Source organism: Ursus maritimus, unplaced genomic scaffold, assembly GCF_017311325.1.
Source record: "Ursus maritimus isolate PB19 unplaced genomic scaffold, ASM1731132v1 scaffold_12, whole genome shotgun sequence".
Lineage (NCBI taxonomy): Eukaryota > Metazoa > Chordata > Mammalia > Carnivora > Ursidae > Ursus > Ursus maritimus.
In genome coordinates this window covers 29393552-29465640 of record NW_024423564.1, presented here as the reverse complement: position 1 = coordinate 29465640, position 72089 = coordinate 29393552, and the positions used below count along the sequence as shown (strand labels likewise).

Here is a 72089-nt window from a genome sequence, read left to right as displayed (position 1 = left end):
ATTCTGTACCAGGTACACATATTACTTTGAGTAAGAATTTCAACAGAATTTTAATCAACATAAAGTTTTTAAAATATTGAACATGTGAATAAATGAATTATATACATTATCCATTTAAAATTAATACTAGTGAAGTTATAAAGCATGGGGATTTTTTAAAGATTTTATTTAAGAGAGCATGAGTTGGGGGAAGGGGCAGAGGGAGAAGCCGACTTCCTGCTAAGCAGGGAGCCCAACATGGGACTCGATCCCTGGACCCCGAGATCATGACCTGAGTTGAAGACAGATGCTCAACCAACTGAGCCACCCAGATGCTCCTAAAGCTTGGGTTTCGAAGTACAATTCCTAGTGGCTGAATCTGCCATTTACTGGATATTGTGGCCTTAGGCAAGTTTTAATTGTTTTATCCTCAGACTTTTGTAAAGTGGGGATTCTACTCTCCACCTTTACCATTTATTCAGTGGACTAAATGTAATCCATACAAAGAGCCCTACCAAACATACACAACACATAGCAGCTACTTGCTCCATCCCTGCTCTCATTGTCTACACTGTCGTAGTCCTGGGATGCTGAAAACTAGAGGGATTTCTCAGCAGTTATGCTCTCATATGTGATCATGTTTCCGAAGGTCAATAAAACATGAGAACCCCAGTCGTGTTGCCTATTCTTTTTCTATATCCCCCATGCAGTCAAGGCCAGCAGTGAAACATCTCAGCCTCAAAGGTTCATTAAAATTCTAGAGTAGACACTTAATGATAGTCTTAGTTTGGGTTCCATCAAAAGCAGTCTGAGACAAGACGGTGGGTACAAGTGATTTCTTGGAAGGTGATTCCAGGAAACAAGGGGGAGGGAACCAGGACAGTAAGAAAAGAAAGAAGGAAACCTCAAAATCAGTCTGCATTACCAACCTCCCTACTGTGGGCAATGAGGATTTGATCAAGTGAGGGCCATTTGAGAAACATACACAATGACCATCCCACCCCGAACTGTGTACCTGAAAGACAGGAGGCTGGAACATTTATCCACTGTGTTCTGTCCCCCACTGGTTGAGGGTTGAGTTTAGGGGCGTTCACATCCCCACACCCTGAGTCTTGCACAGGGACTGAACAGGCGCCTGTGGCATCAGAGAAAGCCACTAGGAAGAGAGCAGAAAGACACATGGAGCGTGGTGTCGACAGCACAAGGTGACTAGTTACTTGAATGGGACTGTCCACTGCAGCTGAGCCACACGCCGAGGTGGGCTAAGGAGCTAGGACACGGGGTGCCAGAGGCATTTGCTGCATACATCATCCAGAAACATTGTGGCCAAGTTACTGCTGCTAAAAGAACGAACATGCCCCAAATGTCCTAATTTTCTCTTGTCTTCCTTCTCCAGTATGGCAGTAACAATTACACGTTTAAAGCTTGTGGCAAAGCTTCAGTGATCCAAATGCTGGGAACGTACTTGTGCATATTTCTTTGCCAGGCCTGAGCTGCTGAGCGGCCATGACATTGACTTCTGTATGTTTACTGCCTCTAACAGCTCGTATGCTATGCTCACTTTTCTTTTTCTTTTTTTTTAAGATTTTATTTATTTATTCGACAGAGATAGAGACAGCCAGCGAGAGAGGGAACACAAGCAGGGGGAGTGGGAGAGGAAGAAGCAAGCTCATAGCAGAGGAGACTGATGTGGGGCTCGAGCCCATAATGCCGGGATCACGCCCTGAGCTGAAGGCAGACGCTTAACCGCTGTGCCACCCAGGCGCCCCTATGCTCACTTTTCTTAAAAAAAAAAAAGGGGGGGGGGCTGAATATTCTTATTTCCGATGGCTGATAAATGACATGTTTACCGCTTCTCCCTCCCCAAAATCCAACAATTACAGAATAAATACGTTTTTTAATCCACTGCAGTGCCAGAAGCGGAGGAGAGGTACCACCCGCAAATCAAAACAAGGAGACATTTCTGGAGACTGTAAAGCCAACAAGAAAAGGCTGACAGAGCCAACAGAGTTAGGCTCCTTCTTCTCCGCTCTTTGACCTTATTTTGCCTGCCACAGGAAGAGCTGCAAACACAGCCACCTGCATTTAAAAAACTAAAATAAATAGAGAACATATGTGAATAAAGAGAAAGGATGAATCTGAAAGAATAAAAAAGTACATCAAAGACTGAAAAATTTTAAAAAGGAAGGAATTCGTGTTACCAGACACAAAACTGAGCAGTAACTGTACAGTAACCAGGTAAGTGCTACCGAAACCCCAGCAATACATGCAAGCATATACCCAGATGGCTGTTCCAATCAGTGTGGGAAGGATTAGTTACTCAGTAAACGGTGCTGGGACCACTGGTTAGCTATTTAGGAGGGAAAAGAGTTGACCCTTACATTGTTATTCACAAGAAAAAATAATTGTCACTTAGATGAGGAATCAAAATTTTTTAAACAAAATTATGTAAATTTTAAATGTGCATAATGGAGGAGTGATGGGGGGCCTTTCTGGCATAAAAGCAATACATGAAAATTAAAACAATAACGATAGGCCATTTTTTGCCTAGGAAAAATGCCCTCGATCACTGTAGTTAGGCGTGAAAACTGATACAAAGTTTCTGGGTAGCATTTTGACAGTAGATATCAAAAGTCTTGGGGCGCCTGGGTGGCACAGCGGTTAAGCGTCTGCCTTCGACTCAGGGCGTGGTCCCTGCGTTATGGGATCGAGCCCCACATCAGGCTCCTCCGCTATGAGCCTGCTTCTTCCTCTCCCACTCCCCCTGCTTGTGTTCCCTCTTTCGCTGGCTGTCTCTATCTCTGTCAAATAAATAAATAAAATCTTTAAAAAAAAAAAAAAAGTCTTGAAAATACGGATGCCTTTTAATCAAGACATTAAACTCCAGAAAACTGTCATAGGGAAATAATTAAGAATGTGAAAAAATAATTGGCTATAAGGATATTCATCACAATTCTCACAGGGAAAAACTGACAACAATCCAAGGTGCACCAGTGGTGAACCCGTGAAACGACAGGATCGCAACAACAGGATCAAAATACTAGTTCACGTGTGAAGACATAATGGTAGTGGAAACAAAAAGATTATGAAAGAATATCCACTACCATTCCTCATCTGTACCATCTGCCCTGTTCACAAGTGTACGCTAAGTGTCTAGTATGTAACAAGCTCTCAATAAATGTTAAGCGCAAGAATGGTGACACATAATTGCACTTGTTATATACATAACCACACAGAAATATTAATTACGAAGACTGTACAAAACCAAACGTAACTACCAATTTTAATGTTAAACATACTTAAGATAAATTTCCATAATAAAGGAAAATATCTATGTCATACTGTTAAACAAAAGGCACAAGGCAAACTACAAATATAGTGAAATGCATAGAAAAACAGACCAGAAGACTGATTTCTTTGAATAACTGAATTATCACTGATTTTATTTTTCTTCTTTCTCTCATTCTACATTTTCCAAATTTGTTGCCAAAGAACATTTTGTAATGGGAAAGAAACCCTTTTAAACAAGTTGCATGTTCTGGAATACTATGCATTTATTTAAAATTATATTTTAGAAGAATACTCAAGGTGAGAAAATGTTCACAGAATATTATTAAATTAAAACAATACACTGGAAAAACTACATTCAGCAGGATTCCAATTACGTGCATACACACACTCACATACACATACAGAGGAAAGAAACAAGAAGGTTATATTAAAATCTTAAGGTCTTGATTTCTGGGTGGTAAAATTTTTTTCATTTCTTCCTTGTAATTGTCTGTATTTTCCAAATTTTCTACAAAAGAAAAATCTTCTTTTGTAATCAGGAGGAAGGGCAGCAGGAAGGGGGAGGAAGAGAGGTTTTTGCTTTTAAGAAATGAAAAATATATGGATGGGTTGAAGGTCAAGCCATCAATCCTTAACAGATTGTTTCAGCTTTGTGGGAATCCATTCTCAATGATAAACTTATTTTTCTCTCAAGTACATATTTTCTACAACTGTTCATGCTTATGCCTCTGAACAGTATTAAAATATTAATGTATTCTTCTCATGTTGTCCTCTCATGTTGCCCACTTTCTATCTGAGCAATAAATCTATACTTTTCTAACCTCTAAAAGAGCGGGGAAACTTGCCCAAGGTGACACAATTACTTACTGGTGGCAAGAGGCCTAGAACACAGTAGTCCTGGCTCCCAGTCCACGACTGTCCTCTTGGGAAACAGGTCTCTAAAATCCATTCCACAATTTTGGAATGTTTGCTCTTTACATCCTCTCCTTCAAGCAGCAACAAGGAAAGTTCTGACCACTTCTACTATGGACCCAACTCCAAGCAGCCTCCAAACACTCCTGTCTTGTGGAGAGAGAAGACACGCTACGATCATCAAACACCGCTGTGGCCCATGGTACCGGGGACTTCAGGAATGTTGACTTGCCACTTTTAGATTGTTATCCTGCCTTATCAGCAGGGAGAAAGCCTACAGGATGAGTTAGGAACCAGGGAAGTCTAGCTTGGGCTTCCACCTACAGTCTCCTTAAGCATGTTGAAAGACCCCTGGAATTCTGGAAAGCTTCCACAAGCACCAGGAGGCTGACATACTTAGGCAGAAACACCAACCATGTCACACATGTAGCATTCTGCCAAAGCCCCTCCCCACAAAAAAACAAGACACAAAACAAAACAGATTTCAACAATCTGTCAAATCCATAAATGGCATGCCATCTAATTACCCGTAATAGGTTCTGAAACACACCAGCCTTTCAAATGGTAAATTTCCATCAACTATTAATGAAATAGCATCACCCTCTTTTTAAAAATTCCTCAAGTCTAGCATTTGAAATCTAATCCAACTCAGAACTCTTTAAACATCAAACCCAACTTCTCATTCACAGGAAACTCCACGTCCAGAAAGCATCATTAGCCCTAAGTTACTTAATGAAATATTTGCTGCTGTTTCTTCCCATCATAATAAGAAATGCTACTCAACAGGGGATGATTAAAAATCCATATGCCACGTAAACCTCATGAATACGGCTCTCTCAGTTGCTTTAAGTATCAATCATATAAAGAAGACTGATACTGGGACTTAATATCCTTTTCCTTTGCCAAAAACCTCTCCCAGCCACCACAAACACAAAAAAAGCAGTAAAATCTAATTAACTTCTTTGCAAGTTAGTGCACAATTTACATCTCAGTACATATACGGGCCATTTTAATCTCCAACCAAAAGGAGTAGGAACAGGCCTCTGAGTCTCTCTTGCTGTGACTTCTACTACCATAACCCTAATCACGTTACAAAAAGAAAATCAGCAATATCCTAAACTACAGATTTCCACTGTAAGCTTTTTAAGCCATTATCAATTTCCTCTTAGAGTTTCACATTTTGGAATTTAAGAGTGCTAAGATAAATATCCTTTTATATTTAAGGGAAGCAGATTAACTTTTGAGGAAATCACCATCTCTTGTTAGAAAGACAAAATAGGACATCAAGGAAAAATATACTAATTGATGGCTTTCTAAATAAAGCATGATCATTGAGTAAAACTAAATTGGTTGTCTTGTATGTCAAATTAATCTCTTCATTATGTGGAACCAGGCTGGCTAGTTTATGTTTCAATCCATCTTTAACAGCAGCATTTGATTAATCAAGTTAATGATGACAGTTTTTAGCTAGTGACAAATGATACATTTATTCAGGCCCTTTTTCAGAGGATACAAGCTTTTGTGAGCAAAAGAAAAAGCAGCATCAATTTGGAAGATTATTACTATGCCTAGTTTAAACTCTTCACTTACTCTTGCAAATGAGATCAGAAGTAAAGATTAGTTAATGAGTAAATCTCCACCATAAAAGATAATTATCATCAAATACATGGCATACAAACTCGTTCAGATTATTTTACACTAAAGAACATATAAAATGCTGCATATTGGGGCTAACTGAAAGTTGGTGGCTCTCAAAAACAGTGTGACCAAACAATTTCAATAAAGCTATCAGCAAGGTAATTTTAACTAAAATCAGAACTTTTTAAGAAGACCCCTCTCGAAAGTAACTGTTAGTACAGAATGAGAGGGAAACTCATTTTCCGCCTTCATTAAAGGTAACTATGTAACTAGTCTGAATAGTCCAATCTATCTGTTTACGGCAAAAGCTCTAATACATAGTGGTTGGCAAACTACAGGCCAGCCCACTGGCCAAATCCAGTCTACCTACAGTTTTTGTAAATAAAGTTTTATCGGAACAGTCGCCGTAGTTCATTAATGTATTATCTACTGCACACCGCCATGGCAGAACTGAGTCATCGCAACAGACACCGTATGACCCACAAAGTCTCAAATATTTACTATATGGCCCTTTGCAGAAACTTGCTAACCCCTGCTCTAATATACTGGTTTTCAAATTTTAGCAGGAGAATCCTTTCGAATGAAATCTTACAAGAAAATAAAACATCTGAATGCAATCCTTTTATATACATTAATTTTATAAATTAAGATGTAAAATATTTACTTACTAGGAAGTCGATCAATGAGAACACCCAGCAGTTTGGTTGAACACAAAATTCGAAATTAGGAGTGGCAGCTGACAGCCACAGTCATAGCAGTATCCCTGCATTTTGTTTTGTTTCGTTCTGTTTGTTTTGTTGTATTCTGTTTTAGTGGCAGAGAATTGATTCACACAGATAAATGGCTGCAAATAGTAACAGTTTTTTTAAAGCTCCCTTGCAACTCAGGATACTCTACAGGTGAAAGATGACAGAAGTTTATTCCAAGGAACTGTACAAGTTAACCTGGCAGCCCACACTGCTGATCTCCAAGGTTTTAAAAATCAGTACCGAACACTTCTGTTACGTGGGCTTTTTGCTTCTAATTTAAAAACAGATTTTTTTAACGTAAAGGAATTTTTAGCTTGCCATGAAGGTTAATTAGAAAATACATAAAACCTCCTCCCAAATACTCCTCCCCTACTTCTTCTGAAAAATGTATTTCCCAAATTTGAAACATGTGGTCTTCGTAGGAGCTTCCATGTTCCCTGATGATAACCGACCCAGCCAGTGACCGACCGCAGCCAACCCGCACCTGTCCTCTTTGCCTAGGCATCAGAGGAAGGACAGCTCCACCTCCTCACGATGGTGAAACAGGAAGATAGACGAGGCCCAATGTTGCCAGAGATGGTCCTGGAGCAGAACTGGACATAAGAGAATGATATGATACACCAAGAGAAACAGAGGTAAGAGATGGAAAGAGTGCTGCTGGTGGCATTGAACACTACGATTCCAGTTGTCCCTGTCCTCCCTCTGTGGTTTGATTACAAAAGCCAATAAATTCCCACCCTCTGTGTCTGAGGTTGTTTGAGCTAGATTTGAGTTGCGTATCCTAACTGACACACACACACACACACACACACACACGCACAAGCACACATGTCTTAATTGCAAATGGATGGGTAAAAAGTCTGGAAGGACACCTATGATAATGGATACTTGTTATTTTTTCTGGCTGCCCATGCACGAACTCCTTTTCTAAATTTGTGTAATCCTCCTGTTCCACATAAGTCTTAATGGAAAGAATCAAGTTTCACTATATAATCTGAAATGATAATAACAATAATAGCTAACATTTTATATATTTATTATCATCAGGAACTTTTTAAAATTTAAATTCAATTAGCCAACACATGGAACATCATTAGTTTCAGAGGTAGAGGTCAGTAACTCATCAGTAGCATACAACACCCAGTGCTCATCACATCACGTGCCCTCCTTAAGGCCCATCACCCCATTACCCCATCTCCCATCCACCTCCTCTCCAGCAACCCTCAGTTTCTTTCTCACAGTTAAGAGCCTCCTGGTTTGCTTCCCTCTCTGATTTCTTCCCATTCCGTTTTTCCTTCCCTTCTCTTGTGATCCTCTACGCTGTTTCTTATATTCCTCATACCAGTGAAACCATACAATAATTGTCTTTCTCTGATTGACGTATTTTGCTCAGCATAATACCCTCCAGTTCCATCCACATGGATGTAAATGGTAAGATTTCAATCAGGAACTTTCCTAAGCAATTTGCCTAAAATAACTTATTTCATTTTCACTACAACCTTATGAAGTAATTACAACTATTATCCCTACTTTACAGAAAAGGAGGGGCGCCTGGGTGGCACAGCGGTTAAGCATCTGCCTTCGGTTCAGGGCGTGATCCCGGCATTATGGGATCGAGCCCCACATCAGGCTCCTCTGCTATGAGCCTGCTTCTTCCTCTCCCGCTCCCCCTGCTTGTGTTCCCTCTCTCGCTGGCTGTCTCTATCCTGTCGAATAAATAAATAAAATCTTTAAAAAAAAAAAAGAAAGAAAAGGAAAGGAAAGGAAACTGAGATACAGAGAGGTCAGGTAACCTGCCCACAATTACAACCAATAAATAGATGAACAAATTGCAACCCAAGAAATTGGGTTCCAGGGTCCCTACTTGTGATCTCTTTGTGACTTTGTCCCTGAAAATCCCAGACAGTTGCTTTCCAAGCCCTCACTACATCTAGGCTATGCTAATCAAAGCACCCAGCCCAGACCTGCAGGGACCAGGAACACGTGTGTCTGTGGGGGCGGTGGCCATGACAGGAGGATGGAACTGCCGAGAAGCAACGGCCACGGTGCTGGGGCCAGCGCTGACCACACCCCGGCCACGGCAGCAATGACCTCCGTGTTATTTTGGATGTTGCACTTTGTTACCTCCTGGCTGCATCATCCTTAATCTGGTTCTCCCTTCTGAAGATTCAGAAAGCTACCATGTATCTTTTTAAATATATTCCTTTCTTGCTTAAATCAGCCAGCATTTTCTGTAATTTGCATTTAAGAATCTTAACTTATAATTATATTCTAACAGTGGTTACTCCACCTGGGTGGCTCAGACGGCTAAGCATCTGCCTTTGGCTCAGGTCATGATCCCAGGGTCCTGGGATGGAGTCCTGCATTGGGCTCCCTGCTCAGTGGGGAGCCTGCTTCTCCCTCTCCTCCCTGCTCATGCTCACTCTTGCTATCTCTGTCTAATTTTGCAATGAGAAGGCACCTACAAGGTACATAATAAGGCATTTCTGGGAGTGATGATCAGGAAAGGATCTCTTTTGAAAAACATATTTAGGGACCTAGAATTTAAATGTATATAATGACATCAAAAATAAAACATCAATAACAATAAAAGTTCTGTTCTGATGTGACCTGCTTGTCACTTTTCAAGTCATTAGGTTCTGGTCCTGAATGAGGAAGGCAATAGTTTACATCTTCTCTGTAGGCTCAGAAGCCCATGGAACATGTTTCTTCACATAGCTGAAGGAATTACAAATGATCTACTCTTGAATATACACGCACACACTCTCCTCTGTTTTTATTACATTTTAAATAAGACTTTAAAAATGCTAACTTATCAGAAATACACTAGAGGAAAAAGAAACAGCATGGATGTAACCCCCTACTAATGAGGCACTAATGCATAATTATTATAATACATGTACTTCTCTCCACAGACGAATATTTATAAACACTGGAACAGTCTAGTTTGCAGTGAAATCTCATGTACAGATTGTTTTTCTCTTGTGGTTTGTCCTTTTTTCTTATTGTGGCAATATTTAATGAATTTCGCAGGCTCTGCTCATTCTCTGAAACTACTGAATGAACCTATATACATAATATGAACTGCCATCAATGAGCATATAGAAATGAGCTATAAAGCTACATGAAACACACCCCACCATTAGTAAAATTAGTCAGTTATCTCAATTTTAAATACTTAACACTGAGCCAACACACAATATGTTAAAACAAAATTGGTTGAATTAGGTTAATTTCAGAAGACAGAGTCTAGGAAGGGGATCAGGGGAAGACTACAGTTAAAGTAATTCAGATTAGGGGCACCTGGGTGGCTCAGTCGGTTAAGCATCTGCCTTTGGCTCAGGTCATGATCTCAGGGTCCTGGGATGGAGTCCCACATCAGGCTCCCTGCTCAGTGGGGAGTGCTTCTATCTCTCCCTGTGCCCTTCTCCCCTGCTCATGCTTGCACGCTCTCTCTCTCTCTCTCACTTGCTCTAACTAAATAAATAAAATCTATAAATAAATAAAATGAAGTAATTCAGATTAAACACTGATAAGGCTTGAGGAAGCCCATTAGATAGAATGCTTTACTCAGCCCAAGTTCCAAACCAGTTGAGAGCTAAACAACAGATAGAGATCAGAATATCAGCAGGATCACCAGCAAAGGTCAGTCCAGGTTGAAGGACATGGCTTAGGTGTGTGTCAGCAGTGGACAGAAGTAAATTCATTCCCTCAGTCCCATGCAGTGGAGAATCGCAGGCCTACCTGGCCATCAGGAACATCAAGCATTGAAGGGATGCATTCTCCAAGACCACGTTATGTAAATACTACCATCTGGTCATCCAATTTCTGCTTTAGAACATTGACATAGAAAATCAGATTACACAATGAGATACCACCTCACACCGGTCAGAATGGCTAAAATTAACGAATCAGGAAACAACAGACATTGGTGAGGATGCGGAGAAAGGGGAACCCTCTTGCACCGTTGGTGGGAATGCAAACTGGTGCAGCCACTCTGGAAAACAGTGTGGAGGTTCCCCAATGTTGATAGCAGCAACATCCATAACAGCCAAACTATGGAAAGAGCCCAGATGTCCATCAACAGATGAATGGATAAAGAAGATGTGGTATGTATGTGTGCGTATACACACACACACACACACACACACACACACACACACAGAGGAATATTACTCAGCCATCAAAAAGAATGAAATCTTTCCATATGCAACAACAGGGGTGGAACTAGAGGGTATTATGCTAATTGAAATAAGTCCATCAGAGAAAGACAAATACTATATGATTTCACTCATAGGTGGAATTTAAGAAATGAAACAGATGAACATAGGGGAAGGAAAGGAAGGATAAAATAAGACCAAAACAGAGGGAGACAAACCAGAAAAGACTCTTAACCACAGGGAACAAATTAAAGGTTGCTGGAGGGGAGGTGGTGGGGAAGATGAGGTAACTGGGGGATGGGCATTAAGGAGGGTACTTGATATAATGAGCTCTAGATGTTGTATGCAACGGATGAATCACTAAATTCTACCTCTGAAACTAATATACGTTAGTTGAACTGAATTTAAATTTAAAAATTTTTAAAAGAAAATCGGGTTAGCATGGGTGCTTCCTATAAGCAGTTGAACACACACACACACACACACACACACACGCACACAGTATGACAAAATGGCTAGGCTTTGTATGTCCAGTTCCTCTACCAAACTCACGTAAGCTCTGGCCTCAGGGCCATTGCATTTGGGGTTCTTTCTGCCTGCAACACTTCTGTCCCAGGTATTTATATGGCTGTGCTTTTTTATCTTTTTTAAGCCTTTATTCAGAGCCCACCTACGCAGTGAAGCGCTCTCTGACCATGCAAACTGCCACCAAGATGGATTCTTCTAATATTCCTAACCTGCATTATTTTTCTCCATCAAATTTATCGCTGTCTCGTGAACAAGATATGCTATTTTATTTTACATGTATCACATTATCACAGTACCTCTGTGGGTTCCTCGGTAGGATGGAGTAAGCGGAAAGGCAAAAGGGAAATTCCTGTCCATGGAAACTAGAGGTCTGAGCAGTAAGTGTTCCCATCACCCCTAATAAATGCAAATGATTACTAACTGATGGCCAACAAGTTTATTTTGCTTTCTCTCAAGTGCAGGGGGGGAATAGAAAGACATTGCTATTCACTTCATTTCTCTTTGGTTCTCCAGATTACAGTCATAAGTCTACGCATATGCACTGAGTATGCATCTATAGACTCATTTGCAGGGACAGAGCCTGAGCCCCCAAATCATAATTCCCTAAACTCGGATTCAGCTGCTGGTTACGGAAGGGTAACACTGAACGAAAGCATTCCATAAATTACATTCTACGTTATATGAACACCGTTATTCACTCCATCAATTAGCCATCATTGAGGGTCTACTGTACTCCAAACAGTGGGCTACACGATGGAGATACAAAGGTGACTGGTTAAAATTCCCGACTTCTAAGAAGTTGGCCCCTCCCTAAAAAAAGTTCAAAGAAATAATGTTCCAAGTTACATTCAAGAAATTATGCTACCAAAATATTAAAATATTAAAAGTTTAGATAATCCCAATACATAAGGGAATTTATGAAAAAAAAAATTCCTCTCACACCAAAGGGGAATAAGTTGAACCACTAAATAAGGAATATTGAGATATCTGGGCAGCCATCTGGAAAAAACACATTTTATCCATTTTTTTGCACCTTAAGCCACATTAAATTCCAAATAGATCAAAGACTTTTAAATGTACAAAAATAAAATCTCAAAAGTTGTAGAAGAAAACTTGCAGAAATTTTTTATAATCTTAGACTAGGGAAAGTCTTTCCAATTATGACTCAAAACCTAAAAGCTATGCTCTCATCTGGAGGTTTGACTAGGGAAGGACCTGCATGCAAACGCCCGCTAATGGCAGCCAGAATCCACGGCAGCTTCCTTCTTCAAGACCAGCAGCAAAGAGAACACGTTCTGCTGCTTCCAGCCTCTGCCTTCTAAACTCCCTTGTAAAGGGCCCGCCTGATTAGGTCAGACACACCCAGGATGTCCCTTTTGATTAACTTAAAATTAAGTGGGGAGGGACTTTAATTAGATATGCAAAATCTCTTTACTGCTGACCTCTTTGTTAGAAGCAGGCCACCACAGGTTCTGCCCTCATTTAAGGAGAGGGAACTACACAAGGGCATCACTCAACAGGGATCACCTTAGAATGTGTGCCACATCTCCTTAATATATAAAGAGTTCCCCCAAAAAACTGTAAGAAAAAAATCCAGTAGAAAAACTAGCAAAGAAAGTGGACATTCAAAATATACATATGCCAGATAGAGCATACAATATGCCCTTAAACATATGAAAAGGTTCAACCTCAGACATACCAAGAAAAATGCCTTTTTAAAAAGCTATCACACTGGCAACAATATGAAACTGGTAATGTATTATTTGTGAGACAATATGCACTCTTCAGCATTGCTGGCAGAAGTATAAATTTTTTTAAAAGATGTATTTGTTTACTTGAGAGAGAGAGAACACAGTGGGGAGTGGCAGAGGGAGAGGGAGAATTCAAGAATCTCACGCAGGGAGCCTGACACCGGGCTTGATCTCACCACCCCAAGATCATGACCTGAGCCAAAGTCAAGATTCAGATGCTTAACCAACTTGGCCACCCAGGTGCCCCAGTATAAATTTGTTTAATACTTATGGAGAACAACTAATAATTGGCAATATCTATAAATATAACATTCCCTGTGATCTATTCCATTAAAAAAATTTACCATAAAAATCTAAGAGTACACATATGAAATTACATTGATTTCAGGAACATTTGTAAAAGCAAAAGATTGGAAACAACCTGGATATCAGATGTCCAACAGAGGATGGACTAAATTAACTATGGCACATTCATAGAGTAGAATAGTATGCAAACTATTAAAAAACATGATGTTGTATACCAAACACTGCATTGGGAAAAAAATGTGTAAAATAATATATGTAACAGCTATTCTTTGTTCTAAAAGAAGAGGAAAATAATATAATTTGTATTTGCTCCCAGATGCATAAATAAATCCCAGAGGATATGAATATACATCCAGAGGGGATATATACCCCTTTACATCTATATACGGTAGGTAGAAAAACAGGAGATAGATGATAGATCGAATCTTTAGCTCACAGCCTTGGTTGTTTCTCTGATTCTACCTGTGCAGAACCACACCTGCTGTCTTAAATTTAATCAGAACTGAAGTTGTATTATTCCAACATTTAAGGTAGAAAAATTCCTATAGATATGCAACAGTAAACTGGCTATTGCTGAATCCATAATCACCTTTGGGTAATTCACCACTTTCATACTTTTCATGCGTTTTCTCCCTCCTCTGTTCTTCAGGGTCCCAGCTCTATACCTGATGGATCCTAGCCATACACACCAAGTAGTTACGTACTTGATGGAACAAGAGTACACAGAGACCGCTGACCATTACCTCCTGGTAGGCTCAACAAATAATCTCTTAACTAACTTCTATAGAACTTTACAATCGGAAAGTGTTTTTCAGACACCTGCAATTGTCTAATTGACTTCGGAGAACATGGCAATTTGAACTCCTATAGTTATCTCTGCTCCCACTCGCCCCTCACTAAAATGACAAACAAGGAATGGAAAACTACAAACCCACAAAGACAAAGAGGACAGAAAACAAAAACAGAAGAGAGATTTTCTTATCTCACTTGAATATTAACAAGTGGTGAGTCATGTTGCAAAGCAGGAAAACCTGAAGCCTGAGCCTATAGAGGGAAAAACTAACAAAAAATAGCTTTAGTTATGCTACCAGAACCCACAGAAAGCAAAGAAGTACAAGGCACCAGGAGAGCCGGATGGGTAGCCTACAGGAAGCTTTGTTATTCAGTCTGTGGACCAGCTACCTAGGCGGCTCTAAAAAGCCTGTTAGAAATGCAGCATTCCAGGGCCACCCGGCCAGCCGGCTCAGTCAGTGAAGCATCTGACTTGATTTCAGCTCGTCATGGTCTCAGGGCTGTGAGATCGAGCCTCGGGTTGGGCTCCCTGCTCAGTGGAGAGTCTACTTGAGATTCTCTCTCTCTCTCCCTCTCTCCCTCTGCCCCTCCCCCCACTCTCACTCTCAAATAAATAAATCGGAAGGAAGGAAGGGAGGGAGGGAGGGAGGGAAGGAAGGAAGGAAGGAAGGAAATTAATTAATTCCAGGTACCACTCCAGACCTACTGATTCAGGGCCTAAGATTCCCAGGTGATCTGTAAACACATTAAAGGCTACAAGGCATTGCTATAAAGAGTGGTTCAACTCCCAGAACTGCCCCCACATCCCACAGAGCCATGAAACTGCTCCCCCCACCCAGCACGAGATAAGAGGTTTTCTTCTTGGCAGGTTGAACCCCAGAGCCACTGGCACAGCTGAAGGTAGGACTGAAGTGACAAACAGGGCTTCCACTCAAAGCTACGTAGGGAAGAGCAAGCCCACAGAGCCCTTATCCTGTTCTGCAATCCAAGGTCTAGCAACAGGTTGCCATTCCCAGGTAGAACATTAAATCTTCGCCTCGGGGAAACCAGCTAGCCCAAAAGAAAAGACCTACAGACGCTGACATTTGTGGCCATCCAATGAAAAGTCAGTTCCAGGGCGCTTGGGTGGCTCAGTCATTAAGCATCTGCCTTAGGCTCAGGTCATGATCCCAGGGTCCTGGGATCGAGCCCCACAATGGGCCCCAGCCCCACATCAGGCTCCCTGCTCGGCAGGAAGCCTGCTTCTCCCTCTCCTACTTGTGTTCCCTCTCTCGCTGTCTCTCTCTCTGTCAAATAAATCTTAAAACAAAAAACAAAAAAAACGAGAGAGAGAGAGAAAAGTCAGTTCCTCACGTTATAATGTCGACAGTAAAAGGAGAGCAAGGCATACAAATCCGATCCAGATCAGAGGAGAAGGCAGCGGTTTCTTAATTTAAATTTTACTTAGTTAACATACAGTGCAATATTGGTTTCAGGGACAGAATTGAGTGATTCATCATTTACATACAATACCCAGTGCTCATCATATCAAGTGAACTCCTTAATGCCCGTCACCCAACCAGCCCATCCCCCAACCACCTCCCTCCATCAACCCCCAGTTTGTTCTCTATCGTGAAGAGTCTCTTATGGTTTGTTTCCCTCTCTCCTTTTTTTCTTCTCCCCCTTCCCTTATGTTCATACGTTTTCTTTCTTAAATTCCACATATGAGTGAGGTCATATGGTATTTGTCTTTCTCTGATGGACTTATTTTACTTAGCATAATACACTCTAGCTCCATTCACGTCATTGCAAATGAAAAGATTTCATTCTTTTTGATGGCTGAGTACTAGTCCTACACACACACACACACACACACACACACCCCTTCTTTATCCATTCATCTATCGATGGACATTCGGGCTCTCTCCATAGTTTGGCTATTGTTGATAATGCTGCTATAAACATCAGGGTGCATGTACCCCATCAAATCTATATTTTTGTAACCTTTGGGAAAATACCTATTAGTGCAATTGCTGGATCATAGAATAGTTCTAGTTTTAACTTTTTGAGGAAACTCCATAATGTTTTCCAGAATGGCTGCACCAGTTTGCATGCCCACCAGCAGTGCAAGAGGGCTCCCTTTCTCAGAGAAGGCAGCTTTTTAAATATAGCGTGCTTTCTGTCTCTCAGATCAACCTCTGGCCCAGCACCTACAGTACTGGCAAGTGTGTCGATCTCTGGCAAATGCTCCAACCCATTGGTAACAGCTGTCTGTGACACTCAGGCAGGAAAAAAAAGATTTGCAATATATCTGCAATATATTCCACAAGTGTGGGAGGGATGTAGTCATACAGGTTACACATTATACTAACATACATAAATACATATTATACTCACAACCAACATTCACTGAGAGACCATGATTTGTACTTTCCTTGTATTACCTCAATTCCATCCTCACAACTGAGGAAAACGCTATTATCATCCTTTTCCTCAGATGAGGACATTGAGAGTTCGAGGGATTACTAGACTGCCAGATGAAACATCAGACTGAACACACACCTATCAGTCTTGCTCCCCCCAGTTGCATCACTCACTTTATGTGAGATAGGGTGAACAGGAGAAGGGACAGTATCTTTGCAAACTTGCAAGTACACTGGGAATGGTAAATGGCGTAGCGGACCGCAGAGCACTGTACCTTAAACTGGTTGTGGGGAAAACAGCAAGCCAACAGAGTTCGTAAGGCAGGATCCCTGCAATGATCGGAAGTAGGAATTCCACGTTCTTCTAGAAGCGGGGAGTGAAGGGAGAGAGTACTAAAAATAAGGAGAATTAGCTGAAACCTTTGTTTAAAGTAGTCGGATCCTCCCACATCTCCTCCTCCATCCCTGCCCCACTCTCCTCTAGGAAAAAAGATGAGCTTCAGTCTCGAGGGGAGGACTGGTAACCAAGTCCTTGACCGGGGCACCCTATGTACAGTTCAGGGCATGAGTTCTGTACTGAAAACAGACTTCTCTCCTTGGCTCCCAGAACACTGGCAGTCAAGCATTCACTCTCCGGGCAGGACATTGTAGGAGTGTCTGCAACCCCACTAGGGTCTTGCTAGCGTAAGAGAAAAGTTCTAAAGACACAGACGCTAGAGGTTCTCCAGGAAACAGATCTCTCTAGAGGGAAGTCACAGTAACAAGCTGGGGTCACGGGCTTCTGGCCACCAATCCACTTTAAAGGATAGGCAACTATTCGCTTCAAGATTGGTAGAGCTCGGAGCATGCGGCTAGAATACGGGAAACGGACTCCCTCAGATACCACCGGTGAACATGTAAACTGGCATAACCTCTTCGGAAACCAATCCGACTATACGTTTCACAGCAACCTAACTGCCAGGAATGCACCCTTCAGCCAATGCACTAGCAATGTACTTGCAAAAATAAGCCAAGCTATATATGCAGAGCTGTTCACAGAAGCATTGTTTATCATAAAAACTGGAAGAAAAAAAACTTAAGTAGCCACCAGTTAAAAAAAAATGGTTTAAGACACTAGGTCCACTCATGAAATGGAATCTACACAACCATTAAAAACCATGAAGTAGATGCATATGTGTTGATATGACATGATTTCCAAGGTATAATGAAAAGCAACACCAAATTACATGCAGAAGAGTAAATATACTACCTTTTCAATTTAAAATACATACACGTACTTATATTTACACTCACATCTATTTATACACATTAATTCTTATACTTGGAAAGGAAATTTTGTGTGCATTTCTGAAAACTGTGAACAACAGCTACATCTAAAGACAGAAATTGTGGGTCTGGGATAGGAGGAAGATTTGTTTTTTACTGTATCCATGTGATTGATTTTTACTATACCCGTGTATTTTCCCATTTAAAAAACAAACAAAATATTGAAAGGACATTTTTTTAAAGTTGTGTATCTTTCTCTGAACCATTAGCTACTATTAGAAATAAAATATTCCCCAATCTATATCCTTGACCTAGAATTCTCTCTTAACACAGGGACATATATAATCAACTCAAGAAGTCTAAAACTAAGCTCCTGATCTGGCTGCCTCACCCAAGACTACCAACCACCATCAAAGACATTTCTGTTTCCATGTTTCCCAATGGGACCACCCTTCATCCAGTCTCTCAAATCAGAAACCTGGAAGTCGTACAAGATTTTACCTTTCCCCTCACCCCCTATATCCAATCACCAAATGCTATCAATCCTAACCCCTTAAATTGCTCATGAATCTATACCCAACGAGCCATCCCCTCTGCCTAAATTAACACAGTTATCAGACTTCCCCCAAATTACTCTAGGATCCTTGTACTCACTCTGCAGCCAGAATCTCTTGAATTCATATTCCACACAATTGCCCAGGTGACCTCTCAATAGCTCCGGTTTGATCAGCCTTTCCCTGCTTAAAATTCGTCAGTAGTTGTCTTATCGCATAAATATGATCTGGCCTCATCTACACACCTTCACTCTTTCCCTTCCCCCTCAACACACAAACCTGCCACTTCAAACACTTGCAGGCCCCCAGTTTCACTATGCAGGGCTCACACAGTTTCCTGAAGCGTTTTCGTCCCCTTCCATGCCCAATTGCCATTATTCCTTCGTGTCATTGATTGTGACTCTTTATATTCATATGCCCCTTGTTTATTTTCCTATCCTCAAATTCTAGCACAGTTCCAGGTACATAATGGGATGTCAGTAGATATCTCTTGAATAAACGAAGCAAGCTAGAAAAACCAGGTATCATTCCAATGCAGGTAATGACGATTTCTCCAGTCGGCTATAAGGTCTTTCTTGAAATCAGTGATTCTTGTCAATGCATCTTTTGATTGTTGTCAATGCCACTTGATCTCCTAACTCACCTCTTAAAGATAACTTTGGTGAATTATGTCTTTACATTGTGCCTTAAAAATTAAAGCAGCCAAACTACATGGAGAGACCCATGGAGACTCACTGCCAGTGAGATGTGACAAAATTAGTACAAACGGCTCAGGAAGAAAGGAATAGCTTTTCAATTAAAGCTAATATAAACAAACTATAAAAGATTAAAGAACAGTTCATGGTCTACCTGTGGTTGGTCCTTTAAAATTCCAGCAATGTAGATAAAGGAAAAACTCCAACTCATTTAACCTAGGAAAGATTCTAAATCATAGTAAATAATGTTTGCTACAACAATGGAATCAGGAAAAGAAAATTCAAACTACATAAAGCCCTGATGTGGAATGTAAAACATTCAAAGCTCAACTCATTTTCCTGTTGCCTAAATGTCCTGTATTTGCAGAAACATTCTCCATCACCTTGACAGTTTTCTTTTGTATACAAATTTTATTTACCTGAATTATTAATGCTGCTTTTGTTTGTGCCCATATCTTAATTTTCCTCTCTTCGTTCACCTGTCATGAGTGTTGTGATTCACATTTCAGGAGATGATGAACAAAATATTTCTTTGGGAAACTGGGTAGTGTCACCAATGTTTTTGTACTGGTAACAGATTATTGTTTCTCCAGTTTTTAAATACATGAGCATTTCTCCTTTTTTTTTTTTTTTTTTACAAACTGTCAATCACCAAAATCACACTTTCAGCTGTACTGAGTGGATAAAAGATAGACTTTATAGTATGGATTGTGTGTCAGACAAAAAAATATAGGACATAGAGACTCCAGTGAGCAAGCAATTCAAAATATGAAGTATGTGCCTTCAGGGAAAATTCCTCAGGCCAATCATAGCAAACAGCAATTAGTAATGTTCATGAGAGTATTATTTTCATCGTACAACTAAAATTTTCATATTTTTACTAGCATCAGCCTATGCGGTACACAATGTTGAGGCTCAAGACCTATTTTTTTTTAAAAAGATTTTATTTATTTGACAGAGAGAGAGACAGCCAGCGAGAGAGGGAACACAAGCAGGGGGAGTGGGAGAGGAAGAAGCAGGCTTCCCGTCAGAGCAAGGAGCCCGATGTGGGGCTTGATGCCAGGACCTTGGGATCACGCCCTTAGCCGAAGGCAGACACTTAACAACTGAGCCACCCAGGTGCCCCTCAAGACCTATTTGATTTAACCAGAAATTTTGTTGAAGCAAAAGTTGTGGACAGAAATACTCAAGAGTTGAGATTATAGCAAGATGAATTACTCAACTGTCATGGGGGGGGCGGTTAACAGCCTTCCAGACCCTTAAAAATGTACTTGTAGTTTATTGTGTCTTATTTTACAATAAGCTGTAATTACTGAAAAGGAAGAGAAAGCAAATCAGTCTTTTTGCAAGGGCTCCTTGCAACTCTTTAAGGAAGACAAATGCCTCACAACGCCCACAGAAATTGCAAAGATTCACTTGAGGTATTAGAAGACCATATGTACAAACACCCTGTGATTTCAAACAGACAAGCTCATTGGGAGAAAAAAGTTTTGTCTTTGATTTCTTTTAGAAGGATAAAATGAAAGGGACAGTAATACATATTTTAAGCCCTGTGAATTCACGATGGGGCTTTAGAATAAAGAGGTAAAAACCTTTGAACTAACAAAGGTCCATCACCACGCACTTTTATTCTCACAAGCGACTTGTGGAGGCAATTATGCTAGATGGGGGGACCGGCCGGCTCTTGCCACTACACCTTTAGCAACAGGACCCCTTTCCAGACGGCATCAATCCAGCGGAATGGACCATATCATTGACTCCTGTCGGACCTCTCCTTTTATCGCATAGAGCTGTTTTTCGTCCAATGCCCTGTGAAAGCATTCACTCACTGGCTTGCATCTGAGTGTCTCTTTGTACTAGCCCAAAGCCTGAAGTCTACAGACTGCATTAAGTTGATTAAAGTATCCCAGAGACTACCTAGGCTTTTACACTACCCGTAGATTAAAGACAAAAAAAAAAAAAAAGCTCCTTCTTCTGAGGGTGTTTCAGTTTTGGCTGGGGAGGTAATTTGGATGAGGTGTTGGGTTTTCTGGCTTTTTTTTTTTTTTTCTGGTTTCATTTATTTTCTCTGTAATTTTCAAAGAAGTCAACAAAAATACAAAGGCTCTTATGTCAGAAAGAGAGAAGAGGCTTTTATTACAAATGATTTCTAATTACTCCTTTGTTCCAAAAAGACAGCAGTTACAGCTGCTGAAACAAGGATCTGTCCTAATGAAGCATTCCTCTTGGGCCCTGGGAAAAAAGGCCCATGGAAGTATCTGTAAGTTCCCTAAGTGTAACTGGATGGAAATGGATCCTTAGTCAAATGCAAAATCTAAAGGAAAAACCGGAGGACAAAAAATCAGATAGTCTGTATGGGACCTAATCATAAGCCCACGAAAGAATCAAGAGAATGAAATGGGCCACAGCACGGTTCACGCGTCTATTTCCTAGCATGTTGGAAAAGGTAAAGCATAGTGGTTAAAACATGGGGACAAGAGTCGAACCCCTGGGGCCATCTGAATAGCTTCACCAATGACCTTGGGAAAGTCACTTAATCTCAAAAGCTCAGTTTTCTTAACTGTAAAAATGAGGATAATTACATTATCTACCTTGTTGGGCTTTAAAAGGAAAAAAAAAAATAGACCTTAAGAGAAAAGGTATCCTAAGTATTTAGCATGATTCTTGGCATGTAGTAACCCTCAATATACTTTACCAATTACTACTATTCTACGTGAATTATTTTCCGCAGTTCAAAAGTGAATTCAGAAATAACATACGGTGTGGCTGAAGACACTAGGCTTAGCTCCAAACGATCTGGATCTTAGTTCTGACATTGTCGTTTATTTGCTGTGTAACTACAAGCCAGTTTTGTTGGACTTTGGTTTTTTGTTGTTTTTAAAGATTTTATTTAATTGAGAGAGAGAGCAAGAGAACAGAAGCAGGGGGAGGGGCAGAGGGAGAAGCAGACTCCCCCCCTGAGCAGGGAGCTTGATGAGGGACTCGATCCCAGGACCCTGGGATCATGACCTGAGCCAAAGGCAGACGCTTAACCGACTGAGCCACCAGGCACCCTACAAGCCAGTTTTGAAGCCTCACTATCTTCATCTGTAAAATGAGGAAGTTACACTAGATTACAGATTCATGTATCCAAGTGCCTTCTCAGCACCATCACTCTATATGTTCAAAACGGAACTACTCCTATTTCCCCAAATTCTGTTCCACTGGGCAAAAAAAATAACTTTTATTTCTCTTTCCTAGCCTCAGTAAACTTCCCCATTTCAGTACACAGCACCGTGATTTACTTAGTCCTTCAAGACGAAAACCTTGAAATCATCCTCGATACCTGTCTTTTTTCCATATCCCATACCAAATCCAATAGCAAGTCCCCCGGTACCTACCCACAGCATGCATCCCGAATTTGACTACTTTACCTTACATCCACAACTGGTTCTCTAGTCCAAGTCACCATCGTCTCTGGCATGGATTACTGCAGTGGCCTCGTCCTGGCTGGACTGTACCTTCCACAATTGTGAAATATTCCTCTTATCGCTAATAATGCTTTTTACCTTAAAGGCCTACTTTGTCTGATATCAGGAAGGCTGAGACAGCTCTTTTTTTTGGTTTTATTTTAAGCTTATCTTTTTCTGTCCTTTTACTTTCAACCTTTCCATGTCCTCAAATATTTGCATTCTTCATTCTCTGTAAGCAGCATATACTTGGATTTTGTATTTTTATCCAGTCTTACAATCTGTCTTTTACATGGAGACATTACAACTACGATATCACAGAAATTCAAAGAATTACAAGAGTTGCTATGTACAACTTAATGCCAGCAAATTAGACAACCCAGAAGAAATGGAAACATTCTTAGAAACATACAACTTAGCAAGACTGAATGAAGAACTAGAAAATCTGACTAGACTGATTACTAGTAATCTCTGAATCAGTAATCAAAAACTCCCAGCCCAGACAAAAAACAAGGCAAAACGTCTTCACCAGTGATTTTTACCAAACATTTAAAGAATTAACAGCAATCTTTCTTAAACTCTTTCAAAAAATCAAAGAGGAGGGAAACTCATGAACTCATTTCATAAGGCAAGACTTATCCTTATACCAAAATCAGAAAGTACACTACTAGAAAAAACTAAACAAAACAAAACTATAGGCCAATATCCTTAATAAATATAGATGAAAAAAATGAATGAATATGGAATATTATTCAGCCATAAAAAAATGAGGAAAACCTACCATTTATGACAGTGTGGATGGACCTTAGAGGCATTTTGCTAAGTAAAATAAATCAGACAAAGACAAATTCTGTGTAATCTCAGTAATACACAGAGTCTAAAAACAAACACAAACCCAACTCACAGAAAAAGTGATCAGGCTTGGGGTTACCAGAGGCGAGGGGTGAAGTGAAGGGGAGCTGGAGGAAGGTAACCAAAAGATACAAACTTCCAGTTATGAAATAAATAAGTATTAGGATGTCATGCACGACATGATGACAATAGCCAACACGGCTGTATGACATACAGGAAAGTCGTTAAAAGAATAAATACTAAAAGTTCTCATCAGAAGGAGAAAAATTTTCTCCTTTATTCTTTTACTCTTTTTTTTTTTTTTCGTTTTATTCCATCTATTTGAGAAGATGGATGTCAGCTGAGCCTGCTGTGGTGATCATTTCACCATATGTAAATCAAACCATCGTGCTGTCCGTCTTCTACTGCAGTGCGTGGCAACTAGTTCTCAATAAACTGGGGGGAGGGGGAGATGCTATTCTATCATCTTCTGACTCCCATGGGCTAAATCAAGAAGTCAGCTGTACATCTTGTTATGTTCATTTGAAAGTAATGTCTTTCTCTGGCCTAACTTAAGACTTTCTCTACTGATTAACTTTTAAGCAGTTTTATATATGAGATGCCAGGTATTGTTTTCATTGTATTTATCCTACTTAAATCTGTGGATTGATACTTTAAATAGTTTTGGAAAATTGGTAGCCATTAACTCTGAATATTACTGATACTCTATTTTCTCCTCCTCTCCTTCTGGGACTTCAATTACATGTCTTTTTCAGAATATCCCATACTTTGCACTTAATCTGTTTTTGCATTATTTTTCTCTCAGTACTTCCATTTGGATATTTTCTATTGGCTTGTTTTCCAATTCCAAAAAACCATAGAGCCTCCAGATCGTGTTATCTGCCTACCAGAGAGGCTTTCTTATTTCTGCTAATAGCAAGGACAGCTACTGGGGGAACTAATCTTTTCAAGCCAACCCAAAATTGAGCTGGGTTGAGGCTGTGATGAGGTTTTGGTAAAACCCAATCTAGTTCTCTTGATCCTGTTCCTAGGGCATGAATTCCCAGGGCTTTTAATCATACGCTTGGGAGGACTTTGATTTCCCAAATCTGAAAGTCTGAGATAGATTCAGTTATGCCCTTCAGAGGTTTACAGCTTAGCTCTTTAGCTTTCTACTCCACGCAGCTTCAAATGGGGCAAATGTCTTGAAGGAAAGATCAGCTATGTGCCTAAGATTCCTTTAATTTCCCAATTTGTAATTCTAACCCCCTAAAAGTCCAAATTTCTGCTGGTCTCTCTGCCTCTCTGGAATGGTTATCTGCCAAAAGTCAGGTCTCGATTTTCAACCTCAAGATGCACCCAGACTTAGTAAGTATCCCAGATGAAAAGTACCTGTAGATCAATTCACCACTCTTTCTAGGGAATTCAGCCCTTGCCTATTTTGCTTTTGGACCTCCTCCCCTGGAAGGGTCTTTGTTTCCTAAGCATCACGAGACTATAAGATACCTCACTCTACTTTTCAGAAGCTTTCAAGCTAGCTCCTTAATCTCCTGTGAAGCCTCAAAACTCAGCAAATGTCCTAAATGGAAACTGGCCATGCCTCCGACACATCTCCAGTCTTGGATTTTGTCACCCCAGCCCCACATAATCACTAGAACCTTTATTTTCCCCAGAAGTAGACTTCATCCTGGGCCAAATTCTGAAATCTATAAAAATCTCCTAACAGCCTTCGCTGCTTCCATTCTGGCCACACTGTAGGCTATTTGCCACAGAGAAGCTAGGATGATCCTTTTAAATTATAAATCACTCCTGTCACTCCCCCTGCACTTATAATAAAATCCAAACTCCTTATCATGCCTTCAAGGACCTACATGTTCTTGCCCTGATACCTCCTTAACCTCGCCTCTTAGCTTTCTCCTCCTTGTACACTGCACCCTAGCACAGGGGACGTGCTGTGGGTAGGTGCTCCAGGCCTTCTAGTTATTCCTCAAGTACTATTACTGGAAATCCGTTCCTGTCCCCTGTCCCACTCTATCCCAGAATATACCCTCTATAAGACCAAGGACTTTGTCTACCTTGTTCAACCACTTTACTCCCAGCACCCAACATAGATCCTGGACATATTAGGTGCTAGATAAATATTTACTTGATAAATGAATAAATAAAATTGAAGCCACTTTGGCTGAAATGCAGCTGGGGTTCTGAAGCCTTAACTAATTACCTCCTCTTTCCTGCCAGTGATAACCTAGATACTTCAGAATTGACAAAGTATTGTTTAATGAAATTTTAATTAAACCCTTAGGGGAACACTGAAACATATCCAAAGCAACACAGGGTATCACAGTTTAGAAATGAAATGGATCACTAAGATTCCTTCTAGTTCTGATTGTCCAGCCAAAAATAACATGTTAGGAGAAAAACTACAGCTGAATATCCTAAAAGGTGTGTTTCACTGATACAAAAGATACATGTCCTCAGATGCCATAATAATCAAGAAAAACCATGTACTTACTTCGTAGCTCCAACTTATTTTCTAATGAAACCTTTTTTGATGCAGTGTCAGGTTTTAGAAACCCAAACGAAATTAGTTGTAGGCTTCTCTCTGAAAAAGAAGGACACTCTCCTCCAGAAAGCATTAGAGTCTAAACAACTACATATGCTTGTGGCAATCTCACATGTGTAGCTTTAATGTTTGCAGTTTTGCAGTTTGGGTTCCTTGAGAACTTAGGCACAGAGTTACAGAAGTTTCATTTGTGGGGGAGAAGGGAAAAAATAAAGTGTTCCCACTGACCTATGTTCCATTTTCCCTGCAGATAAAAAAGGACTTCATGTTTATGGAACTTCACAAAAGTAATGACTACATAAGGTCTAAACAACTCTAGTCCCTGAAAAGAAGTGCATTTCATCAAAAGAGGTCATTACTAATCATTCACACAGACTGGGTATTTTCTTCCCACTTCTACAAAAAGATTCAATTTGTTCTCTCTGTGTGTGCAACTTCCCATTATTCCTCAAGACAAGATTTCCCCGAAGTACCAGCTTAGAAGACACAAGGGTTGTTAGGTACACCTTTGGTACCTATCCCTTTGCACTGCAATACATATCTTTCATGATTCCACTGACCCAAGTAGGACACAGTTTGGTTTATTTGCTTAAATAAAATAACACAGAAAGAATGGATCATTACAAAGACAAAACAATCAAGCTAAGACTTAAAATGAGCAATAATTACTTCAGACTATGGAAAAATTATTTGGGGACAACCTAAATCAACGACCAAAAGACAAATTATGGGTGAGATAATATAAATTTTTTGGTGTTCTTCTTAGCTCATCTTATTAGCATCATCAAATATTATTTTAATACCAATCATAGCCCACAACTAATACCATATCTCTAAAAAAAAAAAAACAGTTCAAGGTAATTTGAGATTTACACAAATTCTACTTACTTTCTACAATTAACCTTCACGCATTTTTAATTCCCGTGTACTCATGTTATAGATAGGTAATTATCAAATAACAAAACACCTGAGAATTTTCATGACTAATACAGTTAGACTTCTCAGAAACAAAGATGATTTCTCTTCAAATTCGCCTCTAGGATTCAGATACTTAAAATGCTTCTTACTCCTGGGATCAAAAGTGAAAATACTTCTGTCTCCAGATATTTGAGGAGCATGATGACCAAATAAATCAGAACAGTTACTTTTCACTTCTGAGGCTTGACCTGTAATTCAGAAGTTTTAAATGGTGGCCAGGAGACCAAATCCAACATGTAGATTTTATTTGATCTGTACAGTGATTTTTTTCTAAATTTGAATTCACTGTCAACATTCAAAAATCAAGAAATTTCACTTCAAAAATCCAGATATCCAGCTTCTCTTGAAAAAGACCATATAGGCTGTGCTTTGCACAGAGAATGAGCCTAAGGAGTACATGGGGCTGACATCCAACACACACTTATTTGCTGTGCCAGGTCTATACACAAAATGTAGGAGTGCCTTTATCTAATTTGTACAAAGGCACCCCACAGCCTAGAATGATACCAACTCTGGGCCTTCATTCCCACATGGCAGCAATCACCTAGAAGATTCAGACAAAGAACGTAAGTTTGAATTTACTCCAGTCCCCACCACTCCTTATTACCCTCCTGCTTTGCTACGTTAGGAGATCTGCCTGGTTTCTATGTAGACATTTGAGTTTACAACTTTTGGTCAGCATCAAAAACAAATGGTATTTTCGATTTATTCATCTAAATAATGTAAGTTCTTCAGATTCACTTTGCAGAAGTAGGTTATTCAGCTCCTGGTATCAATACAAATACTCAATAATTAAGCTTTACAATCAGACAGACCAGAGTAGCTGTCTAACACTGGGAAAGTTACAGAAATTTTCTGTGTATCAATTTCTTTACCTGGGAAACTAGACTAATAATACCCACTTTGTAAGTTTGTACAGTAAGTGAAGATTAAATGAGAGAACATGTGACATAATGTTTAGTGGATATTAGGTATTTTTTAAAGTGTGATTTCAGGGGCGCCTGGGTGGCGCAGTCGTTAAGCATCTGCCTTCGGCTCAGGGCGTGATCCCGGCGTTATGGGATTGAGCCCCACATCAGGCTCCTCCGCTATGAGCCTGCTTCTTCCTCTCCCACTCCCCCTGCTTGTGTTCCCTCTCTCGCTGGCTGTCTCTGTCAACTAAATAAATAAAATCTTTAAAAAAAAATAAATAAAGTGTGATTTCATGTTAACTGCTGGAATGACACACTCTCCCTGGCCCTGAAGCAAAAAGCCCTGTTGCTTAATTCTCGAATCTGGAATTTCATGACTATTTGTTCAAATTTATTAGACCAGAAAGCATAAAGCACGAAGGCAGGGATCATGTCTACTTTTCATTATTCTCTCTCCAACACTGGCACATAGTAAGAACTTTAAACTTGCTAGGAAGATAAATTAAAAAATGAAATGACTTTCCAGGCTGCACTGGGAGTTGGAAAAGAGCAAGCTCCTTCCCACTCCCTAATCCATGGCTTACTTTTCCAACATGAATCAGGAGATATAATTAAAATAGGATCTTTTTTTTTTAAGATTTTATTTATTTATTTGCCAGAGAGAGAGCACAAGCAGGGGGAGTAGCAGAGGAAGAGGGAGAAGCAGGCTCCCTGCTGAGCAGGGAGCCGGATGTGGGGCTAGATCCCAAGACCCTGGGATCATGACCTGAGCTGAAGGCAGACGCTTAACTGATTAAGCCATCCAGGCACTGCTAAAATAAGATTATATGTCACATGAAAAGACAAATGAAATATGCACTTGAACAGTGTATACAAAGTTAACCCTTTGCCTTGTGTTGACATCAATTTTCCTGGGCAATTAAATGGTATAATATCATGATGCATTAAATCAAAAACAGGGAGGGTTCAACCATCCCCAACACCAAATACATGTGGAAGGAGGCTACTAATAAGAGCATGAACTCAGATCATGTGATCCAGCAACCAATGAAAGAGCTACCAACTGTCCCTTTTCAAGTGGCCCCAGGAAGAATTTTAGGGTCACAGATGACTAAAAGGTGTATTTAAAGATAGGAATTTTGGGGGACACCTGGGTGGCTCAGTTGGTTAAGTGATGGGTCATGATCCCAGGGTCCTGAGATGGAGCCCACCGTCCTCCCACCACAGGACAGGGAGCCCGCTTCTCCCTCTCCTGCTCCCCCTGCTTGTGCTCTCTATCTCTGTCAAAGAAATAAATAAAATCTTTAAGAAAAAAAAAAGAGATAGAAATTTGGGGAGTCTAGGGATGTCCCAAAGGCAGTCTTAATAACAGAATGGGCCAAGGGCAGAGTTCAGTGCCTCTTGAACACGGTATCCTCTTTAAAATAAAACGAAAACACGCTGGTACACCCAGAAGACAGACTTACTCAACTGTCCTCTGTGGACAGAAATACACGGAGACTTTGGCAGGGTTTTCTCAATGAAAAAAATAACGTAGGTGACACCTTGTAGCTAGCCCGCTTGAATCTAAAATGTAAAGGCAAGTGAGATTTGTTTTTCCTAACCCTCTCTTTGAAAACACGCAAACTGGTACAATATAGTTTAGTGACCTAGGTTCCTCGTTTCTATATTAGTGCAACTGGAAGTGGGATGCTACCTTCTACTCCGTGTGTGTAATGTAGCACAAAGGTATGATCACTGAGGCATACAACCAGAATGTGTCAGTTCGGGAGGCGGGGGTGATCTCCCATCTCTGGCAAAGTATTTTACACTAAAAACTATAGCTATTCCAATGCAAGGCTTACTAACTGACATACCCAGGGGAGCAAGTGGCTGCATGTCGCAATACTAAGAAGGTCTGGTTTGCACAAGGACTAGTTTGATCTACCCCCTTTTAAAGGATAATGAATTTTTTTAGCTGTTCAAAAACTGGGTAATTTGTGATCATATATTCCCTAATATGGAAGGTTCCAGTGGCTTCACTTTAATCACCTAGGTTTTATGCTGTTGAAAAAAAAAATGTATTAGATGTTGCTACTTTGATACATAAATGCTTTGTTTTTTAAAAAATAAAAGAGATTTTTCTATTTCTACCAGTGAAAAGGCTATGAGCAGAGCTGCCATTCGTTGACTCCTGTTATTTGAGTAGGTGCCTGTAAAGGGCCAGGTGGTGTTTATGCAGATGACTGAGCAAGTTACAATGTGTTCTTCCTTTTGGATAAAACATTAGTGTATCAGATGTGACAAATCAGATGTTCATCTTCCGCACTCTGCATTATTTTACATTGAGAATTAGATGATGTGCTGGCTTAGCTTTTTGCTTTTGTTTTTTTCTTGAGAATGAGTTCATAAATAAAGTTCTCCCTACACTCTGCATAATCACAGTCTCACAGAATAGCTAACAGGCTAGGTAATATGATAATTACAGCCATACCTGTCTTGCATTGTACGAGAGAACGAGCACGTGTTCTGGGTAACAAAAACACACCATTCATACCCTGTAAGAGCTATTTAACATATTATCCATTCCTATACTCTTGTTGTCAAGGAGAAATGTGATCTTCTCATCTTGACATCTTGGGGTGAAGCACCTGATGCTCCAATGCCCACCTAGGAAATCAGCATTTCCTGAGCACCAAAATGCAAGGCTCAAAACCATTCTCCGCTGTGCACAAAGCAAACGTTTCCTTCCAATCCAAAGGCATGCCTTTGGTAGATGACAAAGAATTTTTAAATCAGACTTGAAAAGAATCCCCAAATCATTTTTAAATATACTGATAACATTCCCACCTACAGAGAGAGCACTGCCCCCACTTTGCATTACCATGCTTTCGAATCACTCCAACTCCCTCTGGCTACTCTCTACACTACCATTTTGTCCAAGAAAAGACAGCCAGAGATTCCCCATGAACACAGATTTCCAAAAAGAACAACTGAAAACATACACTGTTTGGTGTAGTCGATATCTTTATTTTGAAAGCTCGTGTTATGAATTAGAACAGCACTGTGTGGCTAGTGAGAAATTAATTGACAAAGGTAAGTGAATAGCTTAAGGACTCTTAAAAGTTCTATCAGTCCTCTTAATTCATGCATCCACTTAACATATATGAGTTTCTAACATATGCAATTCATGATAAGACCTTTTTAACCAAGGAACAATGAGAGAGGAGTTACAAATACCATAAGAGAAAAATAAGTACACTAACGAAATTTCAGAGTGTAGGTGGAATCACAGAAGAATTTATAGAAAAGATGTTTTTTGCTGGACCCGGGAGGTTGGATAGGCTCTAAGACATGAAGAGTGGCTAGAAACAAAGAGGGATAGGAGGAAGGGGTCATAATTCCACACCTCTTAAGTAATGTATTACAACTATGTGGCCACTATTAATTATAATTTCAGGGGCGCCTGGGTGGCTCAGTTGGTTAAGCATTCACCTTTGGTTCAGGTCATGATCCTGGAGTCTTGGGATCGAGCCCTGCATGGGGCTCCCTGCTCAGTGAGGAGGTTGCTTCTCCCTCTGCCCCTCACCCTGCCTGTGCTCTCTTTCTCAAATAAATAAATAAAATCTTTTTAAAAAAGGATAATAATGATTTCATTATTTAAAGGAGTGATTGATCACACCTCATGTATTTTATAAGATATATTTGGTATATTTTCATATGTTTTACATAGGTATTATTAAAATGTTGATTTCTTAACATTACACTTTGATACATTTATTTTATTTACTAAAAACTATTGATGTAACTATTATTATTAAATAATTTATGTATTTCTGCAATATTACCTATCATAATAGCTCCCATTTAGAAAGCATTTTTCCTTGTGCCACGCACTGTCCTCAGTAAACTCGCACAACGGTCCTGTGCAGTAAGGACTATCAGCATTCCAATTTTACAAATAGAAAGGGAAGAGAGATTAACCAACTTGCCCAAAGTCACTACAAGAATGAGGAAGAACTGGGCTCTAACTAAAAGAGGCTGGACTCCAGAGCCCATACTTCTGACCATGCTCTACTATCACAAGATTAGCCAGTCTTTCTGAGGCTCACATGGCTCTTGGCAGAATTCAATTCCTTATATTGCAGGGCCGGGGTCCCCCTTTCCTGCTGGCTGCCAGAGGCCCAGCAGTTCCTTGCCACGTGGCCCTCTCGCAACATCACAGTTTACTTCTCTCCAGTCCAGCAGAATATCTCTCTCCAGAGTGCTGAAGCTGAGTCCTATATAATCAAGGAAGTGATGATCCCATCACCTTCGCCATATCATGAAACAAAGGAGTAGCTGTCTCATCATAAAAACAGGCCCCACTCATGCTCTAGAGAAGGGGATTATATGGAACACATACGCCACGGAATCTTGAGGGCCATCTTAGAATTTCTATCTGTTACACTGTCCCAGAGGGGGATCTTGGAACAACGACCTATATGAAAGTTATTTATGAAGAGGTTTTCCAAGGAAAAAAAACAGCGAAGAAATGGGGAAGTGGGCAGGGAAGTTAAGGGAGCTAAACAAGGATGCCAATACTTAGCAAAGTCTCGTGAGGGGGACCTTTAACTCAGTTCCACCAGGGAGCTGTGCAGTTTCGGTTCCAACTAAGGGCTGTCCAGATCAGGACCGAGGGGACGGAAGTATTACACTCCCATCCCAAATGGCCAGTGGTGCCAGGGCTGTCCACTGAGGATGCAAATTCCCAGACTCTTCAGGCATCCGCAGGCAAACCAGACACTCACAGCCTGAAAGCAGCTTCCTGAAAAAACAGTGCATGTGCTGGCTGTCAGGAGTGAAAACCTCTGGGGGTCAACATGAACAAAATGGTAAAGGGATCTGAGGAAATAGTAGGAGAGCATTAACATCATCTGTTACATGAACTTTTGATAAAAGTTTTTAAAAATCAAAAAGAAATTACATGAATATAATAAATTGTTTAATGAAATTATGTAGAATTCTGGTTTTGGCAAAATGATAAGCCAAGTTTCTATGGATACCCCCCCAACACACATACATACACTATAACAATATAGAAATGCTGAGTAAATCTGGAAAGAAAGAAGCTGAAAGTGATTCTTTAAACTCACTCTCAACCTGAACCTGCATGAAATCTACCAGAATCAGCATAGCAAAGGCTGTGAGAACAGATCTATGGTGTAGACCATCAGAGAAGGTGCATACATTGTGGTAACCAGACTAGCACTGCAAACTCTTTGAAAAAACTAATCTGACATTCTAAGCCCACATAAACCAGGTCAGGACTTGAAGTCTAAATCTCGTAGTGTTAACTGCTTGCTTTTAAAAAAAGAGAAGAAAAAGGAGGAGGAGAAAGAGAAGCAGAAGCCACTCTCCAGATTTCAACTGAGCCCAGAATCTCGTAACATAGGATTGAAAATGGCCAAGATATGGTTCAGAATTAATCAACATGCAAAGCACTAGGAAAATGTAAACAACTGAAAAGAAGAGGCAATCAACAGACACCAACACTAAGATGACCCCAAATATTGAAGTTATCAAACAAAAAAAGCTATGGCAGTTATTATAACCATGCCACACAAACACAAAATAAGGGCAAACAACAATCTAGAAACAAATGGAATAATAGGCATTTTCAGCAAATTAATACTGAATGAAAATTCTATAACTGAAAATTACAATAACAGAAATTCACCAGACAGACCTCAATAGAACAGAGTGAACTTGAAAACAGATCAGTAGAAATTATCCAATCAGAATAACAGTAGAAATGACTCCAATCTGAATAACAGGGGGAAAAACTTAAATAATAAACGAGGCTTTGTATTGGAACAATATCAAAAGGTCTAATATTTATCTTGCTGGAGAGTCCCAGAAGGAGAGGAAAAAGAAAGTGGTCCAAAAAAAATATTTAAATAATGGCTGAAAATGCCCCAAATTTGGTGAAAGACATAAATTTACAGATCCAAGAACCCCAGTGAACCACACGGGATAAATTTAAAGAAAACCACACCCACACATATAATTAAAATGCTGAAAGTTTTCCCCAGTTCTGCTTTCCTCACCTTTCACAGGTGTGTCTCCTGAGAGCACCCCACAGAAAACCTCCACATATAAATCTCAGAGTCTCAGAGCCTGTTTCCTGGGGAACCCCACCTGTGATACAGTAAAATTAAGTTCACCTCTAGGGAGGGAGAGGGGAAAATGGAATTTGGAGTATGAACAGGAAAAAATTCATAGGCTTAATCTGGGAATCAGTTATTTTATTTTTGTATGTTTGAAATATTTTATAATTTCTAACAATATATGCGTGTCTCTAGCAGAAATGTGATACATATCATGGTAATTTAAGCCAAATATTTCTGCCAGTTATGTAATAACTTCTAGAAAATTCATAGTATGTAATGCAGGTAATAATCCAGCCCAAGGGGGGGGGACATTTAAATATTGAGATGTCAAGTGAAACAGCCTACATGAACTTACCTACTTTTTTTTCTGAAAGTCACTTGTAAAAAATATTTTTAAAGTCTAGAGAGAAAAACAATTCTGCAATAAAAACAAATATTCTATTTCCACAAGACCAAAATGATAAAGACTTTCCTAACAGAGTTTCTTTTCGTTTAGGTTTTTGATAGCACTTTGAAAGAATAATAGTATCAAAAAGAAGTTCAGGCAGCCACGCCAAGAGTCGAAAAAGGCACCAAGTGCCTCAAATACCTGCTCTTTGGATTTAATTTCATCTTCAGGCTTTCAGGGATTGCATTCCTTGTCATTGGACTTAGCTCTGAATTGAATCAGAGGCCGAGAGCATCTTGGAGCCAGAAAATCATCATTCCAGCTTCTACACTGAAGGATCAATTCTGATGGCAGCCGGTGCCCTCAGGATGCTGATGGGTTTCCTGGGCTGTTGGGCTGCAAGAGCCCCAGTGCTTGCCGGGATTCTTCTTTGGCTTCCTCTTGGTGATGTCTGCCATTAAAATAGCTGCAGGCCACTGGGATATTTCCTCGAAGATGAGGTGATTAAGTCCAGGAGTTTTACAAGGATACCTACACCAAGCTGAAAGCCAAGGACAAGCCCCAGCGGGACGCTAAATCCATCCCCTCCGCACTGGACCGCTGTGGTGTGGCTGGAGGAGTGGAACAATTTATCTCAGACATCTGCCCCCAAAAGGATTTTCTCTCAAGCATCCCAGTGAAGCCTTGCTCTGAGGCCATCAAAGAGGTCTTTGACAACAAATCCCACTTCACCGGTGCATGGGCTTCGGGATTGCTGTGGTGATAATATCTCAGTCTTCAGAATGACCCTGTGCTGGGCTCTCCACAGGAGCAGAGAGAAGATTGAGAGTCAGCATGTGCCCCTGAGCAGGAAACTTTACCCCTGGAGATGGAGGATTACTTTCTTGGGGTTTTTTTTTGGGGGGGGGCACTAACTTTAATATTCATTCTGCATTTCTGAACAAAAAAAGTGATCCTGTGTTTGTCTTTTTAATGCTTTATTCAATATTGATATTCGTAGTTGCTTTGGTTTGTATTTTTTAGTTGTTTTTGCTTATCAGGTTAAGCAGAAATCCTGCAATGAAAAGTACTATATCTGCTAGACTCTAGACAAAAGAGAGTGTACGTAACGAGAATTTTTTTGACTTTACATACATTTTTAAATGTCTATTACATTTAATCAGGTTGTAACTTATGTTGAAGACAATTTCATACATAATAAAAGACAATAAAAACTGTATATTGCATTTTTCATGTATTATTTCATTTATCAATAAAACGTCTGTAGTTATGAATCCCCCTGCTGCATGGCCATCCCATGAAAATGAGCCACAATTTCATATCTCTCACTGCTTTACATATTAGCCCTCAGGACCATTCCAATTCTAAAATGGCAAGTCAAAAAGCTGGTAGGGAAAACCGCTATCGTATAACTTGACAGAATCGACGAAGCTGTTGGCCATGTGAATCAGGAGACAAATTTACCCTCTGCTTCCTCACCCTACTCACAGATTCCAAAACTAGCTGGGGACGCCGGAAAGAGCCTACTTGGCAAGAAACCTCTTTTTCTCCTCCTAATGTGTGTCCACGTGCAAACACGCACATGCGCACACACACACAGCTTCAAGTTCACAAGCCTGCAGCGGAGTGGGTGTGGAGAAGGGAGACGATTTCTAAAAAGCTATAAATAAAAGTTCCCCAAAACCAAAAAACAAATCTGCCCACAAGGACTAAACTTCCAGGAGTGCAGATACATGGGGCGATGGACAGAGTAAGCAAGATTCTGTTTGCAGAATAGATTAAACCTCAAAAAGAAAAGAAGAGACCAAAAAAAAAAAAAAAAAAACTTCTCCTCAGAGTAAGTTTTTGTTTAGTTATTTTTAATGCTTTCCCGCAGAGAATAGAATATGAAACCAAGGAGCCCAATCTTATCTGAGAGAGAGCATTAAGGGGCATAAGAAAGAGAACTCAAGAGTTATTCAATGGACAAAAGACTGAAGAGCTTTGGTGATATTTTTTTTTCCAGAGGACTACTTACACTACAGGAGCCTGAGGAAAAGAGCAAGAAGTCGTGGATAAAGGCTACGACTAGTAAGAAAGGTTTGGGCTGAAAAAGAGGAACAGCTCTGCAGGAGCAGCCGGAGGCCGTTTCAAGGGTTGCCATCTGCTTCTTGGGACGGGAGCGATTGCTGTGCGTGTTCAGGGCTTCTAATCCTATGTCTGAGAAACACGGCCATGTCACCAGATGAGATTCAGATTATCCCAGGAAGCCGGACAATGTGGGTCTGCCAGCGCTGGGTGAGGGACTGTGATGTCAAGCATACTCTGTCCAGATCCGCATGTCTTATTAAGAAAACAAATTCCAAGTCTCCTGCTTTCAAGGGCTTTTTTACTCTCTATAGGAAAAAGACATCTGTAGGGGGTAACAGATGATTTTTAAAAACCTACATTGATGTCTCCCATTAACTACCATTGTGTAACATGGAGGAGTTAAGTACTTGAGGGAAGCAGGAGAAAGCAAGGATGGAGTAAGGGGGATTCAGATGAGGAACAGAAAAAGGGAAAGAACAATGGGTAACTATTTCCCAGAAGAGGAAAGTTTCACACGTGTATCTCATAAGGGGCAGGCGACACGGTTCCGCGAAGAAGAATATGAGGAAGGTGTAACAGATAAAGATATTGTCACCTTCTAGAGTTCCAAGACAGAAATGAGAAGAGTGTGGTTGAGATTTGCCTGAAGCATTTACTAAGATGTATTAGAAACAAAACAAAATGCAATCAAAATGGGAGGCAGTTAGAGATTTAGAACTTAAAGTCAGTTTTCATTTGGTGAATGAGTAAGAGAAGAGGCATAATTACAACTTCAGGTGGGATTGAGGAGAATGGGTTAACACTGTCAAGGACTAGTACGAGCCTGAGCTTTTACCTTATTTGCAAGCTGACAAGTGAGCCTGCAGAAGCCATGAGCTCCTGTATCAGAGACAAAGGTCCTACTGTTCACGGCAAAACCAGCCACCTGAGCACCATTTTGGTTTTGGTTACCCCTACTCTCCAAATGCCAGGGGGGTGATACAGAACGGCCACAGTGGATCCCGCTGACGGATACGGTAGGTTTGCATCACAGCTGAGGAACACTGAACTCATGAAACCCAAATCTTCTCTAATGGGCAATAAGCAAGCCTGTCTGATCTTCATGCCAGAGGAAGATATTATTATTATTATTATTATTATTATTATTATTATTATTATATTATTTTAAAGATTTTATTTATTTATTTGTCAGAGAGAGAGCCAGAGCAAACAAACTAGGGGAGCAGCAGGCAGAGATATTATATTTAAGATTTTATTTATTTATTTATTTGAGAGAGAGCAAGAGAGCACAAGCAGGAGGAGGGGTAGAGAGAGAGGGAGAAGCAGGCCTCCTGCTGACCAGCAGCCGGACTCAGGGCTCCACTTCAGGACCCTGGGATCAGGACCTGAGCCGATGGTAGCTGCTTAACCAACTAAGTCACCCAGGTGCCCCGGAAGATATTATTTTATTATACTGGACAGTAAGCAAGCCTACATCCTTGGAAAGATCATCTAGAACAAAAAGGCAGTCAGTCTTTCTGCTCACAAGATATCATAAAATGCAAGAGACCTATGGAGAGGGGTCTCTGTACAGTGGAGCGTGGGCAGACCCTCGGAATGAGTGGACAGGAAGTCAAGACTTCAGGGGCGCCTGGGTGGCGCAGCGGTTAAGCGTCTGCCTTCGGCTCAGGGCGTGATCCCGGCGTTGTGGGATCGAGCCCCACATCAGGCTCCTGCTATGAGCCTGCTTCTTCCTCTCCCACTCCCCCTGCTTGTGTTCCCTCTCTCGCTGGCTGTCTCTATCTCTGTCAAATAAATAAATGAAATCTTTAAAAAAAAAAAAAAAAAAAAGGAAGTCAAGACTTCAGAGATGAAGGAATGTAACAGAGCAGGAAATACTGTAAGTGAGGGTAAAGAATATAGCTTTTTTGCAGAAGAATCAGCAAAATCTATCATGATCTGAGGGTCTGAATCTTTGGGAAAAGGGCCAAAAGGACAGAAGTAGGAAAGAAAGGATCAAACAAAACTACTCTGCATTACTTACCTCTTGCTGCATAATAAATCACCCCAAAACTTAGTGGTTCACAGTAAAAAACACCGATTAGCTCACACAGCTTCACGGCTCAGGAATCTGGGGGCAGCTTAGCTGGGCGGTTCTGGCTCAGAGTTAGTCAGGAGACTGCAGTCTAGATGTAGACAAAGGCTACGGTCAGCTGAAGGCTCGACTGGGGCTGGCAGACCTTCTTCCGCACTGATAGTTCATTCACACACCTGGCAAGGTAGCGCTGGCTGTGCCCTGGAAGCCCCAGCCCCCACGTAGACAGCTCCAGAGGAGAACATCTTCAAAACATGCAAGCTGGCTTCCGCAAGGGTCAATGATCCCAGGGTGAGTAAGGAAGAAGTCACAATGCCTTTAATAACTTAGTTTCAGAAAACACACGTATGTCACTCCTGACATATTCTATTCATTAGAAGCAAGCCACTAAGTCCAGCTCACGTTCAAGAGGAAGAGAATGGAGTGCCACATCTTACAGGGTAGAATACCAAAGACATGAGGCGCCTGGCTGGCTCAGCCAAAGGAGCGAACCACTCTTGATCTTGGGGTTATGAGTTCAAGCCCCACGTTGGGTGTAGAGATTACTTAAAAATAAAAAAATAAAATCTAAAAAAAAAAAAAAAAGAATATCGAAGACTTTACAGATATATTTAAAAACCCCCACCCACTCCAAGTTTATGTACTTGACACAATGAAGGAGCATGTTATTAGTGAGCAAAAAATGACGTCACCACTGGTAAGACTGTAATTGAAACAAGAGACAGGTCCTAGAGTAAGGTGTGGGGAGGTGAGCTGCTTTGGGTGTTTAAGGTAATATTCCTGAGCGGCAAAATTTCTAATTTGTCTCTTGGTTAAAATTAATATTTTCTCTTTCTTATCTCCTTTCCCTATCACTAATACCTAGTTCTTTGTATACAGATAATCACGGAATTTTTTGGTCTTATTTTGATTCAACTCTAATGCAAGTTGATGTTCCCAAAGCAATTTTTAAAAAGCAAGTACTGCTGTCCAGGCAGAGGGGGAAAATTGATCCAGAAGCTGAGGAGAAAATTGTGTTGATCTCTAGCCGAGATTTATTATACTGAGGTTACCATCAGTCCCTTTCAGAGTCACAGGGTTCTTGCAGTCGGGTTGAAGAGCCAAAACCCTCTAATCTATGGCAGAACTCAGTTTTCTCCATGGATTTCTCGCTTCCTAACGTTTTGGCTTCTTGTTTAATAGCGCCGTGATTATCAGATCTGCATTTATTCAGGCTACTCTGCCAGTGTATAAGACGAGCGAGATTAGAATCGAGAATCCCAGGTGTGATTCCATTACAGCACCCCAGATACAAAATAATAAAGGCCTGAATGCAGGCAGTAACATTGAGAATAAAAAAAGAGGGGTAGGCTTCAAGACAGAGTCCTGAGATATGATACTCGGAGTGTGCTGACTACTCAAAGGTAAGAGATGAGGAAAAGGAAAAGTAGAGGAAAACTCAGATACATCTGGTTAGTCCTGGATTGCCCAGGACTTTAGCATTTGGCAGTTGGAGCGGTGAAAGTCTTGTGTCCTGGGAAACTCCTCAGTCCCAGGCTAAGGGACATTTGGATGCCCTGTGGTAGGAATACCATTAACTTAAATACAGAATACAGGAGAAGGAATATAGTGGCAAATAAATTCTGTACGGACATGTTGCATTTAAGACAACTACAGGCGCTGTAAGGAAAAAACCAGAAATGCATTTTTAGAGCCCGATGAGAGGCTGGAGCTGGATACGGAGAACTGTCCAGCATCCGCTGAGAACTGACGTCATGGGAGGAGAGGATGAGAAGCTCCTCAGGAGGATTTGCAGAGTAAAAGAAAAGGGCGGTTGAGAAGAGGACTCCGGTTTGGAAAAAAAGAGTGAGGGATGTGCAAGCTCTTGGAGGATGAGAACTCGAGAACTCATCAGAGAAACTGAGAGGAAAGTGGAGGAAATGAGAGATAGTGATTATCACAGAATCCAAGGAAAGAGGGGATTTTTTTTTTTTAGAAGATACCAAAGAAAAATAAAAATGTCAAATGCTGCAGAGAAGAATCCACGGGACCTGGAAATGAGGTCTACTTCCTGTGTTGATAGGAAGGGGGGCAGATATTAGAAACCAACGCTAAGACGGTAAGGCGAGTACAAAGAGGGGCACATGGGACAGATATCTACCCATCAGAGCTCCTCAGAGCCCAGAGAGCCAAAGCTTGCTTCCATCTCACTCTCTACTCCCAGGCCCTGAGAAACTACCACCTTTCCTGACAGCTCTATTTTAAAAACAACTCATATTTCTTGAAAACACAGTATGTGCCAGACACCTAATAAGCCTTATCTCATTGAATCCTACAGCAACCCAATCAGGAACTTACTATGAATATATCTCATTTTGCTCACCCTCAAGTTCTCTCCATTAAAAAAAAAAAAAAAATCTGTGATGGCAAAAACTGAATAGTTTTCTACAATGTACCATACTCCAAGAACATCCCCCTCGTCTTTGAGATTGTTCATTGACCCTGAATCCTGAGCCTCTATTGTCTGCTTTGGTTTCCAAGATTCAAATGAAATTTTTTTCTTTTTTTTTTAATTTTTTTTTGATGTAAAGTTCGATGATTCATTAGTTGCATATAACACCCAAAATGAAATTTTTTTCTTAAAAAAAAAAAAATTGTCAAGATACCTTTGAATTCTATTATGATTTTCTGGGGTGCAATAACCCCACCCACCTTATGCTAGCCACCAGGTTAAGAAAGGCTAGACTTCAATTCGTTCTAGAAGAATATCTAAATAGGCATTCAAATCCCCATAGCTCTGCAATATCATATTCACAACCTCTGTAATTGAATAGTTTGTTCATTGTTTTTGTTGGTTAACTTCTGTTTACCTATCAAATGATAAACTTCTGAATGTCTGAAACCAAGCATCATACTTTTCTCATCCCCTGCAACACCTAAGACATTATTGGACACCACAGACATTTCTTAATATTTGATGGTTGAGTAGTAATAGTCAGATATAAAGTAATGACCAGAGCTTGCTTGCACCCTTCCTGTGAGCGTCTTCGTGATGTTCCCTGGCTGGAACACCAGGATTTAACCATGGTAGTCTGAGCTCTTCTCACCAAATGAGTTCATTAAGTCATAGAATTTATTATACACTGGTGGAAAATGGAAGCACACAGAAACAAAACTACACCGTATGTGGTACTGTCCATAAAAGATCAAACGAATAAGTACACATAAAATGAGCTGGTATCATCTCAAAAACGTTGCTGTGAAACATTAATAGAAACTTTATTTATTTTTGCAGTCATATAAACTTCTATATACATTTTCTCTATGATATTGGTAGTGGAAATAATACCATATTTCCAACTCAGCGAAAGCTAAAACTCTCAAAGATGGGACATATATAATCAACTAATGAAACGGACTCCATTTTTCCCTCTCCGTATTACTCGAATTGAAAAAACTCCAGAGTTATCAATTCTTCTGTAAGACATGCAGGTCTAGGCTTGTATAACTACAATTTCTGCTAACTGGCCACAGGCTAGTATTTTCACACCTTTTTTGTACTAAATGGTTAGAACTGATCACTCCACCAGAAGCTGTCACTGAGACATCTTCATTTACAAATCTTAATATATGCAGCAATAAGATTGAATTTTTAGAATTTTTTCTATTTGCTTGCATTTCAGTAAACTCTTGCAAATGCCATTCCATTTTTCCCTTTTGTGCAATTATGCACACATAAATACCTGTTAAGATTACTGAAAAAAATTGTATTTCATTTGTCACATATAATCAGTACGTTTCTAGTCTGGCCAACTCTTTGGATAATTACCTGAATTTTTTGTTAAGTGCTTTAGATTGCTCACTTAACTTGGTAAAAAGCAGTTTGCTGAAAATAAAAGAAAGAAAGAAAGAAAGAAAGAAAGAAAGAAAGAAAGAAAGAAAGAGAAAAAAAACAACTAAGGGCAGGAGGGAGGAGGGCGGGGGAGGGAGGGAGTAAAACACCAAGCTTTGCTAATAAATAGTTCTCAGAAATATCAGCTCCCAATTTACTACTTGTACACAATGGGCCAGTTGGAACTTGCATGGTGATCCAATTTGCCACAGCTCTTGTTTTTAGTCTTTGTGGAGAAGCTGAGTGAGCACAGTGGGGGCCGCTCCCCCGCATCCCCTGAGTCAATCAGTGGGCTTTTGTTTCCTGCTGGTCAAAAATATCAGGTGGCTTTGAGAGTCTAATTATCAATGAAAAATTAAATTCAATACAGAAATGTAGCCACAAGCACCCCTCTCCTCACCCTTCCTGCGCCCTCCCCACCCCAGGCATGTGATGGAGCATCACCTTATTCCTTAGGATTCCAAAAAGATAGCAAGGAAAAAAGGCACGGGCCTCGAGGAGCAAGCAGAAGAATGAGGGATTTTTACTTACAGGGCTTTCTCCTTTTTTGGCGGAGGACTGTTCTAATTACCCTGGACATTCTGAAATTAGCAAAAGCGCTAGGGAGTTTCCTCTTAGAATTGCTAGGCCACATTCATCTCAACATGGCTTCTTAAAATGTTCTGGCCATAGTGTCTATCGGAAATGGAATAAACAGAGAAATGAGAGAACATCTATGTTATTGCCAATAACCCCATGTGCCTGATAATGTAAATCTGCTCTCTTCTGATACAGTAAAGGAGTGTGCTGTTAGTTAAGGTATGTTCCTACCTCTTCTGAATTTCTTCCAGGCACTTCGGGAAGCATGAAGTTGAAAAAGCTCATAACCACAAGCCTGTAACATTTAATTCGGGCTTTCAAAGGTCCAGGAAGATACAGGTTCCTCACTCCATGTTCTAAATCAGCATGAAATTTGAGCCCACCAAATCCAGGTATGCTACAGTGTTCATTTTCCACACATGTGTTTTCTTTTACTCCTCTCATCTTAATAAATTGAAAAGAAAAAACAGATATTTTTTTTTTAAAGATTTTATTTATTTATTCGACAGAGATAGAGACAGCCAGCGAGAGAGGGAACACAAGCAGGGGGAGTGGGAGAGGAAGAAGCAGGCTCATAGCGGAGGAGCCCGATGCCGGGCTCGATCCCACAACGCCGGGATCACGCCCTGAGCCGAAGGCAGACACCCAACCGCTGTGCCACCCAGGTGCCCCAAAATAGGTATTTTCTTAATAAGTGATCAACTAAGGTTATACTAACTCAAAATATGCACTCTGGTCAACCTTTCCTAAGATACTACTCCCACAAGGGGCGCCTGGGTGGCACAGTCGGTTAAGCCTTTGGCTCAGGTCATGATCTCAGGGTTCTGGGGTCAAGCCCTGCATCAGCTCCCTGCTCAGCAGGGACTCTGCTTCTCCCTCTCCCTTTGCCCTTCCCCCTGCTTGGGCTTCTCTCTTTCTCTTCTCAGGTAAATAAATAAAATCTTAAAAAAAAAAAAAAAAAGGAGTGGGGGTGCCTGGGTGGCTCAGTCGTAAGCGTCTGCCTTCAGCTCAGGGCCTGATCCCCTCAGGGTCCTGGGATGGAGCACCGCTGGGCTGGGAGCCTGCCTCTTCCTCTCCCACTCCCCCTGCTTGTGTTCCCTCTCTCACTGGCTGTCTCCCTCTGTCAAATAAATAAAATCTTAAATATATATATATATATATATACACACACACACACACTCCAACCCCACATATGAAATATTAAAGGTAAAGCCATTCGACACAAGCCTTTTGAAGGTGCTCAAATACTTCAAATATAGTGTCTTCATACATTAGTTTTAAATCCCCCAGTAAATATCATGGTTGCTTCACAAATACCATTGAAGTGTGAAGTGTTCTTCCATATGAGGAACTATCAAGAGATGGTATCAACCTTGGGTTAAATATCTCTGGAGATTATTTAATCAGACAATATACTTTTCTCTAGGAGTTCAAAGTTATAAAAAGCCTTGGGGTGCCTGGGTGGCTCAGTCGGTTGAGTGGCCAACTCTTGCTTTCGGCTCAGGTCATGATCTTATGGGTCCTGAGATCGAGCCCTCGTCAGGCTCCATGCTCAGCACAGGGTCTGCTTGGGATTCTTTCCCTCTTTCTCTCCCTTCCCCTCTGCTCCTCCCTGCGCCCACCAACTCCCTAACTCGCACTCCTGCAAGGGCGTTCTCTCTCTCAAATTAATAAAAAATTTTTTAAAAATTTATAAAAAGCTTTGGATATATCATTAGGTAAGATTAGACTAGAAATTGCTGCAGTGCTCCAAAATTCTTTTTTTTTTTTTTAAGATTTTATTTCTTTGTCAGAGAGAGAGAGATGGGACAGCAGAGGGAGCGGCAGGCAGGGGGAGAAGAGCCCGATGCAGCACTCAGTCCCAGGACCCTGGGATCGTGACCTGAGCCGAGGGCAGGCGCTTAACCGACTGAGCCACCAGGCGTCCTTATAGCCCTCCAAAATTCTTAAGACACCAGTTATATAATTGTCGGAATCTGTTTTAAGGATCACAAAGGCCCAATAACCAAATTATAGCTAAACTCATCCAAGGGCACTGTGGGAACCTGATTGTAAATAGAATCATTGAAGAAACACCCTCATGACTAGAGGAAAGCACAAGGGGGGGGTTACTATTAAAGGTAATTTTATAACGTGGATATATACATTTCATTTTTCATGTTTTAAATAAAACTTTTCATCTTGGCAAATGTAAGTATTCAAAACAGAAAAGATAATTCCTTTTTGGTCTTTTAAGACTCTAATGCTACTTTGAGCAAGGAGACATCGACTATATACTGAGGAATGTGTCACTGTTATTCATTTGAAACTTACTTTAAACAATCATATAGTACATAATTAAGGAATAGGCTATCTTTGAACATGGCATTAATCATAGAGAAGAAGAGGTGTTTGACATTCTTTAGCGTTTACACATTTATCTGAGTTTTGCTATTTTAATACCTAAGACACAATATACAAGCACACAGCAAAATACCACATCAGAAACAGGAACCGAGAAAGGGTCATTCTTTAAAAAGGGACATCAGATAAGATTCTAACCATTAAACATGTTAACACTCAGGGGTACCTGGCTGGCACAGTCAGCAAAGTGTGCAACTCTTGGTCTTGGGGTCATGAGTTCGAGCTCCACGCTGGGTGTAGAGATTACTTAAATAAATAAATCTTTTAAAAAATGATAACACTCAGATATGATATAAACTGAAGATTATTTTTTCAATATGCTTCAAACCTATAACAACCAAAGACACATCAAACACATTGTGTTTCTGTGCTGATACATCTTTGTTGAACTTGGCTTAACTAAATGGTCACAAATAAACTTTTCTAGTCTCATTCATTCTCTCAGACTTTGCTGAATAAAATCAATCTTATCATTAAAATTACTTGGCTACATAGAAAAATATCCATTTCCTTTTAATGGATTCTTTATTGCCCACCTGCACTTTTTAAGTAAAAATACTATTTTACCTAAAATTAAAAATTAGTATAATATTACATACCTATTAATATAAACACAATGCTTCACATTAAGACAAAACTTTAACAACATAAAAGAGGATCTCTTTAACTGAGATGTAAGTAGGAGCAAATGCTATGCAAATTCATTTCAGGTCTTCTGGTCTTCTTGACACCCAGGACTTTTTTTTTTTAACGTTATTTATGTATTTATTTTATTATGTTTAGTTAGCCACCATATAGTACATCATTAGTTTTTGATGTAGTGTTCTCTAGAACTTTCTAAAAAGGAAGCTGCACATGCTATTTAAAGTTGCATTATACGTCTTCTATTATAAATTATTAAAGGACTTAATGGACAATGCATTAGAAAGAAAACAGGCAAATTACAGAATAATTTAACGTTGCAAAGAAGCAGAGCAACTTGCAGGACATTAAACACTCTATTTTGACATGGAAGGCCTGAAGCTAAAGCAATTAAAGCCGCAAAATATTGCTGGCTGACATGATGTGTATGTAAATTTGTCATTCATTGGCAAAGGTTTATACCAATCACTGGGAATGTTCACAGTAAAACAATCCATGTACCATAAAATGCTTTCAGTGACATCCTCCAAAAAAAGTCATCTTGCATCATTTAAGGTATCTGACCCTTATCCATTGTAATTTTTGGTTTAATAAAAGAGTATTCTATGGAAATGATCTTAAGTTTGAGGATTCGTTCTCGACACACTACTTGCATCTGCGTTTATTTTGTAAAGGAGAGATGTCATCTTTGATACACACCCCCAACAGGAAAAGAAAATACAAGCTTGAACTTGACATTATATTGAATTTGCTTCTGCTTTCCCCTCTATCCCCCAAAGAAGGCCTGTATCAAACTCTAGAAACAGCGTCTAACAGGACCATAGTGAATTCTAGCCAGTGACCCGATTTATCCCAGCTTAGAAGGAGTGGTATTCTCCCACAGGAGGTAGGAGAAAAAACACACAGTAATCCCCCAAATGTACTGTTGCTATGGAAGAGAAGGGGACGCCTGCTGAGACCGAAATCACAGAGTATTTGGGCAGTTGAGAAAATGTAGGCCCATCCTCCATTGCCAAAGCCTGGAGACTCTCTTTGCCAAGATTCCCTGGTCGTTTGGCATTGCAGAGAAACACTGGACAGAACCCGAGCAGAACATATAAGGAAACCAGACACATTTTAACATTCATCTGTCAGACCTATCCAATTATCTCTTCAAATCAGATGAACCAGTAATAAACTGGGAGCCAAGAGAGCATTTTAATAAACACCAAAAATGACTTCATAATAGTCAGAATACATAGTCGAAATAGTTGGTGAATGCCAACAGTTACATTTCTTAGACATTTCACCAATAAATTTTATTAAATTTTCCCAAAGCCTATGAATGAGAAACATCTTTCTCTTTCTTGCCCTCTCCATAAATATATATAATTATATACATTATATATTAAATATTATTTTATATATTTATATTACATATCTACATTGTATATATACACATACATATATGTATTATGAATTTTTTTTTTTTAGAAAAGAGCTAGCTCATAAGATTTCACAGCTCCAATTTCCCTTTCAAAGATCCTATATTCCAGTCTTCCTTGGCTGCCATAGAAAAGAAGTAGAAGATTAATCTCCAGTCTTATGTTCTGGAGAAAAAGATTCACAAACACAGGCCCCAGTTGGTAAATAAGAAGCTGTCCAGGGGACTCTGACCTGCCAAACATTTAATATGCTATGCACTAGCATTGTGTTGATAATCCCAACCAATCACCCTTACATATTATGTCTAAATTAAATAAACTAGAAATTTAAATTCATATATGCAGATACTAAGAAGAAAAAAAAAAATCCCTACTCTAGAGTTTAATAATGCTGACAGCCTCGTACATAATTTGCAAGATAAGAATATTAGTTTGTGGGAGCCTGATAAACATTTATTGAGCGTCTCTGACAGGCACTGAGGAAATTTCTTAAACATGTATTAGATGTCCTCAAAAGGCTTACAGTCTAAGGAGAAAAACAGACAAGTAATCAAATATCTTATACAAAAGAATGGCAAAAGTACTAAACGGAGGTAAAATGGATTCAAAAAGACGGTAGAAAGAACAGGAAGAGAAAGGAAACAAGTTAAAGAAAGCCGAGAGGGGCGCCTTGGTGGCTCAGTCAGGTAAGCGTCTGACTCTTGGTTTTGGCTCATGTTAAGATCTGGGGGTCTTGGAATCAAGCCCCTGCATGAGGCTCTGTGCTCAGCAGGGAGTCTGCTTGAGGATTCTCTCTCCCTCTCCCTCTGCCCCTCCCCCCGCTCGTGCATGCACTCTCTCTCAAATAAATAAATAAATAAATAAATAAATAAACAAACAAACAAACCTTTAAAAAAAAAAAAAGCAAGCAGAGAAAAGGCACTGACATAGAGAATGGAAAGTGTAGAAAGACTCCAGAAGCTGCCTCCAGTGTCACATACATATTCATGCAAGAATCTACCCAGCCCTGCTCCTTGCTGTCCACGGAAGTCTCACAGAGGCATCTCGGAAGTGCACGCAAATAAATACTTAAGGATCTGCTTCATTCCCAGAATTAGAACTTAGTCAAGGAACTGATGGTCTCAAAGTCTGCATGCCAGCAAGACAATTTCTAAGTTGAAAAGATGATCACACATTTCAGTGTTTCACAAGCAATAAATATGAATCACAGCGATGTTACACAGTGTGAGTAGACCTCAGCACCCTAAGAACTAAAATAATTCCAAAATTATCTCCATCTTTGGACAGTAACAACCATTGGTCTTTTTTTTTATTTGGAAGCTTAAAAAACATTCTAATGTTGTCTCTCCTAAGCCTTCACACAGTAGGAGGGGCTGAAATGTAGTCTTCTTTGTTGTGGACATGTCGTTATCTATGACGTGCAGTATTAATCCCATTTGTACCATAAAAAGTATGATCCACTTGAGTCTTGCTCTGTTGTGAAATACGGACCACTGTAGTACTCTGAGGATAGTTACCATGTCTCTAAAGTTCTTACTTGTTTCTTCAATCTTTTTCCTCAAATACCTTGGTACCGAAAGTATCTAGGAAATTTGAAGTTGCCATATGAAATACATTAATAATACCTTCTCTCCACATATTCTTCACTCTTTCCATAACAGATATGGCTTAAGAGAACCACAAGATCACCAAATAAAATAACACTAGTTATTTGTTTGGTGTTATTGGTTATTGTTTGGTGTTTTTTTTTTAAAGATCCCATTTTTATTTGTTTGTCAGAGAGAGAGAGCACAAGCAGGGAGAGCAAGAGAGGGAGAAGCAGGCTCTCTGCCAAGCAAGGAGCCAGACGTGGGACTTGATCCCAGCACCCTGGGATCATGACCTGAGCCGAAGGCAGACAGACACCTAACCCACTGAGATATCCAGGCGCCCTGCCTAGTTCCATTTGATACCTCAGAAGGAAAGGCTAGTTATTCCAGTCTTACTCCTTCAGTAAGTAGCTAAAATACCCAATTAATAGGGTTTAACCAACCATCAGACAGAATTTGTTTTTAGAATAATGAAAATGTGTTGTCGCAACATTGTTATGCCCTCGTGTGGTTTTTGGTTTTTTTTGAGATGTGCTTCATTATAACTTATTTTAGCGGTTCTGTTTTCTAATTCTTCATATTTTCACATCTTTTCCAACAAAACAATAATACATAAATAATACCTGACAAGATGTTACAGATTTTTCTCAATTGGTGGTATGCTTTTGTTCTCCAAGCATCTTAAAATATGGGGGTAGTAAAATACAGAGACAATCTAGATGTGAGCTTTCTTACACGAAAAAACATGAGTTTTCTCTCTTCTCCTGCCACGCACATTTCAGATTTCAGTTAACAGTGCATTAAGCGATACAGAATAGTAATTTTGAGCCCAAACATCATGCCAAATACTTCTAGTGAAAAATAGTTGCTAAACGTAGCTTCATTTTGAAAGTCACTGTTTTCATTAACAGCGTCTTCCAACAGCCGTGTTTCAGTAGTACTACTATTAACCATGAAATTTATCTGCTTCTGTTTACTCTTTGAATTTTACCTATTAAATTGCCAACTCAATTTATTTTACCAGTTGTCATTACCCTATAAGAATATTGTTGATAAGCTAAAGGTCTCTGTATTCCTTGTCCTAGCTTATGCAGCTGCCTGAATTTACGTACCAATACAATTTAGAATATAGGATCCAATGGAAAGAGGAGTCAGTTCCTGACATCCGCCTTCACTCCTACCCCTATTGAAGAGGCTCATTTCTAGAAAAGAGTTGGGAGAGGAGTATTCTGTGCATTTCTCCACTTGCTACACATTATCAGCAACAAGTAAGTCTAGAGAGTCAAGTAACTACTTTGGAGCTATGATAAAAGGGGGAGTTTAATAAAATGTAGGCCGAAAGTACAATTATTTCAAGAATAAGCTGATGTCCTGTAACTGGTACAATTTTACCAGGTGCTTTCTTCTTATTGACAACTACGAGCTATTATCCAACCACCACCTGAAAATTAAAAATCAGATTTTTGAAAATCTATACTATACTATAGAAATATATATACTATATAGAAAATCTATACTATATACTACTATAGTCAACAGTGGTAACGAACATTCATTGCACCCCTAGATTATGCTAGGTACTTAGAGCTCAATGAAAGATCAGATGTGGTTCTTCCCTTCAAGAAATATACTTCAACTTGCAAACGTCCCTTGGATAAGCTGTTCTTAATTAATCGATGACTTCATATTCAATTGTATAAACTTTTTTTTGAGTCCCCACTTTACACTAGGCCCTGACCTAGGGACCGGAGACAAAAAGATATATATATAACACATACTGAGAATAATGTTAGATGATAATTCACTATGATCAGGAAGTGCACACAGATTAATGTTCTTGACAACAACCCAGAATTTAGAAACCAGCACTTAGAGAGAGATGTGATGACACTCTTCTTTAATTAGAGACTTGAGTGTTTCGTTTCATCATTCCCTGACCAATCCACGAGGAATATTTCTCATCTTGCTAAAGAAAACTACCATTAAGCACTTTCAAACATAAAGACCAGTATCTCTCATCCTAGAATGCAATTAGAAAGGAAACTTCAAGGGTAAAGCTATCAACTGAAAAATTAGTTGAAATAAATGTTTATGTCCATACTGTGTATTCATGGTAGGCTTAAACCTTCGCTTAATGAGGAAGTAGTCAGTGCTTTACAACACTGGTGTTAAGGTGGGGGAGATTCCTAAAAAGTTGCAACTGATGCAGCTCAACCAATTTTTTAAAAACGTGAGACTGATAAGGTAGTAGATCAGATTTTCACCCATGTCACATAAGGGATTCTCTTACACAGATGTGTTTTCATATAATTACAGAAGGGCCAGACTTAGAAGACTGCAAGCCAGTCACAGTACTTCTCTCTAGGGAATATAGGATAAAGAGGGTCACTAATTACAGCTGCCAAAAGCCCAAAGTTGAGTTTTCTCTAGATGTGGCCAAGTCAACACGTAAGCAGTGGGAATGTATGTCTTTCCTGAAACTAACATCACAAATATAGGGGGTTAAGATACCTCATAAGTGCAAGTCCCCGAAAAGTCTGCTCTAGGCACAGTGCTCCATACTCTATGTACTCTTAGAACAATCTTGAGGAACTCCAATACTCATTCCACTCAGTCTTAGACTAGTCACTCCAAGAGGCTCCTGGTGAAAGATAAATTTGTCCATAAAAAGAAATTTTTTTAAAAGTATGGTATATATTGGGTCACATGGGTGGCTCAGTCGGTTATGTGTCCATCTCTTGGTTTCAGCTCAGCTCATGATCTCAGGGCCATGAGATTCCATGCTCACTGGGGAGTCTGCTTGGGATCCTTCCCCTCTTCCTCTCCCTCGTCCCCTCCTCCCTTTCTCTGATACATAAGTATATAAATACATAAATAAATAAAATCCTTTTTTAAAAAAAGTATGATATATGTTATATTCCCAGGTTTCATCCAAATAAATATTTGGTCATTCTATCTTTTGAGTGATGAAGAACTACATAGTCATGAAATTCTTTCTGCCTGTGGAGCAAGTTGAGCCAAAGAAAAGGTGGGACAAAGGTCAATAAATTTCTGCTAAACATTGTTCTTCTAAGCCAACGGTTCTGTGTCTGAGGGCTGCTCTGCATGGCTTTGAAGAACATCATTTGACTCTCAGTATATTCCAAACACAGAACAAGAGTTTTTACGATACCAGAGTCTAACTATGTAACAATACGAAATATGCAAACAAATTGAATTAAGCTTTCTTTTAGAATGTTAAATTTTCAATTTAAGGGGATATATTAAAAACAAATTTTTCTGTCTTTTCCAAACACTTCTTATTCATATCAAGAGTATCAAACCAATGCATTAAGAATTACTATGAATCAGGGTGCCTGGGTGGCTCAGTCAGCTAAGCATCCGACTCTTGATTTCAGCTCAGGTTTGTGAGATCGAGCCCCACATCGGTCTCTGAGCTGGGTGTCTAGCCTGCTTGGGAGTCTCTCTCTCCCTCACACTCACATGTGTGCTAACATGCATGCATGCACTCTTTCTCTTTCTAAAAATAAAATTAAAATAAAAATTTGAAAAAAGAATTATTACAGGTGGGGGGATGGTGTAACCGGGTGATGGGTACTAAGGAGGGCACGTGATGTAATGAGCACTGGGTGTTATATGCAACTGATGAATCGCTACGCTCTGCCTCTGAAACAAACAATACACTATATGTTAATTAATTGATTTTAAATAAAATTTTTAAATAGAATTATTACAAATTTTATAGACCATATAAAAATCATTCTATAATAAATAAAATCCCTCATCTCCAAAACCAAATATTTCTTTTTTTTTTTTAAAGATTTTATTTATTTATGTGACAGAGAGACAGCCAGCGAGAGAGGGAACACAGCAGGGGAGTAAGAGAGGAAGAAGCAGGCTCCCAGCGGAGGAGCCCGATGTGGGACTCGATCCCAGAACGCCAGGATCACGCCCTGAGCCGAAGGCAGACGCTTTAACGACTGCGCTACCCAGGCGCCCCCAAATATTTCTTTTTTTAAAGTAAGCTTTACAGCCGATGTGGGACTTGAACTCACAACCCTGAGACCAAGAGTCGCATGCTCTACTGACCCAGCCAGCCAGCCAGCCGCCCCCCCAAATTTTTCTTTAAATGCATATTTCTTAGTGTTTCTAACAGGAGCATCTGGAACCAGAGGACTGACTGCAGAGGGAAAGGGGTTTTTGTTTGCCCTGTTTTGTTTTTAACATCATAGCATTATTTCCCTTTGACTTGTAAAGCCTAAGGTATTATCCTTTTGTGATGCTGATATTGGAAAGTAAAGACACATTCACATTATGGGCTCTGTGATATAGTGAAAGATATGCACTCTATATTACAAAACAGAAGAACCGTGATTTGATCTCGCCCATAACTCAGCATGTTACAGAGTGTGCCTGAAAATGGGTTTTTATTATGTTTTGTTCCATAAAGCATTTCTAGCCACCAGAGTGATAAACTGATATTTCATGTTACCCACATAACTCCAAATAGAGTTTTCAAATCTGAATTCCATGTAGAAATCAGCCCCAAAGCATGGCAGCGTTTTCAAACACATAAAAGTGCTATGAGATTTTCATGGACGTCGCAATCTTTTATATGCATCGGGGCCTTGTATAGATATTTATACAGGAGAATAAGGCTAAGTGCAGATTCGCAAATCAGTGCAAATTGGTCTATATAGATAAAGAGATGCTTGTGTTTGCATATGGATATTCATGAAAATTAGGGGAAAAAAGTCAAAACTAAATAAATATTTAATATGTCAGCACCTGTCATATAGTTTTTTGTGTGTGTGCTTTACCACTATTGACTAGCAGTGGTACTGCTACTCTAACCAACTTCATTAAAGAATAAAAGAAAAGTAATAAGTCATTTCACACTCTGTCTGACCATTATACAATAATAGCAAGATTTCATGCAAGGGTACAACATTATGCCCATCTGCAATCACAGTCTCTTTGCAAAAATCTCAATTCACACTTCACATGCAGCTAACCTTGTTACCATCCCTTCCTAAATCCATCAGTGTTGCAGCTGCACGTCTTCACAGCCCAACATCTTAAAATTCATCACTTTGGCACCTTAGCATCACTATAGGTCAAGAGAAAGAATCCAACCAAGAATAATTAAAGGGCACCCAGATGTTTAGTTTACTTATCTCAAGCCTTTCCTTTAACATATTTGAATTGCCTATGTGTACTATTTCTTTCATATTTTTAAGATATGTGCAATGTGATTATTTTAAGGGTATGAGACCTGGAACAATACATTTCAGACTTTTTTTTTTTTTACAAGTATAGTTCTTTGTAGTTGAAATTTGAACAAGAGGCGTGATAATGAGTAGGTTGAGGGAAGGAAAGGTGTTATCTCATTAAGGTAATTACTAAGACATCCCCACCATTATATCGGTTTGAAAATGTGGCAATTAAAGCGCCCTACATGGGCTCCTGGAGACAAGAGAACAAGACAGTTCTCTTGGAACTTCTCTGTTACGGTTAATGTGTGTCATGTAAATGAAAGGGTAGACTACTGCTATTTCCCTCTGTTCCCCTGCCCCCACCCCCACCCCCACCCTCAAATTTCTTTGTGGGTTATGTTTCTTTTTTCTTTTTTCTTTAACCTGAATTTAGTTCTGATGAAAGGTGCCAGATTGACAGCCCTAGAAGGCAAAGCCTTCTATTTACCCACAGAATAGCTGGAGCCCCGAAAACAGCAGGGCAAGCGAGCCAGACAACATGCTACCAACCTAAATGGGAGCAGACCTAACCTCTTCCTCCCTCTTCAGTCAGCCAAGTCTCCTTCTCTGAGGAGGCGGCTGCCAAATTCATACCCAAAGTCAGGGAAACTCAAAATACACACTGAAAATTAAATGGTAAGTGGGGTTCTTCGCTTATTTTGCCACAGCATATACGGGCTAACTCACGTAGCTCTCAGTTCACTAAGGCTGACTACACGATTCACCTTTGCTCAGGAGAAATTCATTTCCCCTCTTGATTTGATCCTCTTGCTATTTCATTGCTTCCACTACCCTAAACAAGATAAAGAATAATGTGATCACCAAATAACATCTAGAACCCAATCACCAAGATCTTGCTTTCATGCTCATTCGAGCATTATTTATCTCAAATTAAGGAAAGCAGTTTAAATGTCCAGCGATGGAAGAAGAGTTGACTCGATTGTGACACGTTTATGGAAGAGAATACATATAGCAAGTATGATATTTACAAAGAGTTTTTAAAAATACAGAGAAATGCTCGTACTGCATGGGAAAAACATAAATGATATCCCAGATGAAACAGATCATAACTATATAAAAATTCACAGCAAAAAGCTAGAAATAACAAATGGAATATTAGTAGTGGTTTTCTTTGAGTGACGGAAGACAGACTTTCTTCATTCTCTCTACTCTTCGGTATTTTATAAAATTTTTACAGTGAGCATGTGTTACTTTTACAACAGGAAAGTTATTTTAATAATCTTTACAAAGAGTCTCAGTTTCTTTTGTAGTAGGATTTGACCACATAAATTTAACTCCATTAAAACTGAAAGTCAAGAATCATCCGAAAATGTGGTAATCCTGCAGTACCTCTTTCCTTCCCTTTATCTTCACAGAAAAAAAGTGGGAGAAGAGGTAGGGGGTGAAAAGAAAAATAGAAACAAACTAAGCGAATATGTTGCAGAAAGAACTAAAGCTTAGAGTAGGTATTAAACTAGATGACCTTTGAGATTCCTTCCAATCTTGGGTTTGGATCGAAATCAGTTCTGCTTAAAATCTGCTTAAAACCTATTAATGTGGATTTTGGAAAATACCCTTTTGCCAAATTTCTGAGCAAGTAAGAGTTATGCCTGCCTAAGGGACTAGATCATTCATGGAAGGAAAAGCCTATAAAACCTGTTGCCAAATAAAGGGGCTCCTTCCTGAAATGCCCGGGGAGGAGGGCGGGGGTATGAAATACTGCTAAGTACTGTTAATAAGCAACGCTTTCAACAGTTGGGTTTTTTTAAATCCTGTTTCAAAACAGTAATATCCAATAAATAAATTTACAAGCTTAATTCAACTTCTCAGCTTTGACATTCTTCAATAGCAATGCTTGGTCCATCACCTTTGCCCCTTAAAAACATCCCAGGCATATAAAATGGCAAAGCAAAAATCAGAAGATAAAAGCGAGGCGAGAATGGAGAACAGAACGGACTCTACAGACGCAGGCCTGCAAAGTCTCCAAGCGGCCTAGAGCTTTCCGCGGTGGAATTCACTCACCTGACACTTCTCACCAGACTGCTGGCCATCACGTCTGTTACCAGTTCCTGAAATGAAAGCCGTCGTTATTGCTTTACTAAATGGGGTGGAAAGGTCTTAACGTTTATATAAATTCTAATCGAATCCTACCCTAATAAAGATCTTCGTGGAAGGACTTTGGGCGCGTGAAACTAGTTGTGCCTTCTTCAGGGATAGCTCGGCCACGAGACGCATGGTGGCATGCGCAGAGCTGCTTAACGTCGCCCCTTAGGCACCGTCAAGGGCAAAGGGTTTAGCCAAAAATGGTAACGACAGAGGGGTAGATGAAAGAAGTGGCAAGTTTGGGCCGGGTCTCTGTAACCAGGCCGACTGGGAAAAACCACCCCGGGGGCTGAAGAGCGAAGAGCAGGCAGAGGAAGGGGAAACCTCAGGGACTGCGCAGCTGCTTTCCATCCTGCGCTCTGAGTGGACGGGGGTGGGAGGGGGAGGGCTGCCGAAGGCTGACACGTGATAAGAAGGGGTGGAGCTGTCTCCAGCTGCAAGGAACTGGTTCTTGTTAATCAGCTCTAACGTAAATCTTGAGAATTTCGTGGAGGAATCCAAAATACGGATCGCCAGAAATTTCTAAAGCAATCCAGAACAGAAGAAAGACAAAATTAAACACCCCGATGGCCGCGCTTATCCATTTGGGCTTTATGTGACTTTCTGGGCAAATCTGTTGATGCATAACAATGAAAGATTATTTGACAATTCTACATTTATTCACATACTAGTATGTTTAATGTAATGCCACAATGTATTCACTCAAGGTGGGTGAGGAAGTAGGTGTCTCTTTGAAATCCTCTTAACGGAAACGATTGGTAAGCTTCCATTAATAGAACAGTCTGTGGAAAATGGGGCAGATGGATAACAATGTGAGGTTTTTAAAGTAATTGTGGCTGTGATACACCCAATTCCAGAACACAACTCTGTCTTTGTTGATATCTGGGCTAGGACTTCCCTGCCCACTAAAATAGATGCCCAGCCTGGGGAGGTAGGAGTTGATGCAAGAGAAAGTCGGGCAATGAGCTCCTTCAGTGGTATTAGCAAACCTTTGATCTTTCAGAAATTATGACATGCCAATTTTCTCAAATGAGAGATAATAGAAAATCAAAAGCTTCATATTATTAGAAAGTGATCTCATAGCAGTCGACTCAACCGGAAACCAGTCTACTGAGTAAGAGACCTACTGTGGCCTATTTGCTGGGAAGACTTCGCTTTCACATCTAGCTCAGCTTCCCTACAGTAGGAAGTAAGTAGCACCGACTTCCATATCCTTTTCCTAACACTATCAGCAAATTGGTTTTTAAGTTGTGAAAGAATTTCAATCTAAAATGGAACAAGAGGATAAAAAATGGGAAATCTCATTCATGTGCCTTCAGGAAAATAAAATGTAGGGACTGAGAGACAGATTTCCCATAAATGCCTGATCTACAGAAAATTGATAATGTTGGGATTGTCTTTTCAGAGAGGAAGTTGGTCAGGTGTTACCCCATACCAACCTCGGAAAATGTTTGCTTACGGTTTCCAGAGACATGAACGAGAAATGGCCCAGGGTGGGTTGATCTCACAGAATAACTTGAATTGAGCTTTATTTGTATGACTGGACTGGTTTTGTCTGCTTGGGGAATTTGCAAAGCTGGTTTCTGTTTGTTTTTTATTTTAATAGATTCTAACTGAACTCTCCCCACTTTACATTCCCAGCCCATTAATACAGCCTGCCCCAAGCCGTCAGCAGGCTCACCTGTAGCTTGCTGCAGTCTGCAGGTCCTGAATTCCAGTTCCTCTGCTATACCCAAATAAACTCATGTTTTCGACAATTTTGAGCTTGAGTCGGTTTACCTCATTTTTAGGTTGGCATTCCTTGGCGTCAGAAGTGGTATCCAAAGGAGGTGACCCTCGAAGAACAACCGTTGGAGTCCAGCGACGTGTCCACAAGGAGTCCCTTGTACCCATCACCTCCGCGGGTCGTACTCTGTTTTCTGTTTTGTGACGTCTTTTCTTGGATTCCAAACTCCTCATGTTTGGAGCTCTCTGACTTTATTTAGGATATGTTTAAAAGCTTTGTCTCTTTTGGTGAATACTTGTTTGTTGTCTTGTTAGAAGCACACTAGAATTTCAGTATAATTTCTTTGGAATTCTTAAGCAAAACGAATTTTTTAAAACATGGTATCAGTGGGCATGGGTTGAGCAAATAAATGCCACTAGAGCGCTTGCCACCTCATTATGAAAGACTTCGGTCTCCAAAGCCAAAGGCTCCCATGAAAGGGTAAGGTAATCAGGGACAGACCAGGTTGACATTCGGTTGCCTGCCAAACGCAACATAATTTCCACGCAACAAGGGACACCTGGTCATGGGTCAGACAATTAGACCAACTAGGAGGGCGAGGAACGGTATCCCGTGAAGGACACACCACAAAACAAAACACAATTCCCAACACTGAAAGCATACCCATCAGGCTATGTAAGGCTATTTTTTTTTTCTTTTGCTCTCAAGGAAACCTCTAAAATATAGGATCCCAATCATCTAAAATGCTCTAACGGTGGCCCTTCTTCAGGGACCCTGGCCCATTTTATGTTAAAAAATTATGGCTTCTCCTCATGCGCATTTTTAACTAAATTGACCAATCTTACTAAAGGTAATTTAGAACTTCAGTAGCCATTATGGGGAACTTTTGATCTCCCCAAACTTGCTTTTTCTCCAGACTAAATGAGAAGACTGCAGCAATAGAATTAAACAATCTAAATGGGATAGCTATTTTAATTGGTACCTAGAGGCTTCTGAACGTATTCAAGATTCTAAAATTGCCCCTTTACAAAATACTATTTCTAAGTAACTGAAGCAAATAAACTACTAGAAGGAGATTTTTTAAAAATCTGAAGCCTCTTCCACGGCAACACTGGCCCAGGCCCCTAACCCCATTGCTCCACCCCTTCTAGATCCGCCTCGGTCCTCTTCTAACCCTTTCGTTTATCTGAACTCCCCTTCTTCTCTAATGCTGAAACCTTACCAACTGAACCTGTTACAACTCTCCCTTTTAAAATTAGGCCTTCTGAGGATCCGGCTAAGCCAGTAATTTCTTATGTCCCATGGACCAAATCTGAACTTAGAGCTACACATGGTAAAATATTTTCCCAAGGTAACTGAGGGTCCTCATAGACTTGCAGAAGAATTCAATATTTTAATTCAGACTTATCAGCCTCGCTTCTCCTCTTTGTTAATTAGTCTACATGCTTGTTGGAGAAGGCCAAGCCCAGCATTGGATAAAAACTGCGAATGTGGAAAGCCCTGAACGATCTTAAGAATTCCAAGTAACTCAACCACCAGCTCTTTTCTATGACCAAGTGCATGCCATAGTCAAAAGGCTGCATCTTGCCATCCCAAGGGCTTTCTCTAAACCAGTAGACTGGAACAGAATTAAGGCATGTACCCCAAAGTCTGCCAAATCTGTTCACACTTGCTACAGTAGACTCCGCGTCGTTGTTAAATTCTGGACTACCTTCAGAGGTTGAGTCTCTCAGTGTAGCCTTTGATTGAATGTTTATAAATGGTTTAAAAGGAGATCTGTCTCTGTTAGTCAATAGAACTCGCATAGACTGGGAAACAATGTCTCCCCTAATCTTCTCAGTCTAGCTCATCACTTAACCTGCACCCCAGATGATGAACCCAAAAGAAAGGCAACTAAAAATTTAAGTTTCCAAATTCAACAGATGGAATCTCCCAAGCCCTCCCTATCAAACCCTGTCATTATTTAAGAAATAAATAAATCAAAATAGAAAGAAAGATCCAAAACAAAACCTGGCCACTGGAGAAAGGACTGCTACAAATAAAAAAGGTCTAGATAATCACAGCTTTTCACCAGCCAAGGGTCAGACTCATCCCAATGGGGCTCTGAGGAAGCACAAGGACTGTTTCCCATTCTACCATTAAATAGGCTAGGGGAAACTACTCTGCAGGTTGGGGACCAACCCCTCACAATATTAATCAACACAGGAGCTACTCTATCAACCCCACTACAATTAAACAGTCCCTAAAAACAAAACAAAACAAAAACAACAGTCCCTTCCTCAGAGTAATACATTTATTCAAAGAGTGGGGATCTCAAATAAACCACAATGTGACCCTATTTCTAAACCTACACCCCTTTGCTTGGGACCTTTGCAAGATAAACACCCATTTCTCCTCAATAAATCTGCTCGGGTCCACTTATTAGGGTGAGATTTCCTAGAAAAACATCATGCTGCCATTGGGGAGAAAATAACTCTTAAGTTCAAATCTCCTCAACTAAAATCCCTTGAACCAAATCCTCAAGAACATCCAAACCCTTTTTCTTTTTCATGTACTTTACAAACCAGGGAAGATCAAACTTCAGACTCATTTCCATTATTAGATTTAGTGTCCCCTAGTCTATGGGCAAACTCCTCCATGGACATGGGCAGAGTTCATAGTGCCCCCCCTTTCCCTTAAAATCCAAATCGATCCCTCAAAACCTCTTCCCAAAATTAATCAATACCCTATAAACATGGACGCTTTATGTAAAACCTATCATAGAAGACTGTGAAGTACGGGAGTTTATTATTCCCGGCACTAGTCCTTTTAATACGCCTACTTTACCTTAAGAAAACCTAATGCTCAAAGATAGAGATTTGCCCAAGACCTCTGAGCAATAATTAATGACACTATTTTCCTTGCCATCTTGTTCCTAATCCCCATACATCAGTGGCATCCATCCCTACCAAAGGCAAATTTTTCACCCTGATCCAGTTACGCAGCACATTATTTAGTATTCCCATCGATAAGGCTAGTCAACATCTTTTTGTTTTTACTTGGGAAAGACAGGAGTATACCTGGACAATAAGGCCCCCAGGATTTTTAGTGAAAGTCCTTTGTACTTCTCACAAATTTTAAAGGCTGACTTAGCCAATATAAAATTTTCTGGACTCCACCTTACCACAATATTGATATAGATGAATTACTTCTCTGCTCCCCCCTGAGGCCTCCTCACAAGATAATATTCACCTGTTAAAACTCTTGCCACTAAGGGATACTAAGGTCTCAAAGAAAAAGTTGCAATTTGTTCAAACCCAAGTCCGATATTTAGGACATTTAATCTCAAAGTCAGGGTCACATCTAGGACCTGGTAGGTGTCACGGCATCCTGAGCTTCCCAAAACCGAAAACCAAATGTCAATTACAGAGTTTGCTTGAATGAGCTGGTTACCCTTGCAATCGATTTCAAACTTCTCCTTCATGGCCCAGCCTCTGTGTGTCTTATTAAAAACTACTAAACCCGACCCCATTACCTAGGAAAACAAAGATGAATTGGTTTTTCAAACCTTGCAGGAAATCTTAATAAATCCACGTGTCCTTGGACATCGAAACTATCAGCTACCCTTTTTCCTTTTTGTGTATGACAAGGAGGAAAATGCCCTCAGAGTACTTACCCAAAAACATGGAGGCTACTAAACCAAACTCTAGGTTACCGCGGCCAACAACTAGATCCCATGGTCCCCCTCGCCATGCCTTAGGGCTGTCGCTTCCACTGCCTTTCCGGGAAAGGCCACTGAAGAAATCATTCTTTTTTTTTTTTTTTAAAGATTTTATTTATTTATTCGACAGAGAAAGACAGCGAGAGAGGGAGCACGAGCAAGGGGAGTGTCAGAGGGAGAAGCAGGCTTCACCGAGCAGGGAGCTCGATGCGGGGCTCGATCCCAGGACCCTGGGATCATGACCTGAGCCGAAGGCAGACGCTTAATGGCTGAGCCACCCAAGCGCCCTGAAAAAATCATTTTTAGTATCTTCCTTGACATCCTTATACCTCATGCCATTGAAGCGCTCTTGAACTCACATCACACTCGACACCTCTCAGCAAGCCCCTTCTTAGGAAATTCCCTTGCTAACCTCCTCTCCTATCATTCTTGTTCGTCGTACCAATCTCAAACCTGCTACTCTTCTTCCTTATTCCGTGGGTGAAATCACCATGACTGTTTGACTTTGACAGATTACCTATTAACCCCTCATGATAACTTCCATGAAACCTTGGCAAATGTTGATTTCTCATGATTTACTGATAGCTCTTACCGAATGGATGGAAACGGTAAGTAGTGTGCTGGATGTGCGATATCAACTCCCTTGGAGGTCATTGAGCTGCACGCTTACCGCTGGCTGCTTCAGCCCAACAAGCTGACTTACACACTCTTACTCAAGCATGTATCTAGCTAAAGGTAAAACCACGAACATCTATGCTAGTAGTCAATATACTTTTAGAGTAGCCCATGATTTTGGAATGTTATGGAAACAAACTTTCTTTACTTCCCACAGAGACAAAATTAAAAATGGTCCTTGTGTCCAAGACTTATTAGATGCTATACCCCTGCCAGCAGCTCTGGCTATTATTAAAGTCCCTGGGCATTCTAAGTCTGACTCTCTGGGAGTCAAAGGAAACCACTCACAATGTCTTCGCAAAAAAATGCTGCTCTTATGGGATCCATAGACCAAACCCCCATCATGGTCCACAAAACTACTTCCCCTGGTGATGACCTAAGAGAACTAACCAAAGATATACAACAATTGGCCCCTAAAAAAGAAAAACAAAATTGGAGATCTAAACGCTGTTGGTGTCATCAAGAAAAGAAACTCTGGTTCTGACTACTAGTCCTGCCAGAAAACCTAAAATTTCCATTAATAACTACCGTACATGAATTAAATCACTGGTCAACTAATAAAATGATAATGATCATGAATCCACATTGGTGGAAAACATCTGCAAGGCACAAAAAAGTGTTTATTTTGCTTGTTCCGTCTGTCCTAAATTTAACTGAAGGAAACTCATCTATACTGCCCCCCAATATTTTAGTTTACCCAATGAACCATTCGAGGTTTGGCAAATGGATATCATACAATTGCCCCCATCTCATGCATATAAGTATATTCCAGTTCCAGTAATGGTTTATATGTTTTCATATTGGACTGAAGATTTACCGTGTAGACAGGTAACTCTTCTGTACCTAAAATGTTGTTGGAAAAGATTATTCCCCCTTGGTCTTGAAAGAGACCAGGAAATCCATTTTATGGTCAAATACTTTGACAAATCTGTGCTGTCTGGCCAGTTCTGCAATATTTTCATCGTGTTTATCGTCTTCAATCTTCAGGACTGGTCTAACATAAAAATGGAATTATTGACTCAGCTAAATTAATGGAAACCATCAAAATACTTGATGCTTCTTGAGAAAAGCATTATCATTGGTTCTTCTAAATCTTAGATCTACTTCCTTTTGTATGCATAAACTTTCACCTTTTAAAATAATTACAGGGAGCGCCTGGGTGGCTCAGTTAATTGAGCCTCCAGCTCTTGATTTTGGCTCAGGTCATGATCTCAGGGTCATGGGATTGAGCCCCGAGTCGGACTCTGTGAGCAGAGCCTGTTTGAGATTCTCCCTCTCCCTCTGCTCCTGCCCTGCCCCCACATGTTCTCTCTCTCTCTCATTCTCTCTCTCTTAAAACAAATAAATCTAAAATAAAATAAAATAATTACAGGATAGCCAATGCACTTAACCCCTGGTTCTTTTTTTTTTTTTTTAAAACATTTTATTTCTTTATTTGACAGAGACAGCCAGCGAGAGAGGGAACACAGCAGGGGGAGTGGGAGAGGAAGAACCAGGCTTCCAGCGGAAGAGCCTGACATGGGGCTCGATCCCAGAACTCTGGGAACACGCCCTGAGCCGAAGGCAGACACTTAACGACTGCGCCACCCAGGCGCCCCATAACCCCTGGTTCTTTTAACCCACAACTAACAAAGGAGGAGGGTATACGTTAATTTTGCAAAGACCCGATCAAGTCCATAGAGAATAATCACATTCTGGTAGAACAATCTTTCAACAGTGCACTCCCTGGAGATGAAGACATCAAACATCACACCTTATAGCCTGGAGATTTTGTCTATTGGAAAAGACATCTCCAAAAAGACTCTTCAACCTTGCTGAAAATGTCCCTACCTTGTATTATTAACTAATCCCTGTGCAGCCAGACTTCAAGGAATAGTTGCCTGGGATTCATGTATCACATGTAAAGAAAGCCCCCAAATCTGAATGAACCTATACACCAATGGGTGACCTGGAACTGAACATTTCTAGGAACTAAAGCAGATGGAATCTGGAATGGACAGCTTTCTCAAGATATCTGGACCATACCTATAAAACTTTCCTGTTCTTTTTGTTTTATTTTTTTAAAGATTTTATTTATTTATTTATTTGATGGAGATAGAGACATCCAGTGAGAGAGGGAACACAAGCAGGGGGAGTAGGAGAGGAAGAAGCAGGCTCTTAGCGGAGGAGCCCGATGTGGGGCTCGATCCCAGAACGCCGGGATCACGCCCTGAGCCGAAGGCAGACGCTTAACTGCTGTGCCACCCAGGCGCCCCATTTCCTGTTCTTTTTAAAATTACTCTATGTTTAGTTAAATCATTGTCTTTCAGGCCTTTGACTGTTCTTTTAGTTTTTCTACTGTCCTTTACTAGAAGTTTAACATATCCTTTCATCCCCACATTACAAAAACTCTCTGATTCTGCTAAAATTATTGATTTTTAAATTTGTGTCAGAGCAAATATTACCCATGATAAATCTGAATTGGTGGCCTGGCCACTATGTTTAGAAGGATGACAAAATCAATCTGGTAAAGATGTAGGATTTTCCTTTGGTAACTTCGGAGCCACACATGTCCTTCCTTCTAGAAGACTGGTACCAAATACTATGGCTTTCCCTTGGGTGCCTCCACCCATAAAGGATTATCTCTCACTCAGGTCTGGACTCTTACCCCAATTTTTTCTTCATGTTTCAAAAACAATGACAGAAATGGCAAAATTCTAGGGTATCTCCCATTAAATATTTGTGACTATAGTATTTTAAATGATCCAAATGAACATGAATTCACCTCCTAATTGGAATCCAGAAGACCATATCATCTCTTCCATTAATATATCTCTATGGTGAGGCAATGAAAAACATAATAATACCACAAAATGGGAAGCTAATATGTTCTCACTCAATGGTACTTCATTGGGAATTGACCAAAAGTCTGATGAATGGTGGAAACTTAACTTACTTTTCCCCTAGATATCTTCCTGCCCTCCACCAAAACCTTGCTTCAAATATACATTCTTCCACTTCTATAGATATTTAAGATGCCCACATAACCATTCCTGTAATGTTCATAAACCAGATTATCATGTGCTCTGTATAAATAATTTTATTTATGATCATGAAATTTCCTCTTTCATTCCAGGAATAAGAATCTGGACAAAGGGACCCAACTATGCCTTACTCTTAGAAGACACTGGGTGTTTCTTTTATGTGGAAGAAACATATATTCTACACTTCCCCTTCATTGGCACGGAGGTTGTAGGATCATTACCCTCACCCTTAATGACAAAATTAGAAAAACTCTTCCTTCTACTGCTTATATACCTACTCTGGGGTCTTTCTCTTAGCAACTTAAAAGGACATGTTGGAACTGGGAATGTTATAATTTTGGGTGGCTGCCTAGCTATAACCCTATGGTCGACAGAAAGGGTTTGGGACATGCTTTTGTCAGAGCTTTTTTTCCTTAGATCAGAATAGCAAACCTTGAAAAAGCAATTCATAATCCTTCTACAGTCATGTCTACCACTTCCAGTGTTTCTATTCAAGCTTTTGAATATCAACAAACACAAATAGATAGCCTTGCGGAAGTAATCCTACAAAACCACAGAGCCCTAAACCTCCTCACTGCTCCACAGGGGAGATCCTTCACCTTACTTGGAGAAGAATGTTATTTTTATGTCAATAAATCATGGAAAATAACACAAGAACTAAAAATAACAAAAGACAGTATCAAGCTGCTAGCAGAAGTTGGCCAACCTCCCAGAACTTGGGACATTTGCAATCTATTTAACATAGACAATTGGGAAACTGGTTGAGAGGTATATTTCTTTTTTCTTTTTAAGATTTTGTATTTATTTACTTGAGAGAGAGAGAGAGAGAGAGAGAACGCAGGAGCACATGCTTGGGGAGGGGCAGGGGAAGAGGGAGAAGCAGACTCCCCACTGAGTGGGGATCCCAATGTGGCTGGATCCCAGGAACCTGGGGTCACAACCTGAGCCTGAAGGCAGACAGTTAACCGACTGAGCCACCCAGGCGCCCTGAGAGGTATATTTCAATCAATAACTATCATTGGGCTTTTGGTCCTCAGTCTGATCTTTTTAACTAAATTTCTACTGGTTTGTATTAGTAAACAAATACCTTCTTCCCAAATGTATGTACAAAATAAAATTATTTTCCTTTCAAAGACCCTTCCTGAAACTCAACTGACCATGGAAACTAAATGGTCCACCTTAGAGGGACATAACTGAGATTTTTCATTTCAATCCTCTTATTCAAATGAGCCCAAAGAAATTCCATATCATTTCCTTCCTCCCTGAGACAAGACACCTGAGGATGGTCCTTCTCACCTTCATAGGACATACAATACAATCCACCTATAAAGAACTATACTTCTGACAGAAATTAACAAGCAACACCTGAATGACATAATTGATCAATGGTACTTTCTATGAAAGATCTTGATCAAAAGGGGGAAATGTAAAAGAATTTCAATCTAACATGGAACCAGAGGATATAAAATGTAAAATCTTGGGGCGCCTGGGTGGCTCACTCGTTAAGCGTCTGCCTTCGGCTCAGGGCCTGATCCCAGGGTCCTGGGATCAAGCCCCGAAATCGGGCTCCTTCCTCCGCTGGGAGCCTGCTTCTTCCTCTCCCACTCCCTCTGCTTGTGTTCCCTCTCTCATTGGCTGTCTCTCTCTCTGTCAAATAAATAAATAAAATCTTTAAAAAAAATAAAATAAAATGTAAAATCTTATATATGTGCGCTCAGGAAAACAAAATTTAGGGGCTGAGAGACTGATTTCCCATAATCTCCTGATTTATAAAAAACTGATAATGTTGGAATTTTCTTAAGTTGATTAGGAGTTGGTCAGGAGTTGCTTCATTATCAACCTTGGGAAATTTTTGCTTATGGTTTCCAGGGACATGAACAAGAAATGACCCAGGTACGGTTGATCTCACAAAATAAGCTGGATTGAGCTTTATTTGTATGACTGGACTGGTTTTGTCTGCTCAGGGAATTTTCAAAGCTGGTCTCCGGTTTTTGTTTTTGTTTTTTTTAACAGATGCTAACTGTGCTCTCCCCTCTTTACATTCTCTGCCCATAAATATGGCCTGCCCCAAACCCTCAATACACTTGCCTGTAGCTTGCTACAATTAGCATGTCCCAAATTGCAATTCCTCTGCTACTCCCAAACTAATCTTTTTGACAATTTTGAGCTTGCCTCTTTTTTTTTTTTTTAAGGTCGACATTAGGTAGACTAGTTCTTCAGGATGAGCACTCTGATTTTGTCGCACAGGACTGGAGAAACAAAGTACCACCAATACCTAACTCCTCTCTCCTGAGGCGGCATTATAAATACATATTGCTCTATAGAAAACTTTCCCTCCCATTTCAGGTAAAGCTGCACACCCTGGAACACTTCTCCTCCAGGCCCCAGACGCTTTGGGGGCTCCCCAGTGGCGCCAGAACCTTCAAAATGTAGGAAATCCATGACACTGCAAGTCTCTCAGCTCCTAAATTCCACTTAGCATTTCCACCCCTGCAACTGTAAAGGAGAAGGGGCAGGTAATCAACAAAGAGGAGTTGGCTGCAAGAACTGGGGGAAAATCTGAAGAAGGCAGTCATTTGCAGCCAGGAGGCCTTTTGAGGGGAGGTGGAAATGGAGCGGAATGCAGATATGGGCATCCACCTGGGCAAAGATTTATTATCGTTATCGGAGAAGGAGAAGCCTTCATATTCTCTCCCGAGCCCACTGAGATGTGAGAGGGGCCCTGCTCTGTAGGCCCAGTCCTAGCACCGATCGTGAAAGCATCTGGACTCCTGTCCCTGCTCTATAGGGTCCCTGTCCTAATGCACGCATACCTCCCTGAAACACGGTCGGTAACCGGGTGCGGGGACTTGTGGCCGCGGGGCTGTCCTGGGGCGGAAGAGCGCAGAGTCTCGGCTGGGGCGCGCACCGTGGGGTACCCCGCTTGGAGCCCGAGCGCTGCGGCGGGCCCTGGGAGCCTCGGCTCAAACCGCGGCTGCAGTGTGCGCCAATCGTTAGCAGAAAGCGGGAGGACCGCCACATCTAGGGCCCTTGCACTGAAGAATCAAGTCTGGCGGCCAGAGATAGGGGCGGGTGGGGGGCGGGAACCATCAGCTCCACAAAGTGACAAAGGCCTTTTATCGTAAATCAAGTTCAATCTCGCGCGCTGGAAGGCCCTCTTCTTTCTTTGGAGCTCCCGCGGAGGCGACCGCTGTCCTGGACCGGGTAGTGGCGGCAACCGGGAGACTCCCGGGACTACGGGGAGGAGGTCGGGGTTGGGAGCAGCGGTGAGGATCTCGGCCTCCGCTCCACCCGCGCTGGGAGCGCTTCTCCTGAGCTTCCGTCCGCCGAGGCGGGTTCGCGGAGCAGTCCGCGCAGCGCGAGCGGAGGAAGTAAAAAGTGCCATTTAGAGCGATTCCACTGGCGACCTCGCTGCGGCCGCGGCGCAAGGGCTTCGAAGCCGCAGACCTGAGGCCCCGCTCCTCCCCAGTCGGCTTCCACTAAGAACTTATTAAATAGGGACGGTTAAGAGTTGATCTGTCACTGAGCACTACTTACCCCGAGATCTTTGGGTTTTTGAATTACTTTATTGATCTGAAGATTTTCTTCTTTGGAATGTGACCCTGTTTGGACTTAGAGCTAATCGGGAAACGCTGCCAGGGAGGGCTCTTTGTAATCACCTCGCGGACCTCCCCCGAGGGCGCCGTCGACCCTTCCCCGGCGCGCCCCTCGCGGTCGCCTAGGCTTTGCAGGGAACCCGGCAGCCCCCGGAGCTCCGCTCCACCGCGCGCCCTGGGAGCTGTCTGTGGTGCTAGGAGAGAGAACTCGGGAGAGCGAGGCCCCGGGGAAGAAACCGGGAGAGGCAGAGAAGAAACTGAGAATGCCGTGCTGGCCAAGACGGTCCACCCAGCAACGCTCAGACCGAAAAAGACCTTCAAAATTCAGCCGGAAGGAGGGGAAGAAAAAAGTCCCTTCTGGGTCATCGCATCGTCCTGAGGCAGCTGACCTGTTTTTCCAATGCAAGAGGCCAATGACACCTCCCTTTCTCTGAAAGCACACACCCTCAACGCTACACACTTACCCCTACTCAGCCCTGGGGGTGTTCAGCCTGCCAGAAGCAAGAAGGGAGGGCCAGTGGGCCCCAGCCATGCGCCCCAACTCCAGAGAAAGGATCAAGCAGGCTGGGAACTGTCCAAGAAAGTGGGACCAGACAAAGACCTAGTGGGAGACTCAAAGAGCCTAGAGGCACTTTCCAGGGTCCATGGGGTAAATCCTGGGAAAGCCCCCACTCATCCTTCTGCCCACACCTCTCTAGCCAACAGCCAAGGCAACAGCCAGCTTTCCCTCACCAAGGATTCAGAGCTATGCAGGAAACATCAGTCGCCTTGGAGTCTCCACCCTGCCCTTGCCCATTCCCACCAGTAGTGAAAAGTCAGTCTCTTCCCAAGCATGTTGACTTGAAGCCGTGCCTGGCTTTTTTAGAAAACTAAGTAGCTCTCTTCCAGTATATTTTTGTAACCACGTGGCTTAACAGGAACTAAAGTTTCCTTAGCCCTGGGGAGAGCTTTTCCAAATATTTTTAGAAAGTTAAAAATGTAAAAAAACAAACTACTCACAAGCCACCCATTTAAAGAGGGGAGGTGGGATTCAGCAGACCCCTGGGGAAGGGCTGCCTAGGCAAGAAGTCAGATGGCAGGAAGAGAGGAGGAGGGAAGTCTTGGTTTGAGGGTAAGTGGGTTTTATTTGCAACAGAGGAAATCCGCTGCCTAATTTGCCACCGTGTGGGCTTTCATTTTAAGGGGTGGAGCAAAAATAAACTGATACAAGGTGGTAGTATATTTGCTGGAGGCTAGAGACAAGCTGCAATCGTTACTTTACAACTCATTGAAAATTGCTGGTTTGGACTAGACTGGCTGGCTGCTGGCCAGGGAGTTGACTTTTCACTTCACGCTCACTACAGATTTCTCTTAGGTTAGTTGGGGTCCCGAAGCTGACACTGGGGTGGGCAAATCTAAGGGGGTCATTGTGGGTGTTCAAACACCTCTCTGAAACAAGTTCGTTTTCCTGGGTTTCTGTAGGAAGTAGATTGCCACTCCAAGCCCGTTTTGCCAGTCCCCAACTTAATCACAGGAGCAATCCAAATAAAGTCTAACCGTGGAGTGCCTGTCAGACACCAAGTGAAACTAGGGGAAAAGAAAAGGAGCACAGCTCCCAGGGACAGCTGTCCTCTGGGCCTCCACATCTGACTCCACATCTCCCATGAGAAAAGACCTTTGCCTGTTATCTTTGTTCCTTGCTTTTCAGGAAACCTGGGGTTGCACTCCTCGGGACCCCTTTTGAGGAAAATGATGTGTTTGCATTTGACTTTTAAGCAGTAGTTTGGGGACGTTTGAACAGAAGGGCACCTGCTGAGGTGCCCTTTGCAGTACTGCAGCAGAAAGAAAAGAATGAAAAGAAATTCGGCTGCTCAGTTTTCCTCCTGAAACAACAACCACCCCCCAACAGCCAATTCGCCAACTTCTGTGCAACAGGAAATAACCAAAACACATTTAGAGGGGAATCGCACTTTTAGCTGCCCAGTTTAGGGGGTTGAAGAAAACGTGACTTTGAAGAAAAGCAAATTTAGGCGGACTCTGGTGGATACAGTGGAATATAAGTCTAATTAAGAAAGCTTAGTCTCTATAGACACAGTGCTTCCCTCTGCATTGTCCATCTAGGGAGTCCAAGTTCAGCCTTGAGAGTGAAGGGACAGCAGGCAGGCTCCCCCAGAGTGGCTGGTGAGCTGCTGGCTGGCTGCTGGTAGCAGATGGATTCTACGGCCTTGTTTGTATTTGTCGGTTTGTTTATGTGTTTTTCCCAACTGGACCTGAGGTCATTCTTCATAGGGAATATGTGATGTGTGAACTCCAGTGACTTCCCAGGTCCCTCTTGTGCCCAAAGCTGACTGGCTCTGGGACAAGTGCAGACAAAAGCAGTAGCCGCCCCCTCCCCCCAGCCCTGGAGAGTGCCTTTTTAGGCCCAGGCAGACCATTTTTGAACTATTTAAACTTGACTGTAAAACCCAGTAGCAGCTAAGATGGAACAAGGTGAGTCTGCTGGAGTGCCCAGGCATTGGGCATTCCCTGCTGGACACAGCGGTGCCCAGTTTCCAGCCCAACCCAGCTGTCTGAGTTTGCCCGGCTCAGCAGGAAGAAAATGAGAAGGGCCAATCCAGACCCTTTTGTTAGAATCAAACAAGACCAAGACCACTTTTAAAGGAAATTGATGAGCTAGATAGAAATCTGCAAACCACTCCCTAATTAGCCAAGGTCTGATCAAGGCGCCCGAGGCAATTTCCTCCTGGATTTCACCTCTTTCTTCCCTTCCTCCTTCCCACCCTTCCCCAATACACACTCCCACAGCACTCCAATTTTTAAAAAAATGTTTTTAACTCTAAAAGTTTCCACATCAGAGAAAGTTGGAGGATGGGTCTGGATGTGTGTTTAGCTGTGTGTTTTATCCCTTTGACACTGTACTAGGGCAGGAGTGAGGCTAGAGATATGAGAATACCCAGATGGGGGATCTGACGCTGGCTCTTCAGGAAATGACCCTGGGGCTGGAGAAGATAGAAGCAGCCCTAGAACTGAACCCCTGTTCAGTTGTTTCCTTATGTAGTCTGGTGGGGTGCACCTGCAGCCCTGGCAGAGGTGCTACGAGCATTTA

General features: G+C 40.9%; 1 pseudogene; it reads left to right on the top strand.

Moving 5' to 3' along the window:
• The first annotated feature begins 30700 nt into the window (after positions 1-30700).
• Positions 30701-58214, top strand: LOC103663098 (annotated as a pseudogene).
• Positions 58215-72089: the final 13875 nt, after the last annotated feature.